The 53,031-nt window shown below is 41.0% G+C and overlaps 1 protein-coding gene across 1 annotated transcript; it reads left to right on the forward strand.

Moving 5' to 3' along the window:
- The first annotated feature begins 238 nt into the window (after positions 1-238).
- USP10 (ubiquitin specific peptidase 10) lies at positions 239-47,716 on the forward strand. The gene is made up of 14 exons (XM_066557616.1): positions 239-343; positions 19,742-19,810; positions 22,816-22,861; positions 27,370-28,395; positions 33,897-33,988; positions 35,479-35,588; positions 36,037-36,092; positions 37,270-37,373; positions 38,082-38,181; positions 40,563-40,743; positions 43,156-43,321; positions 44,970-45,114; positions 46,154-46,219; positions 47,399-47,716. The coding sequence occupies exons 1-14, from the start codon at positions 323-325 to the stop codon at positions 47,584-47,586; spliced, it is 2,370 nt and encodes a 789-aa protein (XP_066413713.1). The 5' UTR covers positions 239-322; the 3' UTR covers positions 47,587-47,716.
- Positions 47,717-53,031: the final 5,315 nt, after the last annotated feature.

Consider the following 53,031-nt stretch of genomic DNA (forward strand, 5'->3'; position numbering starts at 1 on the left):
TCCTCTTCCCTAGGCTAAACCCTCTCCTCTCCTCAGCCTCCCACAGGCGGGATGCCCGCTGGGGTGTTCCAGGGAAGCCCTCGGGGCTCCTCGCCCGCCTCGCTCCCCTCAGGGAGGCGGAGCCGCCTCCCGCCCTTTTCCCTGGGCGCCCTCAGCTCCCGCCCCGTGCGCGCGCAGCGGGTGGGCGGGGACGGCGCATGCGCGTTGCGGTGCGCGCCCGCCCGCCCGGCCCGGCTGGTGCGTGCGAGGGAGAAGATGGCGGCGGCGGGGGCGGCGGCGTGAGGGGCCGGGACCGCCGAGCTCCCCGGGGACGCGGGGCGCCATGGCCCTGCACGGCGCGCAGGTACCGTCCGGGACCGCGGGCACCCTTGCGGCACCGCGCCCGGACCACGCCGAGCTCCCGGCGGCGGGCGGGCCCCGGGATGGGGGGGAGCGTGGTGGCCGGGAGTAGGCCCAGGGTGATTGTGCACGTTCATTGAATGTGCTGAGGGCGGTGGGGCGGCCTCGCTGCCCGCGGGAACGGCGGATCCGGCGCTCCCGGGGCGGAATTCCCATCCCGGAGGGGTCCGGAGCGCGGGGGGTCGGCCCCGCGCCGGTGTCGGTGTCACCACGCCGGGGCCCGGGGCGGGGGGTGCCGGTGCTGAGCCCCCGGCCGAGCGTGGCTCGGACAGAGCCCATCGCTCCGGCTGCTCTTTTGAATTTTTTTGGAGGGGGTGAGAGGCAGAAACGATTCTATAACGAGAAGGGAATAAGGAGATTTGTAAACTAATCCTCCCCCCTCCCCCCCGCACAAACACTCGCTAAACCCCGGCGCATCGGGGTGCAAAGGGCTGAGTGTTGCAAGATCGCCGTGCACGGGGATGCGTGTGCGGATTCCCTGGATCCCACTGGCTGAACCAGCCCCGGAGATTTGTGCACCGAGTGGAAAAAAAACTGCAGTCGTGGTGGTTTTTCGCTGGAAGTTTACAGCTCGCTTCCTGGGCTAATCCAGTGTGTGTGTGCTTAGAGCGAATGATTGAATGGGTTCGCTTCACTGTTTCTTTCCCTTAAGGTTTTTCTCCCAAAGAGTTTGAAAGCAGGAATGTCAGGAAAAGCGTGTAGGGCTTTGGAGTGTTTTATTTGCAAGACTTAGAGCAGCTTTGTTGTTTCGCAGAGAATAAAGTTTAGAAAACTGTGGTAGCGTTAAAAGTAATTTTGTTAAGGATCCGTGTCTTCTGTCATAGAAAGCACGTTTCATACAATGTAAGTCATTTTGAACAGGGGGATGCTTTACTATAAGTTCTGTATATTTTGTCTTTTTTTTTTTTCTCAATTAAGTTACACATCAAATGAGGACGTGCACTGATGGCACTAGTATTTCTATTTTCAGAAGTTTGTAATTGGTAAAAACTATACCGACATTTCTTGTGCAGTTTGATTTATTTATGTTTGAGAGAAAAACGTGAGTGCTTTTGTTAATGTGGGTGTTCTTAAGGCAGCTGCAGTGTCTGGAGTTTGTTTCAAATTTACAACTAATTTTAAAATTTTGTGTCCCTCAAGTTTTATTTCAAAGTGAAGGAAACTCACTCACTTCTCGATCTTTTTTTACTATCCCAGTGAATGATTTTTGGAATGCAGATGCATCAGAAGGATTCAGTGCCCAGCTCAAGAGTTGTTTCAATCCCTGCTTTCTCCCCCCTCAGCCGTGCATGTGGTCACTTTGACGAGTTTGGTGTTTAAAATGCAGCTTTTTTCATGATTTGGAGGAGTTAAGGATTTGTTTTGAACAGTACATAATTACATTGGCAGACTTTAAAACAAAAAAAAAAGTTAGGCTGATGATTTAGTTTATGGTGAAGTGCTCCATTGCTGAAATTAAAACTGGGTTGTAAATTCATCTTCAGTAGCAATTTGAGCACAGAATATTTTAAATCATCTCCCTCTGTAGGTAAAGGTGGATTTTAGGTCTCCTGAGGTTGCTGCTGAAGTTGTAATATATTATTTGTATTAGATAGTTTGTATAGAATGTGGTACATATATATTTTGGAAGCACATTTATAAAATACTGTTTAGCTAATGCTTTGTTCATGTTACTAAACACAGCCTGTTTCTGGGTTTTTTTCAAATGTAACCAGTTTATTGAGATGCTGTCTGGGATCTATGTGAGCACATCTTCCAGAACAGTGCTGTGATGCTGAATTAAGGTAACAATGTTTTGGAGCCTTTGGGATGAAATCCTGAAGATAAGCTCAGGGATGCAGTTTTACATGTGTAAGGTGTTTCCTTTTTGTTTTAGGATGATAGTAGAAAAATAAGAAAGTTTTGATAAAAGTTGCCTGTTCTGAGTAGAAGATAAATAAGATTATTGAGTTATTATGTCCATGTCATGATGCAGAAGTAAACAGAAGTGTGTTCTCCTTCCATATCTCTAATTTGGGTGTACCATCATTGAGGCATTTTTTGTCACACAGGGAACAAACATCTTCAAGAAAATCCTGCTGCTCCTCCAGCTGAAACGCAGAGTCAGATTTCTGCCATGGACGGATTCATGGAATAGTGGGCAGAAATATTTCATCAGTCAGTTTGCACATTGTGACAAATGACTCCTGAAACCCCATCATATCGAATATTTCCATTGATTTTGGGTGCCAGCTCAGCGAGCACAGAAGTGTTTGGTAGCACAGTTCAGCTCTTGCTGGTGTTTGTACCTCTGTTCCATGGCACCATTTCACAACCACCTCATGAGAGGTTTAAGTGTTGTGTGGGTCTGTTGGGTGTGTGCTGACTCTATTCACAATCTGTCCCTTTTTTAAGGTGAGCTACAAGTGAACCTGCTGTATTGCTCCATGACACTAAAGATGTTAAGCTGATCTAGTTAAAACCACTTGTCATCAAGGGCATCTAAAAATCTCTTTAAAAAAAAAAAAAGACAGCTTAAAAACTATTTCCCTGTTTGGAAAGACTAAAACTCTGTAGGAACTGTATAAACAGTTGGTTTAGCCACTTTTTCTATTGTTTTTCATAGAAAGAATTAATACAGAGGCATCATTTGTAAATCCTTTGAAAACAAGTTAAGCAGAAGAAAGGATACCATAGCAGAATGAATCATTTATGCTTGTTTTGTTCTTCCACCATTACTGTGGTGTCAGATGAACTCGGTGCCATTTCAAACCTACCACGTTGGCCCCAAACCCAGCTGAAGTGAAAACCAGGCAGGTTTGAGCTGAGAAAGAAAAAAAAGCTGAACAAGCTCCTAAGCTGCTCATCCTCACCCAGCTTGTGTCTAGCCTGGCAACCAGAAGAACTGGAACTCGAACATGGCATGCAACCTGACTCCCTGCAACACTGCATTGCAAACTGCCTCTTTTATGGCCAGCTTGGAGGGCTGCTCCCTGGCAGGGTGTAGCTTGATGTTTCCTTAAGCCAGGACTCTTTCTAGAAGACAAAAAAAAAAAAAAAAGAAAAAAAAGGCAGCAGCCTGCAGGCATTTGTACTGTGCTGCCTTTGCAGTGTCTTGCCTGATGTTTGTGGTGATTAGGAAATCGATGTCTCGAAAATAATGTCCAAAAAATGGTTGTTATGCAGCTGGATGAGTTTCTTGTGCACATGTGTGTAACGTTGGAGTGTCTTCATGGGCAGAAAGAAACGTCTGGGGATGGGGCAGTTGGATTCTGTCAGGTTTGTGAAATCCACTGAAGATACACAAAATAAAAGGTGATGTGGGAAAGGGCTGCTGGGGAGTGGCATTGGAGGGAGGTGTGTGAGTGCCCCATCTTGCTGCTGCTGCTCAGTTGCTGTCCTGTGTTTAAAGGGCTGAAGAAGCTGGATTTGTCTCTCCCCACTCGTTTTTCATTGCTCAGAAGGGTCTGGGCTCATCTTTTGCCCGTGGAGTGAGCAGTTATTCCAGGCTCCCGTGATCTTGGGAATTCAGGCTGCAGCTGGAGCTGGGAGTTTCGGTAGCCAGAAGGGATCATTTGCCTTTCTAAAATGTGAATTGAATGGTGAATCCACACTGAGTAAAGTGGGTGAATGTGGGTTGGTTGACTTAAAAAAAGGAAGTCTGGGAAAACTGACATAGAACTTAAATTTGGAACTATATAGCAGCATGCAAATAGGCTAAAACCCACAGGTTTTGTGAATCACTGCTATTTATTCTGTGCATTCTAGACTATAGCACTGATCTGGAGACTTCTTAGAATGGATCCAGCCATTTACCTATTAATAAATCCAGTTTCTGTGGGCAGTTGCTCAGACATACTGGTCCTTGCATTTCATGTAGCTGTTAAAATACTTGTAAAGTTAAGTGGGGTTTTGTTTGTAGGTAAACTGAGCAGTCTCATTTCTGTTTAGTGATCGACACACAGCATGCTGTGCTGTACAAAACTGCCAAATCTGTTAGAATAGAAGTTGCTGGCCTTGGGCCATTGGATTATAGTCATTTGTCACTCTAATGCCATTTCAGCAATGTAGATGTTCATTTCCAAAGAATTAAACATGCTGGAACTGCGGTTTTTCTTTTTGATGGAAGTGTTTTATGTGTGATCATTAAACATACAACTGGGGATTAGGGAACAAAGGGTTGTGCTTCGTGGTGAAAAAGTGTGTGTGTGTACATGTGTGTGTTTGTATATTCAGACATTCCACAATAGAATAGTCTGATACTTTAAAATTGGGGTTCTGAACCCTACTTTTGTTTGATGAAATTGTGCCATAGGTATTTAAGACTCTGTTTCAAGTATTTCCAATAATGGGGCTGTGTTGGTTATTTTTAAAACACTTTGAAGGATTCTGTTTTGTTAGTGCTCGTGTTCACATATTCATTAATGCTTTAATAGAGTAAAACTTTGATGTACATTAGTCTTTTCATTTTGTAGTTGACTCTCTAATACCTAATTTATTCCAGATATTCCTGATATTTTAAATACGTGTAAGAACTTTTCCTCCTTGTTTGACAGCATACGATTTATTGATCTTCAGTGTGTGCTACAAGGTCTGTTTTTCTTCACCTGTATTTAGGCAGGAGGAAGATTAAATCACAGTAGCCCTAACAAAGTGTTTGTGTAAGGCTTCTTTGAATCACACACCTTGTGAAAAAACATCTGTTCTTCAAATCAAGAAAGGCTTGTTGAGATTCTGTGCTAGCCACCAATGTCAGTGCTGCAGGAGAGAAATGTGCAGGAGCACTTTGGGGAATCTGCTGCTGGTAGCATTGTGTGTGAATTCATACCATGGATGGAAGCTTTAAGAGAAGCACTGTGTGTTATTTGCATTGGAATTATAGTAGGAAAAAAAGAGATACAGATGAGCTGCCATCGAGGGTAATGTTAACACAAACTGGAAAACCACTTAAGGGATCTGAAATTATTTTACTTTGTTAAAAAAGTAAATACCCCAAGTGAGGCTCAGCTTTGAGGTGGAAGAGAAAAATGCACGATCTGTAAGAAGCTGTAAAGAAGAGCATGTCTCTAAAGGTTGTGTGAAAAGATGCATTTCAAAAAAACGTGCAGGAAAGTAGGTTTTCTTCAAAGAAATCTGTGTATGAAAGACTTCTTATTTTGTTTGAACTCCTCTGAGCAGACCAGCAGAAATAGCTGAGTTATTCCCCCAGTGCACTGGGCATGTTTTTTCATACATTTAGAGCCTGCTGTAGTGATTCACAGATCTCCTGCCTCACTTTCCCCCATGAATGTTGCAGGCTGGCAATGGATTTGCCACTGTAACTCAAAATACAGAAGTCCTGTATCATTCATACAGAGAAGTGGAGGCTTCTGCTCTGAAAATGTTTTGTCTTGCTGGAGTGGGGTGTCTTTGTAGGTACTGTAGCAACCTGCTAAAATAGGTAAAATACTGATAATCCCTTGAATTCTTGGTGCAAGCTTTAGGCTGGATGGAGAGGGAAGTGGAAAAAGTTCAGTTAATTTTTTTAGTGATAGAGGCAGGCAGTTAGATTAGTTGTATTCATGTTATGGACCATATTACTTACAGAGGGTATTCAGTTCAAAATGAGACTGGCACATAGTGTGAGATGGCCTTGTCATTTTAAATATGAGTAGATAGGGTAAAAAGGAGAGGGAAGTCAAGCAGAAAGGAAAAGAGTCATTGTCAGCACAGGTAACAGCTGAATTGCAAAAAGAATCAAGTTCTCTTGACTTCCAGTGTACTTAGTCCATCCATTAAATCTTATGGGTTCTAAGAATAGCTAGCTGACCAAAGAAAGGAAGAAATAGCACTCTGGTGTCCTTACAGCATGGAAAACCTCACTTGCTGTTCTGCTGCTGCCTTTGGGATACAAAACCAAAGCCACAACTGTTTGAAAATGTCTGTGGAGCACTGTGTTTAATTGATACAAAGTTGAAAAAAAGGCAAAGACAACTTCTTGAGGCAATTTCCACTTGCTTAGGCAGTACTCACTTTCTTCTCAGTTAAGGGCTGTGACCATAGACCATTGCCCCTAACAAGAGGCTTAGGCTTCCACATTTCATCACACATGGTGAGACCTCCCTAACAGAACTGGGAACAACAACAATTGAAAAAGAATTTATGCAGTTGGTGTGCCTTCAGAGCAAGCAGGCAAGAATGAAATCTATAAAATTGTCATCCTGGCCTTGCAAGCAACAGAAAATGTAAGTGCAGCAGAGTCAGAAGTGTGAAAGAGGAGCAGTCAGCTTTCAGAGCAGAAGAAATGAAGCTGTTGGATTTGTTCCTGTCAACAGGCTCATGGGCTCAGTCTCTTGAACTTCACTGTGGTCCAGACATAGTGCTGAGGTGTGGTGGCCAGTGAGTTGTGGTGTCCAGTGAGTTGTGGTGTTCAGTGAGTTGTGGTGTCCAGTGAGTTGTGGTGTTCAGTGAGTTGTGGTGTCCAGTGAGTTGTGGTGTCCAGTGAGTTGTGGTGTTCAGTGAGTTGTGGTGTCCAGTGAGTTGTGGTGTCCAGTGAGTTGTGGTGTCCAGTGAGTTGTGGTGTCCAGTGAGTTGTGGTGTCCAGTGAGTTGTGGTGTCCAGTGAGTTGTGGTGTCCAGTGAGTTGTGGTGTCCAGTGAGTTGTGGTGTCCAGTGAGTTGTGGTGTCCAGTGAGTTGTGGTGTCCAGTGAGTTGTGGTGGCCAGTGAGTTGTGGTGTTCAGTGAGTTGTGGTGGCCAGTGAGGTGTGGTGGTCACTCTTGTTGCTGAGTGCAGGTGGCAGATGCTGCCATGGTGTTCCAGGTGTTTCCAGAGCTGAGTTTCCTCAGTGGGAGAGGATAGAGGCAGTGGATGTGTATTACACTTGGCACTAATGATTGTCTCATTTAGGCTGATAGATTTTCTGATTTGATGTGCTCACATCCTTGGAATAGAGATGTCCCCAAGCTCTGATCAGTGTTGAGCCTGCAGTGGTGTGGGAGGGCAGCTGTGCTCCTTTTTCCCCTTGGCTTTGTGCTGCTGGCAGTGGTGGGTACCAGGGGGTCCCTCCTGCAGCAGTGCTCCAGTGGGGCTGAGCTGTGCAGCCTCTGTGCTTTCATGGTAGTGTGACTTTATAATTGGTCTGAATTCCTCATGGATTTTTGAAGTTAGGAAAGAGATAAGCTAAGAGCTAAGGTGTTTCTTAGCCATTTGGTATGCAAACCAATTTTGTGTGTGCTCTAAATTTATTTATTTTGTGATAGCTTGAAGTAAGAAACACTTAGAGTTAGTGAACAACTGCTTATTGGCAGGTCTGAGTGTCCAGCACATCCAGTGTGTTTACTGAGTAGCCAGCAGGATTTGATAAAGGCAGACATCACTAATGTGAAACTTAAATCAGTTTATATGTTCTAGTTCAGTTTGTGTTTTCTGCCTTATTTGCAAAATAACCATTTTGAAGAACTGTGTGAGTAATTCATTGCTTTACCAAATGTCATTATGATTTGCAAGATCTCTTAATTAGATTTGGGACCAAAGGAGGCAATGAGCAGACCCATGAGATGCATGTTCTTCCAAAAACTGCCTGAATTGGTGTTGTTTGAAAGAGGAAAGTCTCACAGGTTCAGAGTGTGCAGAAGTGTGAGGGCTCAGGGTGTGGTTTCATCATCCTTGTCTGCACTGTGGGCCTGATGACAATTGGGTGGCACTTCTGTGGGGTCTCCAAAGCCATGGATGGATGAGGGACAGGAGAGCAGGAGGTGCTGGAGCTGTGGGTGAGAGCAGGGACCCTGCAGACAGAGCTGCTCCTGCCTCTGTCCCTGCGCTGAGGCGGCTGAAGGCCAGAGCAGAGCTGCCTGTGCTGCTGCTGCTGTCGATATTCCTGTTCTGAGCCTGTTCTGAGCCCTCTGGATGAGCAGCCAAGGAAGTGGTGACTCAACTGCTGCCTGCAAGGAGGGTACCCAGGGAGCTGTGAGTGTGCTCTGCTCTCTGAGCATTGGGGCTTTATCAGTTTGTCAGGATATTCTGGTTTAATTCCTTCTTTACCTTCAGAAAGCGAAAGAATTTCAGTGTCTTTGAGACTAAATGTGTTGGGAAGTATCTGGAGTGCTGTTCTGTGCATTCTGTTCATTCACATGTGCAAAAGAATTCTGGATGCTGACAGAAGATGTACAAGGAAAGACAAAAAGTAGCAGCATTATCAGTGATAGTCTTTTGAATTGAGCTACTTAACTTTGACCATTTAAGAATCTTTTTTCTTGCAGTATACCTACTGCCATCCTCATACCCAATTTCTAATGCTGTCACTTAAAAATATGAATAGTGTTTAGTATGCTTACTGTTTGGGGTTTGGTGGCAGCAGTGTATTAATCTGTGCATTTCTTTGAACAGCTCTGTTGCATCTACATAAAATTGTTTTGCAGATACTTAAGCTCTAAAACTGTCTCGGGAGGCGGTGGCATATGTGTGGTGTCCCAATTTCCATTTTAACTTGCAAACCCCTTGGAAATACAAAGTTGCTGTCGCAGGCTTTGCCAGATCCTTGCAGGTTTCCACCTGCCACGTGTTGGGCTGATAGAGGAGGTGGATGGCTGAGAATGCCCTGGGAATCAGAACAGGGGATGGTGTCCTCGTGGGACATCCCACATCCATGTGTGTCACCTGGTGGAGTCCTGAAGGGGCTGGAGTTCCTGCAGGAAACACAGCAAGAACCTCTGCAGAACTACTACTGAAACTTCAGCTGATAAAGAACATAAAATATTGGAGCCTTTATTCTGTTGTGGTAGTTGGGTTTCATTTCTGTGATCCCCATGAGTCATTTACCAATCATTGTGTTTTTCACATATTCTCTGGTTTATTTTTGGCTGTTTCTCTATGAGATAACCCATTTTTGGCAGGTCACAACTCGCAGAGGGGAAAGTCTCATTCTTCCTTGTTCCTGGCCACTTGTGTATTCTGCTTGACACTGGTTCCTCAGTTCCTTAACACTCCTTCCACCAGTGGAAAAAATAAATTAAAAATCATTTGGATCATTTTCCCTCAGTTTGACAGTAATCACCTTGCTGATCATCCAGCCTGTGGAGAAGAGATGAGATTGCCAACCCAGCAAATTTTCTAAGCATTCACCTTTTCAAAAATCTAGGGTTGAGAAGTGAAGTTGGGCCATCAAAAGAGGTGGGCTTAGGTGCTTTCCAAAAGTGCTAATCTGTGTTCCTTGTCAGGATGGAGTCCAGATAGCTAATTTTTGCCTCACCTAATCTTAGCCACCCTAAATCCTGCCCTGAGTAATTGCTTGTGAAAAGCATTGTGTGGGTGACTCGTTTGCTGAGGTGCTGTTAGAGGGGGATTTTAGTTTTCCACAGTGTTTAGCTGCAGTAATTCAGAGGCTATGCATTCTTTCCTCACTTTTCTTTATATTCCACTGTATTTTCCATCTTCCTTGACAAATAGGGAACAGCAATCTCCTCACTGCCCAGGGTGGAATGGTTCTCTTGGATGGGTCTGTATGGATCCTTTGAGGTATTTGTCCTCTGTGAAGATGAGAGTAGTGGAAATAAGCAAAGAAAATATGAAACGTACCCAAACGAGTGGGAATCTAATGAAGATACAAGCAATCTGAATTTTTGATCGCTGTATTTTAGAAGCATATTTTTTAGTATAATTTCCATATTTAAAATAATAGGATGCCATCCTGAATATTGGCTGCTGTATCTGCAAGGTTGGAACCTTCACCTGCATGGAGAGGACACTCCCTGTCCAGGCACATGGAGCAGCTCACAGGAGAGGGAGTGTGAGATACAAATGCTGGAACCGAGTTAGAGATTGCTCCCAGCAGTAGAAGGATTCCAGGACTCCAGAATCTGGGCTGATAGTTCAGCTTTTAGAAGGGAGAGGGGTCTGGGAGGCACAAAACCCATTCTCAATTTCTTTTTTTCTCCTTTGCTGTCTTTACCAATAACTTCAGCTCCTCTGTCAGCTCTTGATCTAACTCTTGTTCCTCATCTTTGGTCTCATCAAGCCAATTGTAATATTTTTGAACTACTTACTACGTGTCTCTATTTAATCTGTTTCTTGCACTTTTTTACTCCTAGAGCTCTACTTCTGATTTTTTCTTTATAATAACCTCATCCAAGTCTAGATCTGTTGGTTTTATTTCTTTCAACCACGGATTTGAAGGATAAAAGCAGCCTGTGAGGTGAATTCAGCCACAGCAAGAAGAGAAGAAAGGCTTTGCAGTGGCAGGGCAGTGCCAAGCAGCGCTGCAGTTTCTGAGCTGGAAGCCATTCCAGGAAAGCCAGCCTTTGTTCCTGCCTGGCCTGGGGAGGAATGTGCTGCCTCCTGGATACTGCAGGCTCTGGGGATGGCAGGGAAGATGCATGTGCTGCTTTTCCACCTTGAGAGAAGCTTGTGGAAAACAATCCTTCAGGATGGTAGCTGCTAAATAAAGATTTTGTAAACCGCAGAAAAAGGTGGATTTATGGAACGTGCCTGGAACTTGGGTGCACAGCTGGGAGGTGTTCCAAGAAAATTTGCTATTTAATGTGGCCCAAGCAGTGTTCTCCAGATGCAGAACTGATTTTACCACCGTGTTCTTAGAATTTCATCCCACTGAAGGTTGCAGCTCTAATGATTTTAGCTTGGTAGAGAAAAAAACCAAAGAGGGGCCAGCACTAAGGGTTTTCTGCTGGGAAGTATTAGATAAAATTACTGAGGGATTGTTTTGCCTGCTCCACCTGTAATAAAGAGTAGTTAAACTGGCTGTGTTCTTGAGGAACTTCATGTTCCAGCTTCTCTCTCCTCAGAGCTTATCATGCACTGGTAAATCAGAATAATGCAAGTCTTAATTATTTTTGCTCTTCATTACAGGGAGAGTTTCCAATTTGCACATAGACTCAATAGCTAGTTCAGTGCAAGAGGAGCCTGCAGAGCTTGAATAAATGTGTTTGCTGAGTTATGAGCAGCCAGCCTGGAGCTGGTGTTTCCAAACTTTTAGAGGGTGTGAAGAGATAGAGCCTTGGCCAGAGATTTTTGTTACCAAGCACTGTGCTCGAATTCAGAACTGAGGAAGGACCAGTCTCCCCGTTTGGGAAGTATTTCTTTTTCATTTGATATTTGTGAGGGCTGCCAGCTGGGAGATTATGATAGGAAAGTATTTTTGTTTGGCTTGTGTTTAGTTTTAACATAGCAAGAAAAACAGATAGGAAAATGTTACTACTTCTCTTTATCACGGGCAGATGTTCTGTGGGTTTGTAGTGGTGGTGGAAAGGTGTCAGAAATTCCTTCTTTTGCTCTCCAAAGAGCCAAGAGTTGATGTAATCACCTCTCACAATTCAGTTACCTCCCTCTCCCTGTTGCCTGGAATGCACTTTGCAGGTATTCCTGCTCTAGTCCCCAAATGCCTGCTCTCCATGTGTGTTCCTGCCTTGGGTGCCAGGGAAGGTGCAGGGAAGGATTTTCTCATCAAGAACACTCAATGCTGTACCACAGAATACAAATTCAGAGTAGTTTATAAATTGTGGGTACAGTTCTCCTGTCAGGGGCCATTGCTTTATGATCATGTACAAGTGCTACAGGTGCAGTGCTCTCCTTATGCTGTGATTATTTACAAAATAAAATCGTCCCTGTTTTGGTGGGCTCTCTCTCTGTTGTTCTGTGGAACAGAAAATATCAGCTGGAGCAAATCTGAAATGTGAAGCAGCAGAGGTGTTCTGCTGGAGCAGTCCTGGGCATGGGAAGATAAGGAGTCTTTGTGGAACAGCTCACTCAGAAATGCACTGCTGTCTGTGTGACATGGGTTGGTTTTTATTCTTGCCCTCCCTTTTTCTCTCCCCTGCTCACTACACTGACCATTTTATAGAAAACTTCCTTGGGCTGCATGCACTTTGTGGCAGCTGCTGTTTGAACTAGGGGAGTGCCAACAGGCACCTCATTATTTGAACTAGAATGAGGAGCATACATAAACAGAACTTGTTTGGGTGTAAGAAATTGGCCTGTCTTTTGGCAGGATTTTCTATGGTTGTTGTTCAGTTTGTTGCTTTGATTTGAAGTATGTTATATAATTGATAAAAAAACAACCTGCTTTGCTTTTGTGAGTATTTGAGTTACAATATTCAGGATAAACTGCTGACATTACATTGTGCTGCCTTAATTACATCAGGCTGCAAGGAGTCATTTGGTCCTGAAACCTGTCCTTCCACTAATGTGACAGCCACAACTGTGCTTCCCTGCTAGCCAGAGGGCTGCCTTTCCTCTGACAAGAAAATGACTTCTTGAGGATGAGAATTCTTTTTTTTTTTTTTATGAAGGAATAAAACCTGTCAGATTAATTTATGTGAAACAGATAGAAAATCTGTAACTTTCTTCAGCTGTAAGAATTCTATAATAACACCCAAAAAACTCCTGAATTAGGGGGCAATAAAAGGAAAGGTTTGGTCCTGCACTTTATTTTTGAGCCTTTGATAGCTTAAATGGTGGGCAGGCAGAGTTGCACTGACTCATGGGCTTAGGTGACCTACATTTACCTAGCTCTGATCTTTCTCCAGGCACTATGGAGACGTGTTAATGTTCTAGTTTGGAGCTGCGGGCTAATGATAAAAGGACTGGCAGCTTCACTGAGAGTTTGCTTGGGATTTGTTGCATTTTCAGCTGTTAAAAGTTTAATATGCAACTGCTCCACCTTCAAGTGTGACTTCATTTGCATATCTTTGTGTTTAGAAAAGTCAACTTTATATTTTGGTCAAGAGATATATTGACATTATGCTTTGCCTGAAATATTATTTAGGTTGTGGTACAGCTGTAAATACATGGCCAGTGGTTTTCATAGCTCCTGGTTATGGGATGCTGGGTGCAAATTCAAAATCTATAAAAAGCCCAAACAGTTTCTTGAGATTTGTTAGTTTGTAAAACCTTGTCTCCAGTTCAGTAATCATCTGTGTAGTAAGACTGGATGAATTTCAGCTCAGAGGAAAGGACAACCTGTGGGAAAACTGCTTTTTCCTACATTTTCCATAAAAAAATCCTTGAGAAATTGGGAGAGAAGTAAGGGTGAGGAAGCAATGCCTTGTTTGCTGCAGGATGACTAATGCAAGAGTGTTTTCTCTGCTAATAAAACCCAAGTGCACTCATATGCATGTGCCTTTTTTCCTTGCCAGAAAACACACTTGTGTCTGAATGCTTCCTTTTCCTGCTCTGCTGCAGCCTCTCCCAGAGCTGTAAGAGTAAATCCACTTTGTAGGAGTAACTTGGTGGCCAAGATTATATATATAATACATATATATAAATATAGCTTAGGGTATCCATCAGCTATTTCATCATTTCAGTTCAAATGTGAACTAGTTTGACTTGTTTGGCCTTCTGCTGAGACATTTAGCGGTGGCAAGGAATAATCCAGCTGTAAAAGCTGTATTTTTAACTACTTTATGGAAAAGCACTTGAAGTGGGACTATTTGCAGCTTAAACTAATTGGACCGAAGCTCTGAAGCTGTTGGGTGGCAGATGAAAGCCACGTTAATGCTTTCTGAAAGCCCAAGTTGACACTTCATTTTCCTGGCTTTCTTGCAGCCCCGGTGATGCCAGGGTGATGATGCAGCACTGTCAGTGCTATTTCTACCTGTTTTTCTAGGACAGGCAGCTGTGGAACACGGACTCCCCTCCCTGCATTCCTCCAGGACAGCCCTGGTGCTGCTGGGCAGGAGCACCAGTGGAGATTTCATGGCAGGATTTCATGCCACATTAGCATTCCTTTTCCAGGGGGTTTGGGGGACCACAGCACAAACCAGTCAGCATGGGCAGAGCTTGCAGGTCAGGTTAATTTTAATTTATTTTAACCCTTTGGGGTCTTCCCCTCCCCCCTTGGAATTAGTTTTGTTGCTGCTGCTTTTATCTGCATAGTTAAGATGTTGCCCAGTGATCAGAGTTATTACACAAATATTTAAGTACTTTTACTTTCATTCCTGAGTGGTAGAAAACAAAGCTTCTTGGATATATTTGGTTAATTTATTTTATGTAATTTATGTTAAAATCTAGCTGCAGATAATACGTTGAAGATGTAAAGGGGATGTTATTGATGAAATTATTTGTTCCAAGTGCTGTAGAATCTCCTTACATTGCTGTAATCACACTGGAGAGATGAAGGTAGAAACTGATTCCAGTTTTGTTGTGACTGGAAACACCAGTGGCTGACAATCAGCAGGATTTGGGATTTGCTCTAAGGAAGGTGTTGAACATGAGTATTTTTCTGAAGAGAGTTAATGTTGGGAGGCAGGGATTCAATACAGGGAATTTAATTCCTTGCAGCATGTCAGACTGAACGTGGAAATTGGTGCCAGAGGCTCAGGAGTGAGCTGGAAACACTGTTCAGCTTTAATAGTCTCATCCATTCAATGTTCCTACCTTGTATCTTAGAAAAAATACATTTCAAAAGTGCTACACTTTTAAGAATATTCTCATCTGCAGAGTATATTTGTAATATTCTAGTCTTAAAATTTTAACTTGGAGAAGAGAGTCAAGATGCAGCTCTTCTTTTATTCTCTCTTCAGTTGTACAGGAAGCATTTCAGAACTACAGTTTTAACTGATTCTTTGGTTATTTTAAGAATTTAGTTGTGTGGGATTTTTAATAGTCCCAAGAGTATGACAATATTTTGCATTCAATGCCCAAACATTATTGCAAAATCTTGATAGGTGCAGATAAGGCAAATAAATGAAATATGGAGTACTAGAACACCCAGGTCACCAGCAGCTTCATGAGAAAAGATGCCATTTTAGAATTGCAGAAAGTGTGTTTAATTTTGCAGTTTTTTCTTTAATTAATGTGCTTGTTGTTGTTAGTGTATCTGAAGGGAAAGATTTTTGGTATATCCTTTCTAAAATGACCTCATTTTCAGGTTTATTCAGGCATTGTTAGTTTTATTTTCATCCTTGGTCTCATACATGTGACATCTGCAAGAAGACATTCACATTTGAAAATTCCCAGAACTTGAGTGATTGATTATGGAACCTCAGTATGGAAGATACTGGGTGGAAAATACATAAATACTTGATTGTGCAGTGTAAGCAAGGCATTTTATTAAGTTGGTGTATGTTTGCTCTCATGAGTTGAATCATGGGAGTTTAGTGTGTTTTTTAACACTGTACATCTCTGGTGAATGGTCAGATTGGGTTACTGCTGAGAATTGCAGAATGGAATAGATCCATCAGTGTGTTTGGGGTTTAGAGGTGTTGATCCATGCAGAGGAGAGGTTTGGTGGCCTTGCTGAGGAGTTGGAGAGGCAGCAGGGGCAGAGCTGGGCTGTGTTTCATCCCCTCTCTGCAGGAATTCCACAGAGCCCCGTTGTTCCCACACAGCCCCAGAGGAGGTTTGCAGTTCCCATCTGGTTTTTTACACAGTTGCAAGTGGAAGGTCACTGGGGTGTGTTTGATACTGTTCTGATCTGCTTTTAATCTGTGACAGAAACGAGGCTCCCTGGGCTGGGGGACCTTGAGCACACTCAGTGCAGGGTCAGTGGTGGCTCTGCAGAGTTCAGTGAAACACCTGCTCCCAAAGCCACCAGGATTCCTTCCCAGGAGCCAGGACAGACAGACAGCTCTGGGAGAGCTGTGGAGAGGGTTTGCAGGAGAGGGAGGGCAGATGGGACTGAATTAAGCCTTTTAGGGATTAGGTATCTTTAAAAGCAAGTCTGGGGATATTGTTACAGTTGGAAATTTTCAGAACTTTCTCCCAGTGTTCTCCTTAGATTTTCTTCCACATTCAGTCTTGGTGTGAGACTGGATCTCCCAAGCTTCATCCATGTGCTCCTGTGAGTGAACACTGACACCATTGACTGCTGTGTAATGTGATTTTCAAGCAGCTGCATTTTTGTCTGAGGCTATAAATCAAAATCAGTTTTTGAAATCGGCAATTGAATGTTAAACAGTGTTAGAGGAATACATATACATATATTTTGTCTGAAAATTTGTGTAGAGCTCTTAATGAAAGCCCAGGATTTCACAGGTAATATTTATGAATATTTTGGGTTTGTAAGTTGCCAGATTTTGTGTTGGGAATTGGTGTTGCTGCCTGGGCCAGGTGAGCTCTGTGCTCACGTGCAGTGCCCGAGCCTCAGCCAGGGCTGTGCAGTTGTGGGTGCAGGTGAGAGGCTGGTGCTGCCTTGGCCCAGCAGTGATGGAGCAGCACAAGCAGCTTATCTGCAGCCCAGCACAATCTCTCACCTGCTCCAGGGCTGACCCTGAGCTGTCTGTGTCTGACTCCCACTGTTCTTGGAGCTTGTGCAGTCTGTCTGTCATCCCTGACTGGGGCCTTGAGGTGCTGGGACATACAGGACCAGAGACTGGGGCAGCATGGGGCAGCTTAGCTGGGCATTAAAGGCATCACTCTGATGCAGTTGTAATGGCTGTGTGTTTCTTACACACTTGAAAATACTAAAATTGGAGTTGAAAGCATCAGAAATTATTATGGCCAAGCTTTTAACACGTGCTGGTGTATCTCTGGCATGTGTTAAAATGTTATTTATAGAGTGGGGGAGAAATTAATGCTGACTGTGAATAGCTCGTGTAAGTAATTTAATTAAATGTTTCATGTTCCAAGCATTAACATTTATTTGTCAGTTTGGAAAGAAGGCAAAGAGAATTTTGAGGTTAGGGGAGTAATTTTGAGGGTGCAAACAAGGTAGGACCCCAAAATTCACGCTGATAATAAGGATATATCCTGTACTACTTTTAATAAGATCTTAGTCTGTTCTTGCTTAAAATTTCTTATTACTTGGGCATTTAAGATGCTGTAAAACCTTCAAAATTTGAATTAATGGTACAGGGTAAGTTCTGCAGCAATGCTGATGCTGTGTTAGAACTAAGCAAGTATTTTTCTTACATAGGTAACTTGTAGAGTGCCAGGTACACTGATTGCTTGGGAGGGATGGATGGACAGCAGGCAGGGAGTTACAGTATCTTTCCAATTGCTTAAAATACATTTTTCCCCTCTGAATCCTGTCTTTTTTTGGTAGAGGTTGTTATACTTGCCAAGGGATGTGCTATCACAGTTCTCTTTCACTTGAGTGCACAGTTGTGTCTGGAAAAGGGTAGAAAATTCTGTCCAGCTTGCAGAAGTTATTTCTGGAGAGATGAGGATGACTGGAGGCAGAGGAGGTTGGTTAAACTGGGCAGGTTTAATGGCATCAGTCCTTAAGTGTAAGGACTGATATCATGAAGTTTATTTTGAAACATTATTTCTCTCAGTTATCATGCAGGAATCTTTCAACTGGTGACTTAATGCTGGTGTAAATGTGCATTGGTAAATCAAACCAAATCAGATCAAATTCTGTTTATTTCAAGGCCAAATGGGATGGGTTTTTTGAGCTTTAGTCTCACTAGGATGAGATGTTGGTAAATATTTAAAGTCCTGTTTTAAATTCCACAGGAAGAGTTGCACAGACACAAATTTCTCTATATCAATACACCATTAAAACAGTTAATTAATATAGTGATATAGTGATATAATAATCACTTTGTTCCATTTTTTGTCTTGTTTCCTCATTAAAACAGAAGCTCAGAAAGATGTCCCAGGCCTGTGATACTTTGCTTAAAATGCTGGGTAATGAAATGACTGTATTATATTATTAGATGGAGAAATTGGGGTTGGATTTATATCACTTTTAATAGACTCCACTTGAGATGATTGCTTTGTTCTGTGGCATGACAGCATCAAAAATACCTCCTAAAACATAATTTTAGTGATGAGTCAGCAAGTGGTTTTCTTCAGTTTGTTTTTGGAATATGATGAATTCTACTTCATGTGTTGCTGAATAAAAAAGCCTTGGTTATACAGAAAGTATAAACCAAGCCTGAGTCCTGTGCCAGGAGCTGTGAAGCCACTTGGGTACAATTTAGGGATCTGTTGGGTTTGGGTGTTGGATTCTCCCTTGGTGGGCAGCAGTTGGCTGAGGGAAGAGTTTTTGAAGCATTAAATGTTTAACTGTTCTTCACTCTTTGAATCCCACATGTTCCAGTTTGTTTTGACTGTTTGAGTGGTTTGTAGTCTAAACCAGATTACTGTAGTAGTTGTTTAAAAAACTTGAAGGCCATTGAAATGGGCACACTCAGCCACACGTGGAAGTGGTGTGTGTATAAATCACTTTTTGTGTAAGAAAACGATGGTTTGTAATTGCTGTGGAATTTGGCTTTCAGTTCAGCTTTGAGATTTATGAATGTAGATGGCTGTGAGTCATGTAAACAGCAAGTTCCATTGGAATAAACCACCTCAAGTCTGGAAAACCCCCCTGGGACTGGGTTATTGTGTGTGCAGTGTGTGGCAGCAGCCTGCAGATGATTTCCCAGATTTTAGGAAATTCTTTTCTCTGCCTCAGCTCCCACTCTGGTTTGTTGTGTCTCAATAAATCCAAGCTAAAGATTTACCACAAGCAAGACTCAAAACTGCTGGGAAAGCTTTGCTGGTGGGAGGGTGGAGGAGAGCAGAGAACTGTCCAGAATTCTGGGAGAACATGGAGATAAATGGGAGGGAATGGGGGCTGTGATGTGCTGGCCAGACTGACCTGCTTGTGCCAAGAGTGGTTTTCAGTCCTCTTTGTTTTGGCAGTTTATTCAGCCTTGTTTAACTGCTTTCTGTCCTAATATCTCTGTCCTGAATGCTTGGGTGTTATTCAATTACTGCTAGAGTGGAAGTTTCTGTAAACTTCCAGGTGCTGTAAAATGCCAACAGGTCAGGCCTTTTTATTGGGAATCTTTTGTTTTCTGTAAATTAAATTGCTCATTTTAGTGTAATTTTCTTTGCCATCTTGGTAGGTACTTTTTTTCAGAGAGTATCTAGATGCAAAATACCTGAAAAGCTGCAGGAGAATAATGTTGGGGAAAGATGTTTTATTTTAGGTTTATTTTGGAGAGTTTCAGGCACAGGAATAACAGAATTGATGATTTTTGTGTGTTCTCCTAGACCTGAGCAGTTTCAGTTCTTTGTGCCCTCAGGTACACTCAGTCATGTGGAACTCCTCATTTAGCAGAGCTCTGGAGAAATAATTCTTGGTTTTTTTCTCATTTGGTGAGGGGTGGGTTTAGAAGGCAAACCAGCCTTTGCCTGGGGCTTGTCTGAACTGATGCAGCTGCATCCAAAACATGGATTTAAACTGGTCACAGGATCAGGAGCAGTTTGTGATCACTCCAATGGGAATTGGAAGGAAAATGCTTTGCTTACCCTTTCAGAGCCTAAAGTTCTTTGCTAAATATGTAGGAAGGAACCAAGAGGGAGCTGGGATGCAAGGTAGAGTTTCTGACTCCCAGCACATGGGTCTTTTTGAATTCTAGTAATGGATTTTAATGTGAATTTATTGATTGTATTGAATAGAAATAGCTCTTTAACAAAGATCCTTCTCTTTTATTTTTAGTATATTTTTGGGGAGTTCAGCCCTGATGAATTTAATCAGTTCTTTGTGACTCCACGATGCTCTGTTGAGGTAAGATCTACTTTAAACTTGTTTTGGAAATAACATTTGAAAGCTCCATCTCTTTGTGTGAATTTAAAATACAACAATACAAATATTTGTCATTCACTTGGCTTGCTAATTTACAAACTGAAAATTTTATTCAGTAGCCTTCTTTCCATGTATGTGGACATTAAGTCAATTTTTAGACATAAATTAATGATTCCACTTTCTGCTTGTCATCTTTCAGAGCTGGACTAGCTGACAGCAGTGGTGGGATGTTGATGCTGAATTTTCCAGCCCTGTACCTCAGTTTTGATGGTTTTTTTTTAAGGGGTGGATACTGAGAACTTTCCCAGCAGAGTTCTTGGTTGTAAGGTGGGCTTCTAAGTCTTGGGAGCCTTTTGAAACACAAGAATTGTGAATATTTTTGGCCAGGTGGAGCACTGCTGACCCTCAGAGCTGTGCTCACAGAGAAAGCTGTGTGTGAGGTCTGAAAAATGCATTAATAATGAACTAATTAGTGACAGAGAGAGCCACAGAGTGGGAACAGTTGTCTTTGTGTTGGAGTTCATTACATCCTCACATAGTATTGCAGCCTCTTATTCTCTGTAGTTCTTGGTAGACAATCATGAAACCATTTTCCTTTATAGGGAGGAGTTTTATCCCATTGTCCTCATCTCCAGACTTGAAAAATAATTTTCCTCTGGGTCCATTTCCATGCATTTCCTCCAGACATTTCCATTCAGCCATTTCAGTCATGCTTCCATCCTGCCCTCTCAACATAAAGGAAACCAACACTCAAGCTGTAGATGGGGAAATCCTTTTGTCACAGTTTACAAACCATTGTTAATGTGCCTTACTTTCCTGTAGCTTAATTTTCCAAGGGTAATTAGTGTAATAAACTGCTGAACAATCAAAGGGCATGAAGGGAATGGGGTGGGGTGGGGAGTAAGGGAAATTCAGAAAGGAAAAACAGCATTTCTTTTTGGGGGGAGAGCTGTGTAGCAGAAGAGATCCTTAGGTTATTCCTGTTAGCTGTGATGATCCTGCTGCTCTCCCACTGTAATTGCAGTCACAGCAGTGGGACATTGTGTAGTGTCACCTGAAGTGCCCCCATCAGCTTTTTCAACACTTACTTAGGGGATGATGAAAATGTCATATCTTGAGCTGTTCTCAAAGTATGAACCTGCAGCACCAGCACCAGTGTGACTTCATTTTCTCAGTGTACCACTTACTGGTTAGCTGTCAAAATAAAGAGCTGTCGAACAATGTTCCTTAAGTTTGTCCTTGATCTGGTTCACTTCAATGTTTTAATTACCTGGATGATGAAAAAAAAATGATACTTATTAGCTTTACACTAATTGGTGTAAAAAATTGGTCTGAAAAAGGCAGGGTGAAACTCAAGAAGGACAAGTCAGAGATGATAATGCTGCAGTGGTGTTTGACACACATTGTGCTGGGGACAGTCCCCACATGTGCTGCTGTCCCTCTGAGGTCCCTTAAGCACAGACCCAAGGGGGACTCTGGCAAAGGAGTAGTTAAAGCTAAAGGGAAATATAGGTTGGGTATCAGGAAAAAGTTTTTTAATGGAAAGTGATAAAGTCCTGGAGTTGTCTGCCCGGGGAGGTGGTGGAGTCCCCATCCCTGGTGTGTTTAACAAAGCCTGGATGTGGCACTGGGTGCCAGGGTTTGGTTGAGGGGTTGGGGCTGGGTTGGACTCCATCTTGAAGGTCTCTTCCAAGCCAGTGATTCTGTTGTCTAAAATGTCCCTTTTACATGTGACATTTTTGACACATGGGATGGTTCACACGACCCTGGTGTATGGAGCAAGTCAGCTTTGCAAAAGTGCTGTTGATTATTCTGATATGTTTGGGACCAAGAGGCTGAATACCTTTTAAAAATCTTCTTATTCTCTGAAGGTCTTTGCTTTGGATAAAAACAAAAATTGCAAGGTGTGTCATAAACTGTTTGTTATAGCCATTTAGACATTTAGAGTAATTTTTTTACCTCTAAGTAAAATGATATTGAATCTGTGTTCAAAATTAATATGGAGCTTGACCCATTGATCCTCATTTTTGGCTTGAAAAGATGATATGTTAAGATGGATTGAGGTTCAGAAATGGATTTTTACAGCATGTGTTTTTTTTAATACTTTTGCAGTGGAATTTCAGGAATATTTTTGCTGTTTCTGATGCACTGGTGTCTGCAGTGCATTAAAAAGGTGATATGTGAGTATGTGTAGCTTAGGGAATTGAAAACTTCAATAAAGGAATCTTTTATTTGTTCCAGCATTGGAGTTACTATTCAGAGCAGCATTGTAAAGCTGCTCTATCCCCTCAGTGTTGTGTCTCCCACTGCAGAACCAGTTCCACATTGCCCAGGAGCTGCTGGAATGCAGTGTGGCAATGGCTGCCAGTTCTGCAGGCACTTTCAGCTGCTCAGGAGGTTTAGGGGCAGGTGGGGGGCTCAGGAATTGCCCCCCTGTGGTTACACCATGGCAAGGGTTCTGGCAGGCCTGAGTCCCTAAAATGATGGCAGGGTTTGTACAGGAGTGATCCACACTCTGTGCTGTGGGTGCTTCATGCTTGGGCTGATCAATGTGTTCAAGAGCCCACCTGAGCTGAAACATTGCAAGGGCCACCCTGGAGCAGGTTAGAGTCAAAAGGTTTAGGTGTGATTGTTGGCTGTGCAAAGGGTTGTTTCATCATTTCCCAGCTTTTATCTAAAAAGAGGATTCATGTTCCTCATGCTAAAATGAGTCGGTGAAGAAAGATGCTGGAAGTTGAATTGCTTGAGAGGTTGGTGAGCCTGTGGTGTGTAACCAAGATAATCTTTATCTCTCAGGACTTGTGGTAATCTGCAAGGACACCTGAAGCTGCAGTGTGGGATTTGATAAATATAGAAGCATGAGTTCAAGGCGTCCTCTCCAAAAATCAAATCTCAATTATGATGTTTGGATGTTTCATATGAAACTGATATGAAATGTTCATAGATTTGCTTTGCCTTTAAATGAGTTTCATTTCTTTTTTGTACAGCTCCCCCCATACAATGAAACAGTTTCATGTGGTATTAAATCCACAGGTAAGTTTCATGATGGTAAGAAATCAAGATTTTTTTTTTAAACTTCAAGGTTGTGACACTTTCTTGAAATTTACTGTAACCTCTCTTTAAATACAATTGTTACAACTTGCTCAGCACCTACACAGGCATAATTAGACAGGTTGGATTTTTAAACTTTACTGAATGATACCTGTGAGAGGTTTTGAAAATCCTGCATTGAACTTCAGCTGATTACAATGGGCATCTTATTCCTCCTGCACTGTGCTGCCACAGTCCTGTGGAAACTCTGCAGGGTGTGGCTGTGAAAATGAGGGGGGCTGAAGAGCCACAGCATGAGTATTTTCTAACAGTTACAGCAAGACTGCTCTGCAGGCAGTGCTCTGCTCTGTGCTCCCTTTGACTCTTGTTTCTGCCTGGCTTTGCTGTTTTCTGGAGAATCCTGGTTTGGTGTTTTGTTTTTTTTTTTAATCTCTTGATGAAGGTGTGACTTGATTTAAAAATAAATTACAGGGTTCCCCTTTTAAAACTGGAGCACTCACAGGTCTCCTCTGCCTCAACCCTTACCTCTTAAAACCTGACCTTACTTCAGGGTTGCAAGAAGTGGACAGGTAGGTGGGAGCTGCCCTGTGATCCTCACTCTGAATAGTTTTAACCAAACTTCCACAGAATTTTAAGCAGCAAGTAAATCAGGTTTTGGTTTGTTCCCTGAACCAGAGAGCAAGGAAGCTGAGATTTAGACAGATGTATATGAAAATGACTCCAGGTCTCCTTGGAAAATCATGGGAGTATCTGACTGAACATTTCTCCTAAGTGCTCAGAAGAGGACCAAACTGCACCCTGATCATTGTGCTTAGAGACCTTGGCCTTCCTTTAAAGCTAAACAAGATAGGCAGTCAGAAAGAAGGACCACAGGGCTCATTTGAGAGCAGATCAGCAGCACTTCTGACAATTCAGGAGTTTTATTTAGTACAGGACCAGTTTTAGGACCCTGAGTAGTCCAAAATTGGAGTTGGAAAGGTTCTTTAAAAAGACCATATGGTGTGAATTGTCTGTTGGTGACATGGCATCCAGTCATATATTTCTTTGTCTAACTAGATTTAAGTTTTGTTCTTTCAGACTGAGATTTTAATGTTCACAAGCCATACAGAAAGATGGTTTGTACAAATGTCTTTCAGATCATTCCTAGACCTTGAGAGAACCCCTCCCAGCCCTGAGATTAGGTAATGACAGCAAATTAGGTTTTGCTTGAAAAATGTCTTTAACAATCTTGCACTGTACTGTGCATGCACATTCTCACTGTGATGGCTGCATAGGAAGCTGTGCAAACTAAACTGGAATGCTTGGTTATGCAGAATATTTGTATTTATATATGATGACACACACATACCATGTTACCATTCCCCATAGTCTTCATTTCTTTCTGTACTTCTCTTCAGTGTTTAACTCTATTACAGAATCAGAATACCTGTTAACACCTACTAGGAGCAATCAAACCATGGTTTAAGCTCTAATATGCAGAATTCTGTTCACACTAATTAGTACTGTGCATTCACAGATTTTGGGGTTGTACATAGACTGGCCTTGGAGCATCTGGTGGTGCTTGTTTCAATATGTGTGCCATGTTGTTCATGGCACAGAGATCTGTTTCAGTCCATTCAGAAATAGAGCTGTGAACTAGATTGAAACAAAGATGCCCTGAAGCAAAGTGGAAAGTCAAAACAAATAAGAAAAAAAATTACCTCTTATTTTTCTCAAATGCACTTGACACAATCTTACAGTAAATGAGCTTCTGCCAGTCATTCCACAGACTAACTGTACATAGCTACTGGTATTTATTATTCTAATCCTGCTGTAAGGTACAAAGATTAATTGCTCAGCTGGAACCCCCTAATTTGTTTATTAAATGCTACAGCATCAGTTCTGCTCTTGGCAAGGTTTCAGCCTATCATGTTCTATAAGGGATGTGTTCTGTTTTCTGCTCCCCACTAGCCCTGAGTGGGCTCTTGTGATTCCTTAGTGTACAATAAACTGATAAATTCACCAAAACTGGTAAAAATGCTCCCTTAGATGATATTTTTTGCCAGGTTAGCTCTGGGTCACACAAGTGCTGGGAGCTTGCTGGGGGCAGAGGAGCAGGACAGGGGTACAGAGGTGACAGCTTTTACCTTGGCCTCTGACAGACCTGACTCTCCCATGGAGGGAATCCACATTCTTTGCTTTGAAGCAATTGCTATTTTCTTGAACTTGGATTTTGAAAAAGAAGTAGTCATGAATTATTTGAGCTGCTAGGGATTTGAAATGTGCCCAGTAATTAATTTGTATCAAGGTTGGAGGAATTCTGGTTGTTACCAGTTGTTGCCTGTGCTTTGTGCTGCTGTAACAAAGGGTGGAAAGAACCACAAACAGATGAACTAATGAGGAATGGTTTTGTTGTGGATTTATATCCCTTAAAGCCCCCAAAACTTTGCATTTGCACTCAGATGCAGCAGTTTGGAGCTGTGTGTGCACAGCCAGCCCAGGCTCTGAGGCACTGCCCCCCTTAGGGCTCACTCAGGAGGTGCTGCCTGAGCTCTCCCAGTGCACACCAGGCACAGCTCCCCCCTCCCTGGCTCCAGGCTGCTGATTTTTTTCAAAAAGGAACTTCAGCCCTCTCTGCTGGGTGCTGATGGCTCCTCAGTGATTGCAGAAGTGGTTGGTGAATGGCAGACAGGGTGTTAAAAATGTTTTCTCACAGGGAGAGGGGGAAAAAAATTAGAAATTTAGAAATTAGAAATTTGAAATTCACTCTCTTCCTAAGATGATTTAGAGAAGAGAAACCAGATGTGTGTGGAATTTTTACCTTTTTTTTTTTATTTTTAAAAAGTCTCCTTTAGTCTGACTGGCAGCAAGATTGAAGTTGATAGGTGACCTGTTTGCTTCTCATTTAGTCAGATTAATAGATCAATGCAGAAAGGCAATTAACATCTTTATAATTTGTTCATTAAATCATAATATGTTGGTATTGCATGGATAAGTCAGACCTCAACACACATTGTATGTTTGTTACTCTTCATTTGATATTAAAAAAATGCAGATTCTTGTTCCCTTCACATTTTTTAAAGCTAAAATATTTGTTAGCAGATTTTTCTAGAAAACATCCAGAACTGCAAAACTTTTATATTGACAGTCATATATCAAAATATTCCCTACAAGATTGTTTTCCCAGAGGATTATTTCCTTAGGTGAATAACTTAGGTGTGAATAACTTCTTTTCTGGGAACTGTTGGTTGCTTTTTGTTGTGTTTAAAAAAAAACCCACCTCATTTTTAATGAGTCTGTGATGTGTACTTGCAAATATGTATTTGTTGATGTCATGTATAATGTAAGTGGTACAAAATCTTTAAGGTTTAATGCTGTATCCACTTAATTCCTTTGGAATTAATACCTAGTGTTGTTTGGTTCTGTAGTAAGGCTTAAAAATTGGAAATGTGTGTTTGAGCCGCCATCGTTGAGGAAACACAAAATATTAAAATGTGATGTCCTTGAAACAGTAACATGCATATCATAAAGACCTGCAGAGCTTTAAAATGTCAGCTTACCTTCAAAATTCCTGAAACTGTTTCATTAATTTTATATCTTTACCCAGTAGTTACAGAAATAGTTGTAGCTGAAGTATTCAGTGTTACCACTTAGCACACATACATTAGAGCAATAAATAAATTCCAGGAAATTGCAGAACTTGGTGGCTGAAAATATTTCCTGATACTGCAGCCTGCCATGAGAATATTTCTTTAGTGCCAGGGTAAATAAATCAATCAATAAAACAAAAAAACCTGTTCATATGTTTTAGTACAATTCCTATGTACAAGTTGAATGCTGATTTATGTTGAGGAGTGTGTTGTATTTTGTGTCACGAAATCCTGGATATCATTACTCTCACATGGTAATACATTTAATTGTGATAAAATTAAAGAAGTTATAAATGAGCTCGGAGGCTCAAAAGCTTTAATTGCAGTGTTCCATGCAATTAATAAATATATTTTTCAGTTATGTTTGGTTGTGATAAATCCCACCAGAAAAACCAAACCCAGCCCCTCAAAAAGCAAACCTCACATATGGAAAAGTTAAAAAGGGAAAGGCTTGGATTTTGGAATTGTCAGTTGAACAGACTGGCTTGAAAAAAGCATGGAATTAAGTGTTACACCATATTGCATAGGCAATTATCCAGTAATTAATTTAATACAGATTACTCCTATAGACCTTGGACTTTAATAGTTTTTCTTATGAGGAGAATTTAGTTGGGATTATGTGCAGGATTGTGTAGTGATTTGGAAATTACATAACTCTGGTTAAGAAAACCTGAATCACGCTCTGCTATCTTTAAGAAAATGATCTTTTGAAAGTTATCATGGTTGAGAATGAGAATTCCTTTTGTTTGGGGTGCATACTTTGTTTTCTCATTACAGGAAAATAGGAGAGTGTTTTTCTTGCTTTTGCAGCTTTTTGATTCAATGGGATTCTCTAACTGAGATTTGCTTTCTCTTGTCCAGGGGAGGAGTATCAGAGAATAGAATTTGGTGTCAATGAAGTTATCGAGACTCAGTCATCTGTCCTGAATAACACCGACTACAGCATCTCGAGTACTCTGAATCCTCAGGCTCCAGAATTCATTCTCAGCTGTGCACCCGCTCAGAAAAGCCCAGACGATGCTCTCGGCGACACAAACTACAACTCCATTGACTGCCAGTTCAGTGACCCCACCCTGGCTCTGGACAGCGGCTCCAACGCCGAAAACGACGCCTTGGCTGGGGGCCTGGGGCAGAGGGAGCGGAAAAAGAAGAAAAAAAGACCCCCTGGATACTACAGTTACTTGGAAGATGTCCCTGACGGCATGGCTGCCCCGGAGGCGCTGGTGAACGGCCACGCCTCGGCCGCGGGACTCAACAGCCTGAGCGCGGAGGACGCGGAGCTCGCAGGAGACCTCCCCTCGCTGGCCACGCCGAGGACTTGCAGCAGCCCCGGCAGCTCCGTGGATTTCCTGGCCGGAGCTGCGTGTGCCGAGCCCGGCCCCGGAGCCGCAGCCCCCGGCAGGACTGGCAGGCAGGCCGAGGTTTGCCGCCTCGCTCATTCGGAACAGTTCTGCCTCCCCCCGGAGGCCGTCAGAGAGAGCCCCCTAAGGACAGCTGTTGTACAGGCTTATGCTGGTACTGATACTACTGAAACTCTTGGCGTTACTAATGGACAAACACTTGAATCCTCTGGTGAGGACACAGCTGCCAATGGGGTAGAATTGCACACTGTGGAAAGCACTGACTCAGACCAAGCTAAGCCTGAGGAAGCTTCACCTACTACTGAGGCAACGGTCCCGCTTGCAGGATCAGTCCCTGTTAATCAGCCTGCAAAGTCGTGGGCTAGTCTTTTTCACAATTCCAAGCCCTCTGCTTCCACATCTGTGGTCTATGTTGAGACTAAGTATACCCCTCCTGCCACATCTCCTCTGGTCCCTGAAAAACAGGTTGAAGTCAAAGAGGGACCTGTTCCAGTTTCAGAGGATCCCGTAGCCATAAAGATTGCAGGTATAGTTATACACACGAGTGGATGTTACACTGCAAGGGTATTAGCTCTGCTTGTAAGCAGGAGTGTGCACTATTGATAGAGAACATTCCTCTGCTAATGAGCTGGCTGTTCAAACACTGCATGGAGGATGTCATTTGAATTAACCAGATTGTATCCCCCTGAGTAAACATTCCAAGCAGGCATTGCCGTGTCATTATCCCAGGTACAGGGAAACTATTGCTGCTTGTCAAACAACTTGTCAAACAGTCTGTGGAAGTGATCTGTGCTTTCAAATGGGCTGTGTGCTGTTACAAAAAGGAGAATATGTTAGGTTTGTTCAGAAAATGGTGTGTTACATTATCCAGTGTTTACAATTTTGTAGTATTCCATTAGAAGAACAGTGTTACTGTATTTATACCAAAGCAGCTGAAATTCCTGGGCACTAAACAGCAGTTGAAGTGTAATGGCTACATAGGTCTTGCTTCAGAAATTTCAATTCAGGAAATCCCATATTTACTAATACGCTTCTTGAGTGGTCTGTCCTTCCAATTTAGCCATTATAATCAGTATTGCTTTATCCATAACCAATGCTAGCTGTTCCCAGTTCAAGAATAACCCAAAGGAGCTGTCCAGAGGGGACATCAGGGAATGAGTGATACAAAAGCTTTGACTCTTGGTCCTGTCATATTTGTGCTCTTGATGGGAAATGCTAGGAACTGCAGGAGGCTGGTTGTGCAGACTCAGCCAGAAATGGTGAAGTTCTCCCAGCTTGGGTGCATTTTGTGTCACTGACTCACCACTGTTGGAACCAAAGTAATTATTTTAAATCTGTGAAGTGGTCAGTGTGTGAGATGGCATTGTGCAGAGTCCTGCTGTTTATGCTACAAGCTAATTTACAGGTACAATGCTGTTTTGAAAGTGGCAGCTTCAAGTCAGGTTTCCACTCTGAACAGAAGCTGACCTGGAGATGATGTTCAGAGTGCCCAGAATTGAATGCTGCCTCTCCTGCCCTCCTTACTCAGCAATGGTTTCATTACTCAGGGTTGTCTGTTGAGAGAAAAGCTGTCAGAATAATTTATATTTCAGTGTATTTTCCACTTAGGTGTCAAAAACACTGTATTAAAACTATATATATATATATATATATATATATATATATATATATATATATATATAAGCAGGTGATTACAGTCTGTATGAACCATATGGAGAATGTTGTCTTAAAATTTCAAGCTATCAATTGGTAAAGATTTTTATCTTCAAACTCTTTTGTGACCATCATAAAGCTAGGATTGCTTGCCATAAATGGAAAAGGTTTTTTCTCTTGTCCAAGTTGTTCCAGCTGTAAGTTAACTTTTAGACTTTCACTGTTTCTGTACTATTTTTTGCCACCAGGTGGGAGCAGAGCTTTTTATTCTGTCTTCACTGTAGTAAAACACAAGTGTAACTTTTACCCAGTTTTCTTCTGCACCTTCACTATTTGCTTGCTCTTTGGGCAGAGGAATAATCTGAATATAGATAAATGGAATTCATCTGCTCATTGTAGCTGATTTAGGTAGGAGTTACTGCTGCAATTCCTGTAATTCAGATACTGTTGATTTTGGTGTAAAATGTTTACTTGGAGATCTGAATGCCATGTGATCAGTGCTTTGCTCTGTGGAAAAAGGTGGTTTTCTTTATTTTCTTTCTATGTACTTGAATGTTCTCTGTCCTGTTTGGAAAACAGGTACCTGAGTGCTTTGTTCATCCTCCCACACTCAAAAATGTGTTACAAGAACTTCAGTTCATGCTTTCCAGACACATCATTTGCCCTCTTCTGTAGATATTTGATTTTAAATCTCCTGCCTCAGTGATCTCCACTGTGTGAGGCTCTGTGTGTTTATCAGGTGTATTCCTTGTTTCCCTGTTGGGTTTTTTGGGCATTCAGCAGCTTCAGCTCGTGCCAATGGGAATGAATTTTTGCCCACAAGTTCCATGGGGTGCTGGACACAGGTAAACTCTACACCTGAAGTATCTTGAGTTAGCAGGCAAAATTAACAAACCAACCCAGTGCTGGAGTGCCAAGGTCCTTCTGCACAGGTTTTATTTAGAACAGGTGCTCAGCACACAAGAAAAGAAGTTGTTTTTCCAGAGACAAATTGTTGGTTTGTACTTCAATTTCAGCAGTTATTACAAGGGAGGTTAATGATTCACAGGCACCCTGAAGATAATTTCATGCTGCTTAATTCAGCCTGCAGAGATCTGTGGTTCCTTTAGTCTCAAAGACAGAAGCTGCATAAGGTAAGGAGATGATCAGGACTAGAAAATAAATAGAACAGACAAATGTCATGTTAATGTTGGTGGCAAACAAATACAGAAGAGGCAATTTTAGCAAGTGTCCAAGATGTATCTGCTGTGCAGGTGCTGCACTCGTATGTGTACAAAGGGACCAGTGTAGTAATTATGCACCACAGCCTAATTAAGATGCTAGGACAAACATTTTAATAATGAATATCTAAGGGATAGTAAGGTCATAAATTATATGGGTAAAAATATGACTCTTCAGGGCTTTGCTTGCCACACTTCACAGCTGGTCCCCTACAATTATAACCTGATAATTAATAAAGCCTTATGTAGTGTTGAAAACAAGCTGAGGAAATAAGTGATTGGAAAAAATATCAATTCTCTGAGTAGTCTTACAACTCTTCTTTGGTGATCTTAGGAAAAATTGCATTGAGAGAATCTAAAACAATTTTCTGAATTGTGTTTTCTTGCAGTGTTTTCACTGTGGGTGATGGAGTGCCATAAAATCAGTTTACAGCAGGCAGGATTTCAGCTGAATGAAAGAACAGAAACTTTTAAGATCTGACTAAATCTGGAATGATTTTAAATTAGGAGGAAGGGAATCCAATAAATGCAAGTATGGAAGGTACCAGAACAGAAACCAAATGAGAGTACAATGTGAAGAACTAATGGTAGATGTATTGGAGAAACAGGGTTAGGAAACAAGGTTAGGGAATTGATGAGTGTCTTTAGTACAGCTGAAGAAGACAAAGCTTCTTTTCCCCAGTGTGTGTTAATACCAATTCCCATGAAAAACCTGGAAAATAACTAATTCTGCTGTGGAGGACTTGGTGCAATGGAGTCTTTGGACATTACTTCTTGGTAATTCAGGAGAATTTCATGGTGCAGCAGCAAAATTGGAAATAAGATTTAAAAACCATGTAGGCAAACATGAAATATTCAGAGTTAATTTGACTCAGATGATATTGTTGGCACGACCGTGGTTGTAAATCTAAATTTACAAAACAAATTCATAAAGAAGATGGTGATTCGTAAAGAAGTGAAGAAATTAAATTAAAGAAGTAAAGAAGTGATTAAATTAATTCAGATTGCAAGAAAGGTGTTCCAATATATATTAGAAGATTTCTTTCTCATTGTAAAGGTAGGTACATGCTAGAGCAAGAAGTTGTGGAGGCATCCAGGATCTGGGGGTTTTATAATCTCAGAAATGCAGCCTTTTGTACATTCAAACTGCATTCTTACAGAAATGTTTTTGTTTAGGGTCATCCAGCAATGTTGTCCTGGGATCTTTTAGGCCTTGTCCAGATTTGAGGAAAGGTCAGAGTGACAGAGACAATATTCTCTAAATCAGGGCCTGAAGCCAAGAGTTCAGTTCCTGACTTGTAACCACCTTTGTCTCTTCAGCATGGACACCATATCCATGGGGCTCCTCTTGCCTTAAACTCTGGACTTGGCTTGTTTAGAAAATTACCTTGTTAAAAACAAATTGAGAGGTAATTGTAATAACAAAACCCAATGAAATATCGAAACATTTCCTCATTTCACAAATCAGTAGCCTCTAAAAGAAATAAGTTTCCTGGGTGGTGACATGAGCTTTCCAACAGGTTTTGAAATTTTAAATTTTTCTCACGGTCGTAAGTCTGTTTTTCTTCTGGTACACTTGTAAAAGTTCTTTGGTTACTGTGTGTTAGATGTGAGCTGGAAATGTGCTGTTGGATGTAATTCTGTACACAAACCCAGGTCTTTGTTAAGAGAAGCAAAACTCCCAGGAATTGCACTGGAGCCTGTTCACAGAGCAGCTTTGTGACCACAAGAGGATGCTAAAGGTCCTCTTAATATCTGTATTGAGCATGATGCAAAAATGGGGAACAGTTAATGTAAAAAGTTATTGATAGACACAAAAATGAGAAAGTTTTTCTGTTACTTTTACCCTTATTTTCAACAATGATTCATTATGTTAACAGAAGTATTGTGTGTGAGCACAGTTCAAATGTTGCTGCTCTGACAATACATGCTGAAGTTCTTTAGCAGTAATTTAATAACATATTTTAGCCTTCACTAGAAAAGAATCTTGCTCTGCATCTGTGCTACCTCATCTTCCATTTTACATTTCTTTGCTGTCTGCTCTTTCAGGTGGCACGTTCTTTATGTAATAGACAACTGAATTAAACATTCTTCTTGTTTTTTGTCAATTTTGATTGCTTAGAACTGATATTATCTGCAGGAAATATGATCTTATAGATAGGGAGATAGCTTGGCAGTAGAAGGATGTGGATTTTGTTTGTAGTTCTGCCATCTCTGCTTGCTTTCAGCTTTGTACCTCTGCTTTTGTACCTACATCATGTTATTTTATCTTTTTAGTCCTATAGTGAACAGCTCAAAATCTTGCAGTTTATAGCTTGTAAGAGCTTTAGAGCCCCTCACATTTATTATAAAAAAAAATAACCCCACTGGTACACAATTGCTATATTTACTTGCAGTTTGTATTTTGTCTTGTATACACCTTATTTTGCAAGTTTAAAGTATATGAGCTCCAATATTTTCCTTGAACAGTTCTTATTTAGGTTTCTAAATAACAGGTCAGGATTCCTGGAAAAGCTCCTTTTGTTGTTCTTGGTTTCATAACTGGGACAGACTAATGTGCAGTGGTTTCTAAGTTTTCAACTTGGGTTTTGAAAGCAGGAAAGAGTAGGAATTACATTATGTAAGGCTGTTATCTCTTAGATTTGGAAGTGTTAAATAAAACTGTGTGTTCTGAAGAGCAGAGCACGTCAGTCTGTGTGTTTGCACCGAGATGATTTTGTTGTGAGATAGTGGATGGTGAAACTTCTGAACTGAGACTGCTTCAAAGCAGAAAAATGTGGGAAATACTTCATAAAACTGGTGACAAGTGATTCCAGCTATGGCATTTTATATCTGTGTATGTATCTGTGTAGCAATATAAATAAAATATCTGGCTTTAGGAAAACAAACACCCAAATCAATAGGTCTTGCTTTGGAATGACAGTGATCAGTTTTGTATCAGCATCTCCTGCTCTCAATCCCAGCATCTTTGGTGGAAGAAAAACCTGGTCTGGTTTGGAGTGTGACAAGTGGGTAAATGGAGTGGAAATCATCTGCTGGAGGTTCTGGGAATCTCCTTCATTGATTTGAATTACTGTGTAATGCTGCAGCAGATATTTGTTTGATGGCCATGAGAGTTTTGCTGATGCTCAATTTACTGTTTCTCATTCTGCAGAAATACTGGAAAATGTAAGACTAATACATAAACCAGTGTCTTTGCAACCCCGAGGGCTGATCAACAAAGGAAACTGGTGCTACATCAATGCTGTATCCTTCCCTGGGAAAAATTAATGCTCTTAAGTTGATATTTTTATATTATATCTGTCAGAGTTTTTTTGGATTGTTCTGGTAAGTATTTTATAAAAGTGGGCTTTTTTTCCCAGATCCTGCTCCTGTGGTTAAAATGAAATCCAGAGGGATTTTGGGTCATTGAACCTGGTGTGCAGGGTTCCCCTGCAATCCTGTTTGCAGTTTGTTACCTGTTTCACAATATCTCAGAAGTGTAACTTCTCCTGACTGAAACCCTTGTGATTTCTAGCAGTGTTTCTCCTTGATTCTGTGCATCCATTTAAATGGTTATTTCTCTTTTGCACTTGAAGTAACTATTCTTACACTTGGGCTTTGTTTTGCAGTTTTAAGTGGATCATTTGGGTTTGTGCTGAGCAGGTTGTCACTGTTGTCTCATCTGTGTAAAGCAGCATTTAATTTAAATTAATTCCACTACAGTCTTCCATATGGAAGATGAGCTTGTTCTTAATGAATTGGAGTTGGATTCCCCTGCAAAAATAACTTCTACCCCGAGGAACAGAAAGCACCTTCCCTCTATGGTATATTATGATATTAATAAAAATATTAATCATGAAGAAAAATTGTCTCCCATGACTGCACTCGAGATAGTTCCAGTGTTGGTACTGCTAGTGAAAAATGTTAACACCAATTTCAAGGCTGATCATGGCAGATCCTAATAAACTATTTCTAGGCCAACAACTGTGCCTTAAATAAAGCTTTTATCTTCCATAGCCAGTTCTGCACTCATCTGGTTATATACACTATATATCTTAGCTCCCATTTTTTCAATCTAGAAATTTTGCACTGGAATTTGTTACTCAGTTTTTGCACATTGTAGGGGATCAGATTAATCTCTCTTCAGCTGTTGAGATGGATGCCTTATTTTGTCATTTCCCTTTCCCTCCAGTTTTTTAGTGCATTTCTTCTGTTCACTGCTGTCACCAAATTATGATGTTTTTTAGAGTATTATTCTTCCAGCTTATCTGGAGTTTTCCAGGTTGCTCCTGACCCTTTGCAGTGCAGAATGTCTCACATCTCAGCAGGTTTTGCTTTGGTTGCAGGGGTGACTCAGCACCTTTAAGTTTCAGCTGGTTTCTTCCATTCTTCTCAGCAAATGTGTTCCAGGTTATCTCCTGCCAATTTTCAAATGGTTAATTCTCTGAAGTCTTTCCTATGAAAGTTCTTTTCCTCTCCTGCTTCTGGATGAAATGTTTCCTTACCCATGAATTAAAGTTTTTTTCATGATTAAAATGTCACTGAAATCACTGCATGTTACAAGATGCTGGGGTTTTTCTCTTACAACTTCTGTATGTTGTGATAAAGCTTCATCCTCTTTTCCAGTTAAATTCTTGGACTGATCTACTTCATAGTGAAAACAGAGCTGCATTTTTATTGTTTTGCATATAACTGAATATTTGGTTAATGCACAGATGTAATTTTCTGCATATTTCCTTAATGCCACTGCATAGACCCTGCAAGCCTTGGTTGCTTGCCCTCCAATGTATCATTTAATGAAGTCCATTCCAATGTATTCCAAATCGCAGAGGCCGTGCACCTCCACACCAATGCTAGACAGTTTGTAAGTAGCTTGGGAAAAAAGGAATCAAACTCTGGGATCTGGCTGAACTCATTCAGAACCACCTAACAACAATGGCTGTTGATAGAAGCTTATATGTGGCCAGAAGTTTTTCATGTGTTTTTGGGTGACATTCTTTTATAATGAACTTGGTGTTTGACAAGTGCTTGGATTGTCAAGGAAGATAATTCCTGTTGCCTTGGGAATATTAGTTTTGTGTAGTGTTTAATGTGCCAAAAATGAACTGTGGGAGGTGCAAGGACCAGCCCAAAACCTGGGTTTCACTGCAATGCTCAGGTGGATTTTTATGTCTGAACTTCACCCAAATTTCTGTGATATTCTTTGATTTTGTTTTGTTCTGGCAGTCAGAGTGACAATGTTCTAATTTTATTATTTGTTCTTCTAAGTGTTAAATTGCTGCTCATGTCCAGTTGCTTCCCTTCTGTTTCAGTGTTCGTTTAATGAATGAGTTCACTAATATGCCTGTACCTCCTAAAGCAAAGCAAGGTGAGTGGGAGCAGGGGCACAAAGCAGAAAGTGATGGGGAGAAGCCTTTGGGGTAAAGATCTGCATGGGAGGAGGTGTTGCACCTTGGATTTTTTCCTTCTATTTGGTGGACCAAGTGTAGAAGTGCAATAAGAGCAGTTTTTGTTGAAGGTTCACTTAATTGTGAAGATGCCTTCTAAGAAAATTAATTGATATTCCCTATATTTTCCTCCACTTCCTTCCTTCCATAGTTCCAACTGTTGGTTTATCAGATTGCTCAGTTCTGCTCCTTAAATCCTGAACACTCACTGATTTGGAGCAAAATGGGCCCATAACAGGTCCCTTAAGCACTTGGAGATTGCCTGCAGGAATATTATCCTGGCTTCTGATTCCAGTGGGAAAACTTCAGACATATCTGATTTCTCCTAATACATATTTATTTATACATATTTAGGCTCAGTGGTGATTATGGAGTGAGGAATAGCATATTTTTGGATGCAAATAAATGATCTTAAAGGTTTCAGTTGTTTAATCTTCATTTTAAGCCAAGTCTGTTGTATTGCAAACTTGTAGAAACAAGCACATTCCTGAAACTATTCTTTATGTAACAGGATAAGGAAATATCAGGAGGAGCTGGTTGTTCCAGTGATTTCCAAACAGTTCAGACATTTCTGTGGTTTCTTTCTGTGAAACAAATCTTACTGGCTTATGCAACTCTTTTTACTTGTAGGTCATTTTCTTGTGTAGTTTTCAAGTACAGTTCTGAGGCCTTGTATTGCCATTAGTGGAACATTTTGTCAGGCTGTTCTTGGGGTTTTTATTCTGCAGTGAGCAAAAGTGATCTGTTAGAAATGCAGACACACAGAGGGTTTAAGGATGTGTTCTTCGAGTACAAAAGAAATGCAAAAATGCAAATAGCACTAAAAGTGTTGGTTTTTTATGATGGCTGTTGATATTCTTGTTAGTCTTCTTAGAACTTTTCCTGACTAGCAGTGAGTTTATGCAGGGTGATTTGTTTTAAAGCAATAAGAGTTGTGTCTTATAACTTCTGGGCTCAAAACCCCAAATTACAATTAAACCATTAGTAAAAAAAGTGCTGGACTCCAAAACCAGTGATTTGTGAAGAGACTCTTAAGGTATAATGTAAAAAATCCCTTTTATTTATTATTACTTCCATGAATTCTCTTTCACCTTGCAGCTTTAGGTGATAAAATCGTGAGAGACATCCGACCAGGAGCTGCCTTTGAACCAACCTACATTTACAGGCTCTTGACAGTTATAAAGTCAAGTCTGTCAGAAAAGGTGAGACTTCAAATCCTTGACTTGTGCCACTGCATTGCAGGGCAGTCCCAGTCCTTAAAACTCTGCCAAAAACCTCAGGCTCTGCTCAAATGCCACTAAAATCAGCTCATTGAGACTTCATGGTAATGAGGCTCAACTGTCTTGGGACCTGAATTATAGGAAAATCTTAATTACAGGTTTGGCAGTTTGATATGTCAGAATAATGGAAAAATTACTGTTGGAATGGAACATCTCTTTGTTATAATGGAGCTACCAATGATTTACATTTAAGAAATGAGCAGTTGTTCATTTTTATGAGGAATTCAGCTAAGACTGATTAAGGTCAGGTTTAATTTCAATATAAAGAAAAGATAATAATTCAAACCATCCTTTGATTTGGCCTTGGCTTGACAGTAACTTTTAATAGTGGTTGTAAAAGAAATGGGGAGAAAAAAATTCCAACTCACACATTAAATGGAATTTGTATTGAGAAAAATGCAGAATTCTTGTAGCCATTGTGGAGCTGATGCTGCTTAGCACAGTTTGGGCTTAACTGGTTAAAAAAGAGTTTGTCTTATAATAAAATTTAAGCTTTATTTGACATAACTTGAGACTGAGTATTTGCTAAGTTAATAGGAGAATGCTGCATTTATTCAGTGTCATGAACCTTCTGTTAAAAGGAAACCATGATGATATCATAGGATTAATTGGAAAAAATATTTTGTTCAGGGCAGGCAAGAGGATGCTGAAGAATACTTGGGATTTATCCTCAATGGACTACATGAAGAAATGCTGACCCTCAAGAAACTTCTCTCTCCACATAATGAAAGTTAGTGGATTTTTTTTTAATAGCAAACAATTCATTTCAAATACTGGTTCTGTGTGATGATTCCATAATACAGAGTAATGCTTGAAGTGGAGGTTGAGGTAGGGACAGAATGCCATGTTATAGAGGACTGGGACATAAGCAAATAATACTTTGGTCAAATCTGGACACAGTGAGTCCATTCTGCCCAGTTTCTGAATGATCTGAAGAGTTACTGGCTTTCTGGAAAGGCATCATGGTTCTGGCAATACTCTGAATTGTAAGTCACATCCCTGTTCTTCTAAACAACAAAACTTCATATTACACATTTTTCTGAGCCCAGCTGAGCATTACTTGGGGCTAACTCTAGTTATCAGTCTTGTTTGTCATTTATTACACATGCAGTGTCAGTGGTTTTTGACTCCATGGGAGTTCAACAGTGCATCAGTGTCTTTTTCACTGACCTATAAACCAACTGTTAATATCTCTCTTTTTCTATCTAATATAAACCAACATAGTAAATGATATGAAAATTCTTCCTGACAAAGTTGGAGGACAATTTACTTTGAAAGAATTACTAGAATTTGTATGCAGAGTAAAATGTCATTTTAGTTTATAGAGGCTTTAGCTTGACCCCCTTTACAAATAAAATCCTGCAAGCCATAGCCAAGTAAGAATTCAGATCACCAGTTACCCAGCTTCTCTTTAGCAGGGTAAATTTTTTAGGATATAAAGTCATACCATATTTTGTTCCTCAGCTGTGTGCAGTTTATAACCTGAATTTGGTACAGGCTGGGAAAATATTTGCTAAGCCTTGGGTTCCCTGTAAAATACCTGTGCAGAAAAGGAGTTGTATTTAATAATGGCATAATTCTGTTGCCAGAATAACACTTGACTTTCTAATTTTCTACCCCATGAATTTACTACTAAAAATATGTCAAACTTTGCTATTTACATACAGTCATCAGTGAGCTGCCTTCTGTTAACACATGGATGTGTCATGCAGGGAGCAAACCCGGAATATGCTTGTTCTTTTTTAAATTAAAAAAATAATGTTTTTAAAATTAAAATGATTATGTGATTTTTTGGAGTTTTGTATGGGATTTACTGAGAATTATTTAGGGATTTTTTGGGGATTTTTGGGGGAATTTTTAGAGGATTTTTTGGGAACTTTTGGGGATTTTTTTATGATGTTTTTTAGCAATTTTTGGGAGAATTTTTGGTAATTAAAAATTTTTAGGGGATTTTTTTAGGGATTTTTGGGATTTTTTATGGGATTTATTGAGATTTTTTATGGGATTTATTGGGGATTTTTGGGGATTTATTGGGAGTTTTTTGGGAATTTTTAGGGGATTTTTTGGGAACTTGGGATTTTTTAGTGATTTTTTGTAGCAATTTTTTTTGGAGATTTTTTGGTAATTATAAATTTTTAGGGGATTTTTAATGGGATTTATTGAGATTTTTTTTATGGGATTTATTGGGGATTTTTGGGGATTTATTGGGAGTTTTTTGGGAATTTTAAAGGGATTTTTTGGGGACTTCTTGGGATTTTTTAGTGATTTTTTTGCAATTTTTGGGAGACTTTTTGGTAATTAAAAAATTTTAGGGAATTTTTTTAGGGATTTTTGGAATTTTTTATGGGATTTATTGAGATTTTTTATGGGATTTATTGGGGATTTTTGGGGATTTATTGGGAGTTTTTGGGGAATTTTTAGTGATTTTTTTTTAGCAATTTTTTTGGGAGATTTTTTGGTAATTATAAATTTTTAGGAGATTTTTAATGGGATTTATTGAGATTTTTTATGGGATTTATTGGGGATTTTTGGGGATTTATTGGGAGTTTTTTGGGAATTTTAAAGGGATTTTTTGGGGACTTTTTGGGATTTTTTAGTGATTTTTTGTAGCAATTTTTTTGGGAGATTTTTTGGTAATTAAAAAATTTTAGGGGATTTTTTAGGGATTTTTGGAATTTTTAATGGGATTTATTGAGATTTTTTATGGGATTTATTGGGAGTTTTTAGGGAATTTTAAAGGGATTTTTTGGGAACTTCTTGGGATTTTTTTAGTGATTTTTTTAGCAATTTTTGGGAGATTTTTTGGTAATTAAAAAAAATTTCAGGTGATTTTTTTAGGGATTTTTGGGCATTTTTTAAATTTTAATGGGATTTATTGAGATTTTTTTAATGGGATTTTTGGGGGATTTTTAGGGAGTTTTTGGGGGATCTTTATAGAATTTTGAGGAGATTTTTATAGAATTTTTGGGGGGATTTTTTTTTGATTTTTGAAAACATTTTCTCCTCAAAAAAAAATTATTTCTATTGGCTTTTTGCCTTTCACGTCCTTTATGTGTCTGGATGTGTATTTGTCCCTGTGCGTGACTCTGTGTTCTCCCCATGTCGTCGCAGAGGTGTCGGTGTCCAACGGCCCCGAGGCTCAGAGTGTCCCCAAGGAGGAGGAGCAGGAGGAGCAGGGGGAGGGCAGCGAGGATGAGTGGGAGCAGGTGGGACCCCGCAACAAATCCTCGGTCACTCGCCAGGCTGACTTTGTCCAGACTCCAATCACTGACATTTTTGGTGGTCACATAAGGTACTGTACTTATTCCTACAAGTTTTTTTGGACTTGCAGTGGTTGAATCTTTTAAAATGTCTTAAATGAACTGACTGTTGGGAGATCCCAAGCCCTGAATTGCACGTGGAAAAGGAGTTTGGAATATCTTAAGAATTTCCAAAGCGTTTTAGAGCTGTCTAATTTTTATGACCTCTGAGGAGTCTCATCTCATGTTATAAATAAGGATACTGAGAGAGAATGAGATTGACAGAGTTGAATCTTTGACAGCAAAACAATGAACTAAAAGATAAAACTGTGAATTTTAGGTTATTTAGGCCCTTCATGTTTCTCAGAGAAAGCTGAGAATAGTAATAGTAAAGAAATGTCTGGAAAAATGTAAATTGCTACAAGATGTTACTGGAATGAAAAGAATGTGACATATCACTTCTCTGCAGGTCTGATACCAGACAAAGGCAGAAAGGAGAATGTTAATATTTTTTGGAAAGGAAGTCTCCTGACTTGTTTGGAGAAATGTATAATTTAAAATGAAAGCAAACACTTGCTAAAAACATACAGCAAAACAAAACTGCTAGACTTGAAGAATTATTTTTAAATTGGAGACAGACACTTAATTGCTGGTGTTTGACTCTCTGTGTTGCCAGATATTGAGTTTAGAAGTGTGAATAATGTGGGCTAGTGCCTTCTGCCTTGGAAATACTCTGAAATTATTTATTCTTCTGGGTTTTGAGCCAGACAGCTGGTAAATAAAATGATATTTTCCATAGAATTTGGCAGACAGATGTTTGTAGGTATTGATGGAGTCCTGCATCAATGGTTCACATATCCAAGGTGCTGTTGATACCCCAGGTGTATTTACCAGAATTTGTCACAATTGTTTAGATATCTACATAATTCCATCAGTTTTTATATTAAAAACACTGACATGATGGCAGTTTTCTGTACAAGTCCACAAAAAAAATGAAATAAAGCAAAAGTAATGCTGGAAAAAGGGAAAACCTTGCACTGAGCAGCAGAACCACAGGATCCAATCCAACATCTGCTGGCACCACATCCACTTTATTTATCCTTCACACCAGGGCACAGCTCACCACAGAAGCAGCATCCCCTGGGATGTGGGAAAGCTTCATCCTCAGGGGTGGAGATAGGAAGGACTGAATATAAAACTGCCAGTAGAATTCCACTAAATGAAAGCTTCAGAAACTGGAAAAATCCAATGGGAAAAGCAGTGAGGAAAAGATGATTTAAATTGGCATCTTCTGTCTGGGGAAACTTCAGGCTTGGGAGTTTTTAGGCTGTCCTTGAGAGGCTTGAGTCTATTAAATGTCTGATTAGGCTTAATTACTTAAAAACCCCAGCCTATAAAGCCTTTCTAAGCAACATGAGGCTTAAGTGGGAAAGTACAAAGTTTTCCTGGGAATTCTTGCAGTGCTTGAGTAATTTTTCATTGAAAATGATGCATTTTCCCATGTCCAGCTGAGATTTGTAATTATTCTCATTAGGGGCATGGTTACAGAGAAATGATAGTCCAGTGAAGGTTTTGCTATCAAATCAATTTCTGCATTTCTTGTGAAGAAAATATCCTGAAGAGGTGTTACAATATAATTTCTGTTTTTTAAAACAAAGGTGCTGCTGTTCATGCATTCTCTCCCTCTAAAGGTTATATATTTGCCAATATTTAGCTGCACTAGCTTTGTGTTGGTGCTTCAGGGCTTTGCCTGAGTTAAAAGGGCTCTTTTGATTATCCTGAACATTAAAATTAACCTGAATATTAACATTTCCTTCCTGACTTGGAAATATTCCAGCACGCCCAAATGGGTCAGAGCTGTGTTAATTATAATTCTGCTTTCAATATATAACAACAGAATAATTTATATACATGGACAAAGTCTGAATGCAGAAAATGATGGGAAGAAAATGAACTGCCAGACCTCAGTGGAGCATAGTTTGTATTTCCTATGGCAAGATTTAAGCAAACACTTTAAAATCACTATAAAATTAGTCTTAGAGAAGTGACTGAAAAAATGGTGTATTTTTATTGGAGAATCTGGAATCAGCTGTGATTTCTACAGTACAACACAGATAAGCACTGGCACTTTGCACTTGTGAAGAGCTGTTGGAAAATTAAACTAACAAAAAGAGCTAGGAGGTGAATTTTTTTAAAATGCTTATCAAAATTTTCAGTCTTTTTCTTTAAACTTTGCATAAATAAAACAGTTCAGTCACAGTCCCATTCAGAATATTCTTAGTAGATGTTAAAATCATTTAAATCGGGGCGAGCTGTTAAAACTTGATGTTTAATCTTTATATTTTTATGTCTTGCCTGGAATTAAATATAAATTAAGTTACTTAAGTAACTCATTCTTTCTTGAAGGTTCTGTCTGGTTGAAAACCACTCTTTATTTCATTTTAATTCCTTTTTTTCCTCCACAGATCTGTAGTTTACCAGCAGAGTTCCAAGGAGTCTGCCACGCTGCAGCTTTTCTTCACCCTGCAGCTGGACATCCAGTCGGACAAGATCCGCACCGTGCAGGATGCCTTGGAAAGCCTGGTGGCAAGGGAGTCTGTGCAGGGCTACACCACCAAAACCAAGCAGGAGGTGGGTTCTGCTCACCCCTTCCTCCCAGCCAGCTGCTAAACTTTGTGTTTAAAAGGGTTTTCATAGAGCTTTGGCTTTACAAAGAGTTGTTGGAGCATGATTTAATATAAGAGGTACAAACCTTTTCAGTATCCTGGAGCAGTGAGATGTCAACTCTAAAACAAAGCCAGGCCTGTAAATACTTGGAATTTGAGTTAATGTAATAATTTATTGGGGATTTTAATGGAGAATATACTATTCTCTATATCAATATTATAGTAATATTATTATTACTATTAATGTACTATTTTTAGTATTAATAATATAAATATGAATAGGCTGAACTATGGTAAAGATACATAATATTATGTTCAATATCAGAACTTACTGATTCCTGGGGATTGCCAGATGCTGTTAGTAAAGGAGCAGCTCTTCAGAGTAAATACTTTATATTTTGCATATAATACATGATAGTAATAACTGCAATAGAAAAGTACTTACAAGAAAGAAAAGCATGCCTTTGGTTTGGCACTTTGGAGGATAATAATTAAACTTCCCTCACTAAGGCCTTGCCTTGTTTCCTGTGGTGAGTGGGAATAAAGGCGTCTCTGGTGTGCAGGGATTGTCACCTGGGAATTCCATGTTCACTCTTGGTAACTCTGCAATTGTAGGTGTTCCCTCTGACATTCTTGTCTGTACCTTTTCAAAATCCTTCAAGTGAGAACAAGACTAGATAAAGAAAGGTTCATTTCCCTTGGAAAGCTAAAGATGAATAGCAGAAATTTATTTACCTTGAATATTCAGAACATATATTTCTCCAGTTGTTTTCCATGTGAAGAAAACATTTGCAAGCTGATTTTGATTTACTACAAAGATCTTGTTTTGCTTGCCTTCCTTTTTTTTTTTGGTTTTTTTCTGCAAATGGTTTAAAGTTTTTGACTGGCAACCCAGTGCTGGGTTGGAAGAAATTAGTTAAGTGCTTTGTGATATTTCAGAGTTTGGATGGCAATACAGGCACCTACAGTGTCTTCCAGATCTTTTTTTCAAAAGGAATTCAAATTGAAATAGTTGGGTTTTGTATTAAAATTGTAGTAAAAATACTGAACATATTTTTATTTCTGCATATCTGTAGAACCTTGGGAAGTGGTAATTCTTTTTCCCCAGGAGTTTCTATTCAATATGTAGATTCTAGCAGAATCAAGCCATGTATTGAAAAATAATATGCTCATAGTTACCAATAAGGAGATTTTTCTCAATGAAAAAATAGAGGAAAAACCTTAAGCAATTATTTTGAGAAATATTTACATGTTCTCATTTCTAGGAAGGGAAAACATTTTTGTTCTACAATTTTGAGCTTGGCTTCTGGTTTCCAGGCAGAAACTTTGTGGATTGTTTGGTTATAATTATATAAAAATCACTATTTGGTAGAGAAAAGTTTGGTCATAACCCACATTTTCTCTTTGAATATCCTGAGTTCTCCTTTGAAACAACATTAGGATTGAAGATCCAGTGGGCTTTAAGTCACAATGAAGTGTTTATCATAAATTAACACTGCAATAATAACAAATAACAAATGTGGAGTTTGTTTTGTTTGCTGCTAGTGTATTTAAAACTAAATGCTTCTATTTAAAATTCTATTAATTTTAATACTGAAATCAAATGCTCTCAGGTGGAGATCAGTCGGAGACTCACCTTGGAAAAGCTGCCCCCTGTTCTCGTTTTACACCTCAAACGCTTCGTGTATGAGAAGACTGGAGGATGCCAGAAGCTGATCAAGAATATTGAATATACTGTTGATCTGGAAATCAGCAAAGGTAAAAGGTTTAGGAACAGAATTCCCCTCTCCTCATGGGAAAGAGAATGTTGTATTTCCTACAAGTGTCTGTGTTTTAATTTGCTCCCACACAAGATTTTGTTCTCATCGTTGTATGAAAATTTGGTCATTTGGGTGAATATTTTGTGGGGGTTTTTTATGATGAAAGATCTTAAAGCCTTTGGCACTTCCTAGGCAATGGGTTGGCCAAATGAGAGCTTCTTGTGGGTTTATAGAGTAGGGATATAGGCTGCTGAGGGCAAGCATGGGAAGTGATCCTCTTGGATCTGTGTCCCTGTCTGTGCAAGACTGTTGCCAATACTGGATATTTTTATCACAAATTTAATTCAGAGAAGTGTCAAATTTTTTAATTAACGAGTGGCAGTTGGAAGGAAACTGGTGTTTTATTGAAAATGCAGCCTGAAGGTAGACAATGCATAGTGCAGAGGTTAAACAAGGATCCTTTGTTTAACAGGTATCCCAGGAGATACTGACTTTAAATAGTTCAAGATTGGAAATTGTCCAGCATCTGAAGCTTGCCAAAATAATGCCTTTTGTGTTGAGCTGACAAATGGACTATTAGCCAGCCAGTAGCTCAAATAGGAATAAATAAAATCAGTGTATACTCATATCTCAACTGAGATCTGGACCTTGTCAGGCAATTTTCTTTTAGGAATGTAAGCATGACTTGGAATCTGAAATTGATTCTGTCATTCATTGACTGATTCAAAATGACAATTGATGCTGTCATTCTGACAGCAGGAGTGAAAAGGGGAAAATTGAATAGTCTGATTTTTTTACTATGTCTTATTTTCCCTTCATTTTTGGTGGTATTTTTTAACCTTTCATAAACCACAGTATTGCAAAACTGCAAATTCACTCCCTTGATTACCAGTTATTAGAACCATGACCATTCTTTGAAGGCTGCAGAAGAAATTTCAATGAAATGTTCTCCTTTGTGATAGTGTTGATTTCTCTGAAAAATAATTGATCCTCTTGATAATGGAATTTCTAATGTGTGGCTGTTTTTCCTCCTCTAGAGCTACTATCTCCTGGTGTGAAAAGTAAAATTTCCAAAGGCCAAAGAACCTACAGGCTCTTTGCAGGTATTTTATCTGTGTCTTTTATTTATTGTTTTATTTATCTGTGTGGTTTTATGTGTGTATTTTACCTCTATTGCAAGTGCAGATTCTGCATATGGAATTATAGAAACACTGGGTTACATTAAGTGTTTTCTTTTAAATTGTGGGTGTGAAATTCTTGTTTACCCCTGGTGGAGAAGCTTTAAGGCCATGGTGAAGGAAAGGAGTCAGTTCTGATGGAGGGTTTGGATCCAGAGCTTTATTCTGACCCAGAGGCCTCTGAGTCCAGCACCAGCTCCAACAGAATTCCCAAACCACGTGGTTGCTGCTCCTTTGAACCCCGGGGAGAGGGGCAGGGAAGGGGTAGGAATTCCACCAACCAGGTACAGGAGGGGAGGTCTCAAGGGACAAAGGACACATCTGTGAAAAATGCCAATCGCTTGTTTTTAAAATTTTAAAAGTTTAATAGTAATAAAATGGTTATAAAAATAGTAATACAATTAGAGTATAATAATTTGGATTAGGACAGTATGAGACAATAGAAACAAAGAGTTACTGACGTCCGGGTCCCTTTTTCTGGGCAGCACAAGCCCAAAAAAGGCCCCACGTTAACAGAGGATTAACCCTTAAAAACAACAGCCTGTTGCATATTCATACACCTCATCCATGATGCATAAACTCCATTCAAACACAGGATTCTGTCTGGTCATCATCAGCTTCTTCCTCATAATCCTAACAGTGTCATTCTGCCTGAGAGAGGTGGGAAGAAGTTTGTTTCTCCTGATAATGGAGCAATAAATTCTCTTTCTCTGAAAGATTTAGGTGTCCTGTGACTGCTGTGTCAGTGCGAGTCCTTTCTTTAGAAAAAAAGTATCCTACATAGCATAGTTTGTATTTTAACCTAAAATACCAACTAAAATAATCTTGTTATAACCTAAATCTATGTTTAACACACTACTTAAGAGAATTAATACAGCATTACTTTCTAACACAACTCATATAATACTGATTTTAATATTTGCAAAAAGCCAGTGATAAAATACAGATTTTTCACACGTAGATGGCCCAATGTCCTTCTGGAATTCCAGGAGTGACAGACAGCACTTGGCAGAGGTCAGGGTGGGGAAAGAACAGGTGGAGGGAATTACCAGGGGGGGAACCCGAGGTAAATCACAGCACCCCCTCCCGTGTGTGCCCCCACAGTTGTGTACCACCACGGCAACAGCGCCACGGGCGGGCACTACACCACGGACGTGTTCCAGATCGGCCTCAACGGGTGGCTGCGCATCGACGACCAGGCCGTCAGGGTCATCCACCACTCGCAGGTGGTGAAGGCGGCCCTGGAGCGCACGGCCTACCTCCTGTACTACCGCCAGGTGGACCTGCTGTGAGCCCCGCTCCCCGCCCCGTAGAACGCCAACATCACTCACTTCTTCTCCTGTAAATGCTCTTCTGAGTGAATCTTTTTTTTGTTTGTTTTTTTTTCCCCCCCCCTTTTTATTCTTTTTTTTTTTTTTTTTTTTTTGTCCCCCTTGCAACTATGGGATAGAGTGCTAAAGGAAGCTGCCGTTTGTGCACAACATGGTTTGTGTTGACTTTTGACTTTGCAGAATGAAGTCGCTCGGTTGGATGCCTCGTGAATCACAAAAAATATGAAAAAAGAAAGAAATAAAGTTCATCCGAGTTAATGCTGAATCCTAAGATAATAAAAAAAAGGGGGATTTGCATTGAATTCCCACTTTCTAATTGCGTAGTAGAAGAAAACCCTGCACCAGCAACAGAACTTGTAGATTTCTGTGAAAATGTTTTATCTTTACTTCAGTAAAAAAAGAAAAAAAATTAAAAAAAAAAATAAAAAGCTCTCTCTGCTTCCCCAATAGTTTTTTGATAAGTGGTAAAATATGAGCCGATGTGTATGAGATGGAAATGGTCCTTTGTGCTTCAAAACATGTACAAACTGCAGAGTTGCTGGTTCCTGATAGGAAGACACATTTTAATAATTGTGCGATGAGAAACTGCTTAAGTACACATTGCAGATCAAATATTTGGAGTTAAGATGTTAGTCTATATAGATGGGTGATTGTAACTTTATTGCTATTAAGAAATTTCAAACTGCATTTATGCTTCTGTGTACATGAAATTAAGAAAATGGGCAAAATAATTAAGATTGATATTTCTTTTAAGTCTGCTTTGTTTAATTTTGCTGTCTGCTCTCCTATAATGTTGAGTTCCTAATTGTACACAGTTTAGTGATACCTAGAAGTATAAAGTTGTCGCCCATCAATAAAAGTCACAAAGTTGGTTTAAGGTGTGTGTGTGTGGGTTTTGTTTTTCCTCAGGTGTGAATCCTGCCCTTGGAAACTCCAAAGGTTTCTGTGTAGCACTTCTCAGGGTGTAGGGAGCCTTCCCCAAATGAAGTGAAGATGATTTTTCTTTGCTTTCACAGCTTTTTGAAACTTCAGAAGCGTTCCTGTTTTGCATTCAGGTGGAACTGAACTTGGAGGGGAGAGGGAGAAGGATGTGGTGGTCCCAGGGCTGAGCACTGAGCAGCCAGGAGAGGGGCTGGAATTCCTTCTGTGTCCTGGAAACTCCTGCACTGCTGTTTCTGAAGCAGATGATATTTTGTTTGTCTCTTCTTCAGCCAGCTGACATTGCCCTGGAGAACTTCTGGTAAAAATAATTCCTTGATCAGCTTCCTGTTGCTCTTTCTAAACAACTCCTATACATTATTTAATTCTTTGACAGTGGTGTTCTGTCCTTATTTCACCATGGGATGGTGGAGGCTCCCTGGCTTGTCCTGACTCCTCTGCCCTCTCGTGCTGTCCCATAGGAAGGAGTTTCCTGCCCAGAGCTCTGGCTGCAGGCAGGAGCATCCCAACCCCATGGCTCTTTGGGCTGCTCCTGCTCTGCTGAATTAAGGATTCTCTGGCATTGTTTTGGATGTCCTCATGTATTGTTATGTTTTTGCTGCTCATGCTTTATTAGGATTTTCTGATTTACAGGTGGTGACTGTTCGTGATTTTGGTGACATTCCACCAGTTTCAAAACAATTTTCTGTGCAAAGCTCACTTGGATTTTGGCTGTTTGCAGGGAAAACCACAGCTCCTGGAGCTGAGCCTGCTGGAGAATTGGTGCTCCCATCCCTGTGATGGGACTTGCCCCAGAGCCTCACTGGTGAGAACTTGAAATCTTGGGGGATTGGGAGGTTGTTCCAAAAAAGAAAGAAACCAGGTTTTGTACTTACTGTTCTGTACTGTTATTATTCACATCCTGTTTCTGGAACCTGGTTGAAGTGGTTTTCTGTTCAGCAGAAATCCTGGTTTTAATTAGTCTTGTACCTGTGTTGGGTATTTAGCTCTATCTCCAGTGCATTGTGAAAAAGTGCATTTCTGATAGTGCAGGTTAACCTGATCAGTGCAGAGAAAACTGCAGGTGATCACTAATTAATGTATTACTTAATAAATGTTACATATGTTACCATTTTAAGAAGTGGCAATGAGTCATTGCCAGTTTAAAAATCAAGTGTTGAAATTCTCTCAGTATGAATTGAAATTGTCTCACTATCACTAAAAAGTGATTTTTTGCATTTTTTACTGAGGATATTACAAATGTATTTGTCACTAAAGTCATTCTTCTGCAGTGTATTTAAAAGGGAAATAAAAGTATGTGGCAACAGTGATGTGGACACGCAGCCACAATTTTTATTTTCTGTAGTAACTCCTCCCATTGTTGCAAAACAAGAGCTTGCAGCTTTTGATCATTTGCTCTGAGTATGATTATGTAAAACAAAAACCCCAACACCCTCTGATGCACCGTAAATCCGGTGGTTGTTTGCTGAAGTTCAAACCAGAGTTTGAGAAATGTTTGGGGTTTTTTTTCTTAATGCACAATAAGACCTGAAATTTCCAAAATGAGAATCTGGATGTGGAGCTCCACAGGGGTGTGGGGAACACCTTGTGCCATGAGGGAGATGTGCAGGGGAAGGGCTCTATGGGCTGGGGGAGGAGGGTTGTTAAAGCCACCAGGTGTTTGGGGCTGGGGAAAGGTGTTTTAAATAGGAAACTGGGGTTTTTTCCACAATATCCTCTGGAGATGATGTCCCTCAGGGCTGGGCTGGGCCAGGGCTGCTGCCAGGATGGATCCTGAGCTGTCAGCAGAGTTCATCTCTGTAAATGTGCTCTAATTCCTTTTTACTAGGAATGAAGAGGAAACCTTGGATGTGTAGGGGATGTTCCCAACATGCTGGAGATTTGTGCAGCTGGGGGTTGATTTCAGGCTGTCTTAATGACCCAGAGGATTTTTTGGAAATCATTTCTATATTAGTGAATAACCAGATGTGGTGGCTGCAGAGCTTGTGGTAGCAGTTCACCTTCTGCTCTGGGGTGAAATCTCCAAAGGTGAGCGCTGGGTTAAGGGTCCTGCACTGTTCCAGATGTGACCAGGGAACCTGTGGGAACAAGGTGAGTGGTTTGCATGGAAGCCCAGACTGATTTGGGTTGGAAAGGACCTTAAAACTCATCTTGTCCCAGCCCCTGCCATGGGCAGGGTCACCTGCACCAGGCCAGTTTACCTTAAACCCCTCCAGGGCTGGGGCAGCCACAGCTGCTCTGGACAGCCTGTGCCTCACCACCTTCCTAGGGAAGAATTTGGTAGATTGCAGTTCACATTTCACTTGTACTTCGTGCAGTCAGTGGTGCCCCCTGAATGTTCTGAAATTGCTGCAGCTCTTGTTCTTATTTCGTTGTTTTACATCAGCTTTTCACTGATGAAACAGGACATGTCTATGGGGAGTTGTTTTCTTGCTCAGCATCAGCTGCTGAAGCATTTGGGGGAATGTTCTTGAGTATGAGAAGGTGGAGAAGCTGCAGATGGACCTGTGTGATCAGTCCAGGCTACCCCAAAACGGGAGAGCAGCAAGAAAGAAGAGGGGGGCTCACAGTTCCAGGTAATAATTGTGTTTGGGAACAAATCCATCAATGCCTGATTTCCCTCCTGTGATTTGGATCCCCACACTGTTAATTCATCTGCTGGAGTAGCCTCTGGGTTGCAGTGTGGTCAAGAGAGGGGCATCTCCCCTCTGCTGGGGTGGTGGATGTGGCAGAGATTCCTTGGCTCCCTCAGGAAAGGACAGCCCAGGCAGGAGGGGGATGTGAGCAGGCAGCAAAAGGGGGGTGATCCGCAAAACCTGAGCCTGGTGCCCAGCCCAGGGGTGATCCCCCAAACCTGAGCCTGGTGCCCAGCCCAGGGGTGATCCCCCAAACCTGAGCCTGGTGCCCAGCCCAGGGGATGGTTCCCCAAACCTGAGCCTGGTGCCCAGCCCAGGGGTGATCCCCCAAACCTGAGCCTGGTGCCCAGCCCAGGGGGTGATCCCCCCAAACCTGAGCCTGGTGCCCAGCCCAGGGGGTGATCCCCCCAAACCTGAGCCTGGTGCCCAGCCCAGGGGTGATTCCCCCAAACCTGAGCCTAGTGCTCTGCCCAGGGGATGGTTCCCCCAAACCTGAGCCTGTTGCTCTGCCCAGGGGTGATCCCCCAAACCTGAGCCTGGCTGAGCCTGGTGCCCAGCCCAGGGGTGATCCCCCAAACCTGAGCCTGGTGCCCAGCCCAGGGGTGATTCCCCCAAACCTGAGCCTGGTGCCCAGCCTAGGGGATGGTTCCCTAAAACCTGAGCCTGGTGCCCAGCCCAGGGGATGGTTCCCCCAAACCTGAGCCTGGTGCCCAGCCCAGGGGCTGCTGCTCCCCCTGTGCTCTCGCTGCTGGTGATCACAGACAAGCTCCTGCAGATCCCTCCTGCCACTGGCTTCTCTTCACCCTGTTCATCCCCCTGTGCTCTGGAGGAATCCAGCCAGGGGATCCCCTGCAGCTCTGGGTCTCTCACCCTGCCCTGCTTGGGGGCCATTCCTGCCGAGCTGTGTTTGAGTGGGAAATAAAGGAGCATTAATTCCAGTGGAGATCAAGACTTTCTGTCTGCCTGGTCAATTAGGAGGGCATAGGGAAATCTGTGTCTCTTCCCATTCATTGGCTATTACATTAAAAGCCTCTCTGCTAATATATACTTATATATGCAGCCTGCTTTATGTGGCTTTTACCACATATGAAATGGAGACGTTATAATCAAGGCAGTAATAAGGAGGAATGATTAAAAGTAACCTCTGATTGTTTTGGCTTTGGTGGAGCATATGACCCCAAGCTGCTGACTCAAGACAAAATGAGGTGGGTAAAAATTCTTGTTCCAGGCTGTGCTCATCCCTGAGCACAACCAGGCCCTGTGTGTGTCTTGTACAGTCAAGCCATCCTGGTGTATATAAAAAAAATAAATTAAAAAATCAAATCTTTGTAAAGCAGCCAGGTTGATGGAGCAATCAGACAGCCCAAACCATCCTACAGGGATTAATTTCCCATAGGGATATTTGTGGAGATTACAAAATACCAAATTCCTCTGAGGTCTGGAAATTATTTGTCCGTCTGTATGTGAGATTTAAAATGAGTTAATTCAGCTTTATGGTAATTGGAGTGAGCAGCACCTTCTGAGTCAGGGCTGGGGAGCTGCCTGGTTTCGGGGCGGCAGCCTGTGTGGGGGCACCAGGGTTCACTGTGTTGGGGTGAAATTCACTGTGTTTTGGGGAAATTAGGAACTGGGGGTGCTGCAGTTTCCTAATTTCAGCTAATTAAATAATCCTCCAGCAAATTTACTGATCCAGAGGGAATCAGAAGAGCAAGGGGAAAAAAAGAAAAAATAAGAGGATACAGTGATTTTACAGTAAAACAGTGCAGAACCTTCTGTCAGCCCAGTTCTGGGTGGTCTTTGAGTTGCCTGTGTCGGTGTCAAAGTCTGAGCT

The sequence above is a fragment of the Molothrus aeneus genome, chromosome 11, assembly GCF_037042795.1.
Source record: "Molothrus aeneus isolate 106 chromosome 11, BPBGC_Maene_1.0, whole genome shotgun sequence".
Classification (NCBI taxonomy): domain Eukaryota; kingdom Metazoa; phylum Chordata; class Aves; order Passeriformes; family Icteridae; genus Molothrus; species Molothrus aeneus.

What these genes read in the sequence shown, in the direction of transcription:
- USP10 (XM_066557616.1), top strand. Translation starts at nt 323, where the DNA reads ATGGCCCTGCACGGCGCGCAG. An exon ending in CTCCACGATGCTCTGTTGAG is followed by an intron (nt 19,811 to 22,815) that starts GTAAGATCTACT and finishes TTTTTTGTACAG; the next exon opens with CTCCCCCCATACAATGAAAC. An exon ending in ACACCAATGCTAGACAGTTT is followed by an intron (nt 35,589 to 36,036) that starts GTAAGTAGCTTG and finishes CTTCTGTTTCAG; the next exon opens with TGTTCGTTTAATGAATGAGT.